General features: G+C 32.8%; 3 protein-coding genes across 3 annotated transcripts; all 3 read left to right on the forward strand.

Annotated features, from left to right (window-relative positions):
- The first annotated feature begins 4,960 nt into the window (after positions 1-4,960).
- On the forward strand, positions 4,961-14,912 carry LOC139523467 (carboxypeptidase B-like). Its single transcript, XM_071317528.1, has 9 exons — positions 4,961-5,117; positions 5,851-6,160; positions 9,305-9,406; positions 9,781-9,885; positions 10,620-10,730; positions 11,180-11,264; positions 11,790-11,992; positions 13,149-13,233; positions 14,624-14,912. The coding sequence occupies exons 1-9, from the start codon at positions 5,047-5,049 to the stop codon at positions 14,806-14,808; spliced, it is 1,257 nt and encodes a 418-aa protein (XP_071173629.1). The 5' UTR covers positions 4,961-5,046; the 3' UTR covers positions 14,809-14,912.
- Positions 14,913-17,005: 2,093 nt separating this feature from the next.
- On the forward strand, positions 17,006-22,068 carry LOC139523468 (uncharacterized). The gene is made up of 3 exons (XM_071317529.1): positions 17,006-17,216; positions 19,153-19,437; positions 21,628-22,068. Exons 1-3 carry the CDS (start codon positions 17,138-17,140, stop codon positions 22,011-22,013), a joined length of 750 nt encoding a protein of 249 aa, XP_071173630.1. The 5' UTR covers positions 17,006-17,137; the 3' UTR covers positions 22,014-22,068.
- A 13,288-nt stretch (positions 22,069-35,356) lies between these two features.
- Positions 35,357-58,545, forward strand: LOC139523469 (low-density lipoprotein receptor-related protein 12-like). Its single transcript, XM_071317530.1, has 13 exons — positions 35,357-35,466; positions 39,690-39,734; positions 43,360-43,501; positions 44,173-44,387; positions 47,632-47,766; positions 48,866-49,027; positions 49,854-50,006; positions 50,962-51,117; positions 52,535-52,888; positions 54,796-54,912; positions 55,459-55,572; positions 56,429-56,554; positions 56,998-58,545. The coding sequence occupies exons 1-13, from the start codon at positions 35,451-35,453 to the stop codon at positions 57,843-57,845; spliced, it is 2,583 nt and encodes an 860-aa protein (XP_071173631.1). The 5' UTR covers positions 35,357-35,450; the 3' UTR covers positions 57,846-58,545.
- Positions 58,546-72,089: the final 13,544 nt, after the last annotated feature.

Raw genomic sequence — 72,089 nt, forward strand, 5'->3', positions numbered from 1 at the left:
AATTGGAATATGGAAACACCGTATGGTACCTGCATTTAAAACAAGTGGCTCTCAAGAGCCCGAATCGCTCACCTGTTATTTTTTTGCCTATTTTTTGCTGCAATCTTTCATCAATGATTATTTCTGCTTTTCTATTATATTGATAAGTGGTTTAAAATGCCATTTTTTTTTGTATCTGTCATATATACTTTAAAAGCAAATAAATGCATTTACCCATATGTTCCATTTTAGCCATAGTGGCTATATGTGTTTCTTGACGTACAAGGAAATAAAATACAAAATGTATACTAGATTCATTTGAGAAGATTTTTTTTAAAGTTAGAAAACATAAAAAAAAAATGTGTAAAATTGTCCTTAAAGGGCAATAACTCCTTAAGGGGTCAATTGGCAATTGTGATCAGGTTGACTAATCTGTAGATCTTACGTTGCTGAACAATTTTGCTGTTTACAGTTTATCGTTATCTATTTTAAAAATATTTAAGATAATAACAAAAAACTGCAGAATTTCCCTTAAATAAAATTACCAATTTTTTATTGGGGTAGAAACCAAACAGCAGGTTGTCTGATGCGTCTGAAAATTTCAAGGCAGATAAATTTTGTCCTGTTGAACTACTGTCAGATTTGCTCTAAATGCTTTAGTTTTTGAGATATAAGCCAAAAACTACATTTGACCCATGTTCTTTTTTTTGTGGCCATGTTTGTTGATGGATAAAAAAAAAATCGGATACAGTTCATAAACTAGATTCCTAAAGGAACATTTTTTTAAAGTTTAGAAGTATTAGGCACAGTAGTTTCAGAGGAGAAGATTTTTAACTGTTATCAAACATGAAGAACAAATTGTGTAACATTGTCTTTAAAGGACAATAACTCCTTAAGATGTACTTAGGTGAGGTTTTAGAATAAGTGTCAAATGTTCGGACTCCTCGGTCTTTTTCCATACCATACCATGTAAAATATGTTGCCAAATAACACATTTTTATCTATTAACATAAGACTTAATAGCTCATAAAAGGTCATATGACAAAATCTAAACAGATTCTTGATTTTTTTTTTTTTATTTAAGACCCAAATAATACCAATGCAAATGTAAGGTAAAAGTCCGAGTCAGCCTTTTCTCGCCCTCTATTCTATAAATCAAATATTTCGAAAAGGAGCTCCATGACCTATCAAATATTTTTTAGTTATTTTGATCCTTAACTGATACTCTTGAAGCATAAAGTATCAATTTTGAATTCTTGCTTTATTTAATTTTACATTAGATCAACTAAGTACATCCATAAGGGGTCGATTGACAATTTTTGTCATATAAACAATTTTGTAGATCTTACACTGCTGAACATTAGGGGACGACCATTTGATATTCTAAGGAAGGTGGGGGGGGGGGGAGGGTAGAAAGATTTTGAAAATAAATAACTCAGCCTTGACAATCACAAAAATAAATGGTTTGTTCTGTGGTAGATTGAATATAAATTACCTGACTTGCAATGTATTGAAAATGAATAACTCAGCAGGTCTAATCGAAAGTATGAGATGGCACCGGATTCTTCATAAATTCATCTTTTCCCAAAAAAAATCGGGAAACATTTCTCAATTTTTTTAATAATAAAAGTATATATTTTATTTAGATATACTTGAAATGTCTGAAAATTGGTTTCATTTAACTTGAGGTATATATTGTCTCAGGAAACCTTACATCTTTTTTTTAACAGGGCCGTAACTTCATTGAGGCAAATGCTTATGTATTAATTTCAAAGCTAAACGCTTGTCTCCATATCAAATTGTGATAACGGCGAGTGCCTTGCAAGAAGCAAGTTCTGTTTTCCCTCAGACGTAGCCCTGATTTTTCGGGATCAATGTTTCTTATTTATTTGTCTTTTGTTCATTGATTGTCCTTCTGTATTCTGTTAGTGTTGCATTCCTTGTGTAATCTAGTAATTTTGTAATGAAATTGATCATGGGTAAAAAAAAAACAGCAGCCACAGACTCAACTATGTGAATTCCAATTTTGCTTTATCATGCACATTGGTCTTTTGATGTGGTTCCTAGAAACTTAAGTTTTACACTTAATTGATACATTTTGCTTTGAGACCAAAATATTGTCAAAAAATTATTAAAACAAAACTTGCATTTTCAGATTAGGAAAGGGTTTCATTTAACTTGAGGTATATATTGTCTCAGGCAACCTTACATCACTTTTATTTTAACAGGGCCGTAACTACATTGAGGCAAATGCCTCATGTAGGAATTTCAAAACCAAACGCTTGTCTCCATATCAAATTGTGAAAAGGTCGAGTGTGTTGCAAGAAGCAAGTTCTGTTTACTCTTAGACGTAGCCCTGATTTTTCGGGATCAATGTTTCTGATCTATTTGTCTTTTGTTCATTGATTGCCCTTCTGTATTTTGTTAGTGTTGCATTCCTTTTGTAATTTAGTAATTCTGTTATGAACTTGATCATGAGTTTAAAAAAAAAACGCAGCCACAGACTTAACTATGTGAATTCCAATTTTGCTTTATCATTGTTCTTTTGGTATTGTCCTTAGAAACTTAAGTCTTACACTTAACTTTTACATTTTGCTTTGAGACCAAAATATTGTCAAAACATTATTAAACCAAAACTTGCATTTTCAGATTATGAAAGGGTCTTCGGAACACCCAGAAAACATGATTTTGTATCATTTCGTCTATAGCTTCTTAGGCCTTCAGTGGCTCCAAAACCCTTGAAAAAATTTTTGCCTCGCTCGCTGGGCGAAATATATGTATGCCAATACTATATAAAAAAAAAGGCTAGTTGCAACCAAACTTTAATATATGTATGTATGCAATACATGTTTATGCAGTTATATAAAATATAAAAGATTCATTTCTGCAGAGGATGAAGATTAATTCTGATTAAATGTAACATTATGACTTGACTATACATGTTTTATTTATAGTAAACAAGTCATTTAAAAATTGTATGTTTTCGAATATCATAAATATAGTTTTGAAAATGAATAATCAGTCCTTGCTTTAATGAAAATGAAAAATCTTGCTTCAATAGTGCAGAAAATTAATAATCTGTCCTCTTAGCTACAAAAATAAATAACCTATCAAAAACAAATCATCCTGCCCACCCCACCCCCAGGATGATCAAATTCAACATTATTACTCCATAGTTGTCAAAGGTACCAGGATTATAATTTATTACGCCAGACGCACGTTTCGTCTACATAAGACTCATCAGTGACACTCAGATGAAAATAGTTGTAAAGCCAAACAAGTACAAAGTTGAAGAGCATCGAGGACTCAAAATTCTAAAAAGTTGGTTTTTCAAAAAATTCAAAGTTTTGTAATCCATGCCAAATTTGCTCTAATCGCTTTAGTTCTTGAGATATATAGACAATAACTGTTTAGTGTCTTTAAATATCAACTGTATTTGTACGAGGCTAGGAAACAAGGTGTATGCGAGCTTTTAGCGAGCTATTACACCTGTTTCGAGCCGAGTACAAATACATCATTCTGATATTTAAAGACGCTAAACAGTTTTTGTCTTTATCCTGCAATTAATTCCGTATATTATTTGTGTTTTGAAAGACACAAAAACACATGTTTCGCATTTATTTTTTATTTAAAATCCCTTGAGGCCCGTGTATTAATACGATGTACAGTAATCACACATTCAGCTGAAGATGGGTTCGCAAAAAAAGAATCTCGAATGGTCAACAATAATACATCGCTCATAACATAATAACTAATTTCAACAATAAAAACAAATAACAAAACATTGTTCAATTTGAAACAGGAGTGTACGAGTTGTCCTACGCTTCAGACTCGACATTCACTAACATTCATGCTGAAATTGACATGGTTGATTTTGTTACACAATCATACACATTCAAGTTTTGATATCAATAGTTGTCATCGTAGAAAAGACTGCTGTTTATTTGTCTATGTTATCAGAAAATTGGTGTGATTCTTATTGCTCCAAAGAAATGTTGGAAAAGAAACAGAACGTATAAAAGAAATTGTTAATTCGCAATTGATACGTCGTTGGAATGCGATTGCAATACACATTTTGAGGTCACGCGGGTTCATACAATACTCAGTCCGATAGTGGGCGGAGCTTTAAAGCGATATCTGTATAGTATACAGATACAGCATAGCGATCAGTGGCGGATCCAGAAAATTTCATAAGTGGGGGCCCACTGACTGACCTAAGAGGGGGCCCACTCCAGTCACGCTTCAGTGATTCCCTATATAAGCAACCACATTTTTTCCCAAAAAGGGGGGGCCCGGGCCCCCCCTAAATCCGCCTATGGCGATATCTGTAGGGCTGTATCTGTATAGTAGAACACCCAATTGCAGGATAAAAACATAAAAATTGCATTTGACCCCTTTGTTCTATTCTTAGCCATGGCGGTCATGTTTGTTGATGGATCAAAACATCAGAGACAATTTATAAATTAGATACCCCAAGGAACATTAAGTTAAAGTTTGAAGATATACATATTTGGTTCAGTGGTTTCAGAGGAGAAGATTTTTTAAATAATTAACGACGACAGACGACGAACGACGACGGACGACAAGTGATGGCATAATCTCAAATTGTGACCTTCGGGTCCCGGTGCGCTAGAAGGATATAATTTCTGCTGCCGTACAATAAAACATAAACTTGTTATATGTTGTATATTTTGGACACGGGACATTTACTATCTGTAACTAGTATCTATATCTTTGTTATCAAATCTAAAACTCATAATTGATGATTTAGTTTTAATCCCGTGACAAATTATATTGAAGAGGCTCTTTAAAGGGGAAATTAAGGATTTTTGGTGTTTTTATACATACATACTCCGTTTCGAGTAGAAAGTTACAATGTAAAAACATGCATTAAGGAAATCACATCATTTATATAGAATACAGTTATGTTTACAATGAGCCATTTTTCCATATCACTATTTCACCCAAATCAGAAAATTTGATACGATATCAATAAATATATTTATCTAACGAAAGTCGGTTTGTTAAGCGAGAGTGTTTCGTTAGGACAGCTCGTTATACAGAAAAATGAAGTTATTGTCGTTTCTTCTTTGTCTGAGTCTGTGTTATATTGCACACGCAAAAGTGTCGTACGATGGGTATGTATGATTTATTTATTTCAGAAATGTTCCAACTTATAGGTTGATTTGCTTATAAAGAATAATCTTATGATAAAAAAAACCTTATATTCAAACGTATTATGTAAAAAAAACAATACCATGCATTATTTGTTTTAAATATTACCGAGTAATTGCCGTCACGATTGAGTAATTCTGGAATTTGGAGAAAATTATTACAATCAAATAAATCAATATCGATATTAAAATTGATGTCTTACAGAAAAGTAACTCTACAAATCATTTTTATTACCAAAATTTCATCTTGCAATTAGTAGAACATAGCAAAAGATAATTACAAAAATGAAAAAAGTATAATAGCTCGTTCCCCTTTTTCTTATTTACTCTGTCACTGGACAAATCTCGTATGTCGCCTTGTTAAAAAGAAGTCTTGGTAAATGATAAAAATAGATCGAAAGCTTGAATTTACATATACGACTGAAACATTTCCTACTAGTTCTGAAAAATAATAATTCTTTTCATTTTGAAATATATTCAAGTTGTAGTTTCATGGAACACATTTTCGTCTGTTCCATATATGCAAAATATTCAAATTCAAATAAAAACTATGATGCTCTTGAAATAACATCTGATTTTGGTAACCCAAAGATCATTCAATGAGTATTTGTGTAATATTGTGATGAAACGAAGAAGCACATTATTGTTTTTGGTGATTATAAAAACACAAAATAACTTCTTCAATGATTTACTCTAGATTCAAAATGTACGAAGTTATTCCACGGACGGGATTACAAGTGAAGATTTTAGAAGGCATGTACACAGAATCTAAGATCGATCGTGTTGATTTTTGGGTGCCACCCAGGGGAATTAACATTCCTGTTCAGATTTCGGTCTCGCCAAAAACTAAAATAATCGCAACTCTTCGACTCATGGGTATGGACACTACACTGGTTATGGACAATGTACAACACTTTATTGACCAACAAAATAAGGTTGACCTAAAGTTCAAACCACGAGGCAAAGCCGCGGAATTCGATTATGGAGTATACCATGATTTAGCAGCTGTAAGTATTAGTCTGAATCTAAATTCATTGATTATAATTTTAACTTATGAACTGGATATTAAGAAGGGTTATGACTTTCTCCCTATGTTTTATACCATCAGAAGGTTCAATTCAATACGGATACCTTCATTCTTGTTCAACAACAGTTTATATATGAATTTTACATATTTTGGGTACTTATAAAAAGGAACGGCATTTTTCATCGAAAAGTTGATTTCAAAAACACCATCTTGGAAAGTCCATTTTATCTGTGAATGAAATCATCACCATTTCTTCATTCACTGTCGGGTGTACCGTTTATTGAAATAACATATCCCCCCCCCCCCCTATTTTTTCAAGTCTTATTTTTTTAGTCTAAATATCTGAGTACATCATGTTTTTGTAAAAGAAAAAAAACCAGCTAGATTTCGATACATTTGTCATTCGAAAAATATACTGACGCATGACACATAATATTCATAATTCCTTTTAAGATAAACAAAATAAAATTAATAATTTAACAATTATCCTTTTATTTCATTTTAATTTTTGAAGACACGTGTTTGAAACTAGATTCTTCATCACCTCATTCCGATATATAAAAAAAACAATTATAGAGATATGTCCAAAATGTACGGCAAACAGATGTTCGGCGACCAAAAGACATATATATGTCGTGTACATGTTGTGATTTTGTACAGGTTATAACATGTACAAAAATAATGTACATGTTATAACTTGTATGATGCAAAAATACAAGTTATAACATGTACAAAAGTACCTCATACATGTTATAACCTGTACAAAATATTGCTTAAAAATGGTTTTAACTTGTACAAATTTGAAAAACAAAGATATGTTTTTATTATTGCAATAGATGTTATTAACTTCAATAATATTTTCCTCATTTTTTTATTATTCATTTATGTTGGTGTGTTTTGTCATTTTTTGATACAGTTAGTGTTTAGTGGTTGGTAGTACGAAGCATTCCTAAATAAAGGCAACAGTAGTATACCGCTGTTCATAAGATATATATTTTAGGAGTAAGGCCTTGTTTTATGATATTCTTATGACTATCTATTGACATATCTCAGACCTCGTCTCAAAGCTGTTTACTAGGATGATCTTTGCAAAGATATACCTCAGGGTATCATTGTATCGGTTATGTATATTAACTCCTCTCCTGTAGTCCTAACTTTTTGGCCAACTGTAATGCCCGCGTCACACTGTCCCGATTTTTATATACGATTGACACCCGAATGCGAAAATTGTAAGTTCGTACGAAGTTGGTCCCGATCTCGTTAAAATACCAAAAAGTGACCGAAGCAAGTACGATGAATAACGAAGTCTATACGATGGTGCCGAAATTATATACGATAGTAAAAGATGGACATACGAAGGTTAACCGAAGACGGGTATTTAAGCTTCATATTGCAGCCGAAGCCTACACGATGGATAACGATGATGGTGCGATGGCCATACAATGTCGAAAAGACGTCGTGTACAGCTTATGATGCATTTAAATTATATGCCGAAGGCATCACGCTTTTTAAATTGTTTAATCAATATTGAATATATATTATATTGTACATTTAATTTCTGGTTTAATCATAAGACGGAAGACCGTGAGCTTGAAGGGTAAAACTTGACTCTGAGTCTGCATATAATGCCACCAAAATCAGGGAGAGGAAGAGGGAGGGGTATGAGTCTGTACACGAGTCTTCACGAAGTCGTGTTGCCATCGTAAGACCTTCGGGTAGCTTCGTGATTCATTCGTGTTGACATCGTAATGTCAAAACTGCCCGATTGAAACGATGGAAACACGAATGCAATACGATGTTCAAAGATGCATTCCCGGTGACATTACGATGGTGAGGATGGTGATACGAACTCAATACGAACCCTCAACATCGGACGCACCTTCGGGGATTTTTTAACATGTTAAAAAATTTAGAACCCTTCCCGAAGTAGTCCCCGAAGGCTAGAAAAGTGGCCGGTGGTTCTACGATGGTTAAAGATGGTACTACGAATAGCCCGATCTGGATACGATTAGTCCCGATTTTGAAAATTTCCATAATCGTGTTGCCATCTGCGTAAAAATCGGGACAGTGTGACGCAGGCATACGAGATGTTCTTATATAGGAATACTGGGTACATAATCAAAAATCTAAAAACGTATTTAGATTCAGCATGTCAAAGAACCCAAATAAATCATTTTTTGTTAAAATCAAACAAAGATAAATTTTGGACCCTTTCGACCTTAATGTAGACCAATTGAAAAGTGGACCAAAGTAATAAATCTACAAAGTTAACAAAGTTAGATTTAGCATATCAAACGAACCCGATATATTAAATTTTTGTTGGAATCATACAAGTTTTATGTTGGACCCCAATTTGGACCAACTTGAAAACTGGGTCCATAATCGAAAATCTAAATACATGTTTAGATTCAGCATATCAAAAAACCCCAAAATGCCTAATAAAAAAATTGAAAATATTATTGAGGTTAATAACATCTGTTGCAATAATAGAAATATATCTTTATTTTCTAAATTTGTACAAGTTAAAACCATTTTTAAGCAATATTTTGTACAGGTTATAACGTGTACGAGGTACTTTTGTACACGTTATAACTTGTATTTTTGCATTATACAAAGTTATAACATGTACAAACATTTTGTACATGTTATAACCTGTACAAAATTGCAACTTGTACACGACATATATATATAAACGCCTAAAAAAGTGTCCAAATACAAAAAAGGTAACTATAAATGTTATTATTTATAAATATTTCGAATAACAGATATCCTTCCTCAGTCAGATTCTGATGTTAATCAACAGGGGCGGATCCAGCCATTTTAAAAAGGGGGGTTTCCAACCCAGAGTAAAGGGGGGGGGGGGTTTCCAGCTATATGCTCCCATTCAAATGCATTGATCGGCCAAAAAAAAGGAGAGTTCCAACCCCTGGACCCCCCCCCCTCTCTGGATCCGCGCCTGATCAATCATAAGAGGTGTGACCACACATGTACTGCTTTTTATTGATATCAATGATAAGGTACATATGTAGCAGTACTTGTAAGTTGACTAAAAAATTGTATTATTCTAATAACAAAAGATATTCCCAAATATTCTGATTTTAAAGACGAGATGACAATTTTACAGATAAACGATTGGATAACAAATATCACAACAGTATATGCAGATAAAGCTAAAGTTATAGAAGTTGGAAAGTCATTTGAAGGACGACCAATCAGACTGATACAGGTATATTTTTATATATTAGTTCTTAACCAAAAAGAGTCGGTCAGACTTTAGTTAGCTTATGAAATACGTTTAGTCACAAAATTTTCCCTCAAAATGACATAAGAAATATCATATTCCGGCGGAGGGCGGCATGATTTATATTAGCAGGAAACTAACTTTAAGCGTTGGTTCTGTATATTATTGCTTTGTTTTACTTCCTTTAAACTAGTTCAAAATAGGATTGTGCGTAGATAAAACTAACTAGAGAAATCTCCTACAATGTTATATTGAAATTTACCCTTATGAATTTTATTGTTTAAAAAAAATACGAACTTTTTTATTTTTACAATTCGAACATACGTGAAAAGTGACACAACTCATATTTAATTTTATAGATTGACACAGGCAAAGTTCAACAGAAAAATGGTTTCTTTATGGAAGGAGGAATTCATGCCCGAGAATGGATTTCGCCTGCTACTGTGATTTATATGACTGGTCAGGTAAAAAAAAGCACTGGTTTTGTCTTCGGGAGAAGAAAATGAACGCTTCGATCTTATGAAACGGTATATCCATGGTGATTGATATCTGTTTAACGTCCAATATTTAAATCACTAGCACGTTCAATAAAAACATACACTGCCAAGAAATTAGATACCTACCAGACAATAAATATTGTCGAAAAAAGTTAAGAACAATACAAAGTGAAAAAACACCTGTCCACAATGTTCGATGTAATTCTTCACGAAAACAATAATCAAGAGGAACCATCTAAAAGACACAGCAGTGCGCGCACTGAGCGTTGAGAGCTGCTAAACGGATCTCATGTACTGTCAATATAAACCAACGACGCTCTCACTACCGTAGTATTGAACCAGTATTGGCACACACAACGTGTTCATGTAGACACAGACTAAACATTAAACATAGTGGATTCTGTTTTAGATATTGAATCCGTATGTCAATATTTTGTAATTTGGGGTATATTTTTAAAGTTGTCTTGTGTGAAAACTAAGTTATCCTTTCACGGATTTGGCTATACTTTTAATTTGGACCTTTTGGATTATAGCTCTTCATCTTTTATATAAGCTTTGGATTTGAAATATTTTGGCCACGAGCATCACTGAAGAGACATGTATTGTCGAAATGCGCATCTGGTGCAAGAAAATTGGTACCGTTAATTTTATTAACCCTAAACCATTTAATTTAAACATTTAAATTGTTATTTTAATTTTAGATGTTAGATCTGTACGGTACAGACGCCAAGATAACAGACATTGTGGATTCCTACACGTGGTACATTTTACCAGTGTTTAATGTCGATGGATATGAGTACACTTGGACAAAGGTATTTCATTTAAGTTAGATCTTCTTAGGCTTAGCAGTATTTTTTCTATAAAATTAATCCTATTCGGACACGTAAACCAGTATGAAAGTGCAAACACATTTCTCACCAATATAACATAGTGACTGTCTAAGTTTGGATCTTAAAACGACAACAAGGATTAACGCTACCTTTTTTCTTTTTCTTTTTCTTTTCTTTTTTGGTGGGGTGTGGGAGGGGTGAATTGATTTTTTCCCCGCTAGATTATTTGATTTACCTGTTTATAGCTAGAAAAAAAAAAGAAAATGTAAAATCTACTTAATATCCCCCTTATAAAATAATATTTCATTCTATTTGTTTCAGAATTATTAAAGAGATCTGACATGTTTTAATTAATTCATAATACAATATTTCTCAATTTTCTTTTAGGTATAAGACCATTATTTAACATATTATTCTATTTCTTGTTGTAGGACAGGAATTGGAGAAAGACAAGATCCAAACATGGACTATGTCATGGCGTTGATCCTAACAGAAACTGGGATTATGAATGGTGTAGTGAGTATTCTATAAACGTTATTTTATTTTCAACGTTGGCAACAATCAAAGAGTTTGAAATAACATTAACGAAATCAATATTAGTTCATCAGATGTGCATTACACAATGAAAACGATATATTACCTTTGGCAACATATTGCGGGTCTGGCTTACCGGTAACTTTTATCGGAGCATGAGTGAAAGTAGCCATGGCAACATATAAAAAATACCGAACTCCCGCGAAAATTCAAAACAGAAAGTCCTTTATCAAAAGGCAAAATCAAAAGTTCAAACACATATATATATAATGAATGGAAAACGACGTTCATGTTCCTTACTCATACACACATTACCTTATGTAGAAATTGTTGTATTAAATCTGGTTTTATAGCTATATAAACATATAACAAACGAGGGTTGCGTTCTAAGAACAAAGTTTCTTTCAGTATTATTGTCATATACATCGGGGTTATTTGGCAGCATATTAGAATTTTAAAAGCTGTAATCTTAAAACATTTCACTTGTATTTTTTTTTCAAATGAAAGAGGGTGGCGCTAGCAAAGAACCATGTTCAGATACATATTGTGGTCCATCTGCGTTCTCAGAAGTGGAGGTAAAAGCTGTATCCGACTTTATCAATTCACACAAAGGCACTATCAAAGCCTTTATAGATTTCCATAGTTTCTCACAGCTTTGGATGACTCCATGGGGTTATACAAAAGATCTACCAACAGATTACACACAACTGGTAAATATAGACGAATCAATCAATCAAATGGTTTGCCTTCGTTTCACTTTCAATGTTGACATTCTTTGGCTTTAAATAACTAGTACACGGACAATGCATGAGTTATCCATCTCTAGCTAAGGGGTTAAATTAAAGTTCACATGAATACGGATTTAATGAGGTCGAAACATTCACTTGCAAGTGAATAATTCATTATGGATGTTTCTCAGCTTAACCCCTAGTTTTTGGTGGGGTTCGTGTTGTTTATTCTTTAGTTTTCTATGTTGTGTCGTGTGTACTATTGTTTTTCTGTTTGTCTTTTTCATTTTTAGCCATGGAGTTGTCAGTTTGTTTTAGATTTATGAGTTTGACTGTCCCTTTGGTATCTTTCGTCCCTCTCTTAATTTAAAAAAAGATAATGAACCTTGGTTGCTAAAAGCGAATTATTGTTTCAATATTTCACTATTTCACTTTCAATAAAGATTGAACAAAAAAATGATACTTTTAGTTTTTTATATATCTCGTAGCTAGTGCCCCTTTAAAATTAATGAAACCTTTACATATATTTCAAAAACAAACAAAAACGAATTCTGAAGTAAATTCAACAATTGGCTGAGGAAGTAAAATCTGACAGAAACTAATGCTCGACTCTATCAAACAACTGTCAAATTAAAGACTTAGTACCTGTATTTTTCGAAGGACATGGTGTGTTCAACCTTATTGTAAAGCTAGCCAAATATGAGTCCTCCCACTTTTATAACGTACAGTTGTTGATATTGAAATAATGTGTGCGCAACCCAAAATATATATTTGGTTTATACTCTGTTATTATATATCTAATGGATTTCTGGACATGCTGGAGGCAAGGCGTTTGAAAGAAAAGAAAAACAATTGATAGGTAGTAAAAAAAGAACAAGAAATTGGAGAGGTCGAAAAACATTCTTAAAGCAAATCATGCAATTTCTATAATACCCAAGTTCTGAGCATTGCAGATGCAGTTCATTACTATTTCATATAGATAAGGTCAACTGGCATTGGTCGGTATTGACACCAGTGATACATGTAAAAAATATGTCGGATTTTGTCCTCATTCAAAATCGGTTAAGCCATACTTTAAATAAGATGATACATTGACTAGTGTTCATCTTTTTATGTGATATATACACATTTGTTTCAGAATGCTGGTGCAAAGGCTGCGTGTGATGCATTAGAGGTAGATTATGGAACCAAATACCAGCATGGCAATATTGCAGATATCATTTGTAAGTTTTATAAACATGGAAACAAATAAACTCCATGATATACTTTATCGCATCGAATAGATCATTATGAAAGTACTCATATAACCACTGGTCAGAAGATAAATTTATTTTTAAAAAGATTTCTGGGACATCATTCATTTGACCAAAACGATATGTTGGTGTCTCAAACAAATTAGCTACAAGTTTTCACGGTTCGTAAATCACTATATACCAGTATAGACTGTTAGTCGTCTAATGATCTGATCTGTAGTTTTATTGATTTTTTCCTATTCCCGCTTGCGACATTTTGACTGAGTGTGAATTCGCATGACGTTAGATGCATGTATATCAAGAGACGAGCGTAAAAGGGGTTGATCTTTCATGAACACACACAGTTCCCTCGGGTTTTATTAGTTACCTCGATTTGTCTCTTCCTACAGTTATGTTCAGTTTCTTGTATATTCCTCCATTAATTGTGGAGCACTACCCAAAGGGTATATGTTTAGCAACTTATGCACCTTAAAACATAAGGAAACATTAAATTATATACAGATGACCGAATTTGGTTATAATAATCACTAAATAATAAATATCATTAATTAATTCATAGGATTGTCATCATAAAGTTTAAAAAAAAAAATTAAAAAAAATAATAATAGTTCATAATGTGCTGAGTTGTAAGAAAACGTTAAATAACAACTGCATATATTTACAAATAAGAGTTAAGTGGTCTCAAATCAATAATGAAAAGGTTATTTATAAAACCTGTTAAAAAAGGGAGTGGGTTTGGAAAATTTTAACCATATCTACATATTTTTTTCTTCACAGTTTATATAAATGTTCTATATGGAGATCATGTCATTATTCTTTTAATTATAGTTGATATGTTAAAACTTTTAAAAAAGAGAATATTTACTTGATTTACGAGATTTTGATTATTGCTAAACATAGTTAACGTGCCATGAATCAGCACTTAAATTCAGTCATGTTCTTTCATACTACTAGTTATTTTGACCTCTGCCTAATCGTATGGCATTTATATATCTCAATTGAAACGTTACACGCGTGCATACACATTATACGCACTCGACTCCTTACTCCGGCATGATTATGTAACTGACTGCAACCGAATTGGTTGACAAATACGATATGTTAAGTGTCAAGTCAGGAATATGACAGTTCTTGTCCATTCGTTTTTGATGCGTTTTGTTATTTGATTTTGCCATGTGATAATGGACTTTCCGAATTGATTTTCCTCTAAGTTCAGTATTTTTGTGATGTTACTTTTGACTCAGAGAAAAATACGATATACGTGCTACACATATGATTAAAATATATTCATGTGTACTAAAAGGCATACAGTAACTAAAATACCGGTCAATTCCATAAACTGACTAAAATATTATTTTAGATGTGGCCAGTGGTAGCAGCGCTGATTGGACATACGGAGCAGAAAAGATCAAATATTCCTACGCAGTTGAGTTAAGAGATACAGGGGAATATGGGTTCTTACTGCCAGCCGACCAGATTCTTCCATCTGGAAAGGAAACACTAGAAGCACTCAAAGCTTTGTGCAGCTATGTGTTCAATAACTAACAACGTTAAACGTGACTTCGTAGCTTGGTGTATTGTTCATTATAAAAATTTGGAAATTATAAACGTATGAGATTTATAAAATGTAATAAATACATTTCAAGTTTTGTTATATGTTTCATTTGAAAGAGAAAGGTGAGCAATGGAGAACCTTCCGGGACACCTTATGTCTTTGGTGTTCTTGTGCATTTCATTCACCTTCATTTTGTGTTTCTATGAATTGCGTGTTGACAGTTGTTTGCTATACGTGTTTTTCTTTTAACGTCGATGTGTAGCTTTCTATGACGCATGTTTCTTTTGCATCATGGTTCTAACTCATAAGAAAGTCGTAATTTAAAGTAATTAAAGGTTGTTGATATTTACATTCGTCAAATTGTTTTATTTGTCGCTAGTCTTAACTCATCATCAACCACTATAATACACAGTTCGTATATTATGAAAGACATTTCGTTTATCGAGGTTTTTTTTATTAGTACGAGTTCCTCAAGTTTAGTTAAGATGAATATTGCTCGAAGCGTCTTCACTCCTTCATTTTCAAAGATTTGTTTTCGTGTAAAAGTTCATAAGGAATGTAGTTATTAACATTAACATAAATGTCTATGAACGTCTGAAAATCAAGGAAATTTTATCTTTCTGGTTCTGGTGGCATTGCCATTTCTGAATTGAGCACATCTTTTACCATTTCCTCTTTAAATGTCCTGTATCAAGTCAGGAATATGGCAACTGTTATCTATGTATGTTGCACTGGCGTATGTTTTTGTTGCACTTCAGTGTTTCTATTCTCCCATTATTATCCTCTTATAGTTGATGTGTTTTAACCCGTTTTAGTTAGTAACCAGGATTTGTTTTCTCTTAATCAATTTGGGTCTTTTGAACAGCGGTATACTACTGTTGCCTTTATTCATACAATATCTAGTCTCTAATATTAAAAAGAAGATCTGATAAGGTCTCAACTCCCTCAGGCAAAGTTGGCAGATGAATTTGTCTTATTTTGGGTCCTTTTTGGTCATACAGATATTCAATTGTTTCGGTTGTTATATATTAATTACTTTATAAAATACATATATTCGAATTTGGTTTTTCCTCATGAAGGTAAATCCAGACAAGGTCTTCGTAAACATAACATCAATTTTTTTTAATAAATTATGAGTTTTAAAGATATCTATCAGAAAATTATCAAATCTTTGTCAGGTGACTTGTGGAGAGAATGAATGTAACTTGAAGAAGATGGACCATAATTGACAAAGTGTCATGTTTATATATAGGAAAACAAGACAGACTGACTGACGGAGTTGGAATGACGACAGCACAAAATCAAAACCCTGAGTCGCTCCATTTGAAATTAAAACCCCATTTAAATGGAATTTTTTTAAATATAAATATCACAGATTCAATTGAAAAAGTTCCCTATAAATGCATAGGACAATTAGATCATTAGAATTGCAAGTAAAAAACAGGTCATATAAAAACAAATTATGTTGCTGATTACAGTAGGAAATCACGGAGCAGATTAAGTCATTAGAATCAAATTTATTTCACATATTTCAAAGTCTAATGCATACAAATCAGTGTTTAACAATATAGTTAGTACGTGACATTGACTGCTATAAGGTAAATCAACCAACTTTAGAGACACATTGAAATTACCAAATAAAAAGCATTTGTAGTAAAAATAGTTGATTTTATATTCGACTTTGATATTTTCTCAGTTTAACTACAAGCATCAAACTTTTAATTCGTTTGTGATAGCGAATAAAGAGAAATTTATGTTAATTGATATAATTCATTTAATCCAGGTTTTCTGTTATTCTGTTTGTATGAAGCATTCAATAATTTGACTGTATTTATTCACAAGGACCGTTAATTATATAAGTGAGTGCCGAGCCCTTTAAATAATAAAATTTAACTGTCGAGAGTGGAGAAATATCGTAATACACGAGTTATAGTGTCGGAATCTGTTTCCCTAATGCTTTTTATCGTTCTTTTTCAAAGATTTTCAGAAAATTGTGCTCTTTATATGCGACGTCATCAGGCAAGGTCGCCTTTTTTCATGACGTCACAATAGGAAAATTGAGAAGAAAACAAAACATTTTGACGTCATAATCAAATTTCGACTAATCATTTGCCGAGAACAGATTTTTCACTAGTGAGGAGAAATATTTTTCTCACACCGGTCAGGAAATGTGAAAATAGCACAAAAATTAGAGAAATCTACTTTCAACATTTATTTTGAATATTCGTAAAGAACATAGTCTTGGATAAACAGACAATTTAGAGTTTTCAAGACAAAACTGTGATTAAATTTTCTTTTTGTACAGAATATGTTGATGTGATGATGAATACTATTGTGTGCTTTAATGTGATATATCAAATAATAGTACAACTTTACTCACACGGAGTAGCGGCCTTTGGTGAGTATGAAGGGTGGGAAACAACACACAAATCATTCTTAGGTAAATGATTGAAGTCAAACTTAAAATTTTAACAAGCTAAGACGTTATATCTTAGTTAATAATGGGAAAAGGTTATTCATATGAAATTATATTTAAAAGTTTGAACAACACACATTGCGAAAGAAGGTTTTGTTCCGGTTACAAGGTGTTTTTGTTCATTTAGGGGGATAGTACTATTCATTATATATCTAAGTATATGCTATAAAATTCAAATTCCTAAAATTGCAAAATGTATGAAAATTAAAATCCCCAAAATACTGAACTCCGAGGAAAAACTCAGAAAGGAAAGTTTCTAATCAAATGGCAAAATCAAAAGCTGAAACACAGCAATCGAATGGATAACAAATGTCATGGTCCTGACTTGGTACAGGCATTTTCTTTTGTAGAAAATGGTGGATTAAAGTTGGTTTTAAAGCTAGAAAACCTCTCGCTTGTATGACAGTCGCATCAGGTCCATTTTTTTTTTATTGATAACGATTCGTGAACAAAACAAACGGGTTTAACTGGTAAAAAATTCAAAAAATAGGGAAACAGCAGTCACTATTATGTCACAATCTCAATCACCATAAAAACAAACAAACATGTAATTAAGAAGCACAAAATGGCAAATGGAACAAGCATAAAGCCATATTAGCAAAAATTGAAGGTAAAAATGACAAATGACGGGATGTAGAAATACAAAGCCACGTCATATATGTATCAAAGAAGCATAAAAAGGCATATATACAAAGCGTATTAGCTAAATTGAAAGACAAGAATACAAAAAAATCAGCCATTGGCGAGATTCTTGACTTGGAACTAGCACAAGAACATTTGGTTGGTTTGAAACAAGTCGAGTGTAGTTTATTGATGTTCGATTCTTGTGAATCTGTCAACAACATTTTGTTCTTGGTAGTTATGCTTAGTTTATTGCTTTCTACTTCTTCGTTTTTGTTTGCGTCTTTGCTACGTTTTCGTCAGTTGTGGTTAATGTCTGTGATGTTTTTTCACACAGTTTTGGCTGCCCGATCACAATTATTGACACATTGAACTACTATATCTGTGTAGGGTGCGTGCACAGTTTTGTCAATATACATCGGAACCATGAACCATGCGATACAAGTGTGTGTGGGGGGAGGGGGGGGGGGGGGGTAAGCTGTCTATAAAACAGGTTTCACCTATCATGAACATGTATGTAACAAGTCTGGAATATGACAGCGTTTGATTTTGTCAAGCGTCATTCGCCTTTAAAATGTACACTCAGTGCAAAGTCATAATGGGAAAGGGCACAATTATAATAGTAACCATAAAATCGGGACAATTTCATTAAAAACAAAACACAAAAAAAACAACAACAAAAAAAACACCCACACCCAAAAAAAAACATCAGTAGGTTGCACAACTGTATTCATCGGAATAAACTAGTGTTGAGAGACATATGCGGAATTACAAAAACTACATATATATGCAAATTATTTTTGGGAATAATAAATAAACTTGTGATATCACTATAATTGAGAACAAAAATCACAATTACAAGTAAAAACGGGATGTCTATCCCTGTCCGAAGTCTACAAAAGGGGCGACAAATTATCAGTGGTTGTCTTATGTTATGTCTTAGTGTAGTTGCTTTTGTTTGTGTCGGTATTGTTGTTGTTGTTGCTGCTGTTTTTGGTATTTTGAAAGTACCATGTGCTTCTATTTCCATTCATTTACAAGTAGAATAAACTCGGTAAAATTTCTGGCATTACATATTGTATGGTCGTCTGTCTATTAATGGTGCAACTTCATGTAGCACTATTGTCGTAATGATATCTTTACGGATTATTGTCTTTGGTTGCCTGTAGTTGTATCTTTGATAACCTGACAGAAAACTGAAGTTCGGGAAATTATTTATTGTTTTTATATTTTACAGGAGATACACAGGCTGTTGTATGTGAGGGTGACAGTTTGCTGTTATCTTGTGATAAACATCAATTTTTATCCATCCTTAGCGCCAACTTTGGGCGGGAAGAAAATGACGTCTGTACAATTGATAGGAAAATTAACGACACGTGTAAATCGCCGTCTGCGTTGAATATTATGCAGAGTTTATGTGAAGACAACAAGGCCTGCACTGTAACGGCATCAGCAAATGTATTTGGAGATGACTGGCCAAACGTGACACGGTATCTATGTGTATTTTACGTGTGCAAAGAAGGCAAGTCCTGTTTATTAGGGAGAGCTTCGGATTTCATATTTTATATTTGTAAAAATGAAAATGTGTTTTGACAAATAAGTCTAATAGCTCTAGAAGCAAAGCAAATATATTCCTCTCGCGACTAACTGATAAAGTACGGTCAACCTCGGGGATGACAACTAAGGGAGCTACCATTTGATTTTTATGGGGGGGGGGGCTAGGATGAAATTTGAAAAAAATAGGCAGGACAGGAGTTTTGAGTAAAAAAAAAGGCAGGATGAGACACTTGCAAAAAAAAAAGTCAGGACGACAATTTAGGTAAAAAAAGTCAGGATAAACTAAAAAAAAAAAAGGCAGGACCGAACAGAGTGAAAAATAAAAAGGCAGGACAGAGATTACAGCTAAAAAAAAAGGCAGGACAAAATTTTTCATCCTAGCCCCCCCCATAAAAATCAAATGGTAGCTCCCTAATGGTGATATTTTTCGGAGATTTTTGTATGCCTTGTTGAATTCTTCAATATATAGTGCCGTTAATTGATAATATGAAATTCTTTGCATAAGTATAAATTATTCTAAATGATAAGGATGTTCTGGTAACTAACAGAAAACCCTGGCCGTTTTTGGCACAACTTTTTTGATCTTTTGGTCCTCGATGCTGTTCGACTTTGTGCTTGTTTCGGCTTTCAAACTTTTGTATCTGGGCATCACTAGTAGATCTTGTGTGGATAAAATGCACTTCTGGCGTATTAAAATTTTCAACTTGTTGCCTTTTATTGGCTGTTGTTCGTGTGTTTCTTTGTCAATTGTATTCTCCAATTTATTTATATTGTAGTCCTGTGGTGTTGAGTTGTCATCTTAATGTTATATTTCACATGGCTATAAAAGGGGAGGTTTGGCATGCCACAAAACCAGGTTCAACCCGCCATTTTTTTCTTTAAAAATGTCCTGTTCCAAGTCAGGAATATGGCCATTGTTATATTATAGTTCGTTTCTGTATGTGTTACATTTTAACGTTGCGTCGTTTGTTTTCTCTTATTTTTTAGTGTAAATTCACATTGCGATAAGACGTGTCACGGTACTTGTCTATCCCAAATTCATGTATTTGGTTTTGATGTTATATTTGTTATTCTCGTGGGGTTTTGTTTGTTGCTTGGTCCGTTTCTGTGTGTGTTACATTGTAGTGTTGTGTCGTTGTTCTCTTATATTTAATGTTTTTCCCTCAGTTTTAGTTTTTTACCCCGATTTTGTTTTTTGTCCATGGATTTATGAGTTTGAACATCGGTATACTACTGTTGCCTTTATTTATCGACGGTGGAACGTTTGAAGTTTGGAATAAAATATTTTTATTACACTGTCGCATACAATAAGGTGAACAACGAGATTACTACAGATAATTGATGTAAACCACGATATATAGACAAATAAACATAATTATTTGTCTATTAAAGTTTATGCGTTACTATTTCATAACCCAGTTCTATACATTTATATACCTACCGATAACTGAAACGTATCTATTTAACTTTGTGTGAGGCACATATTTTCAGGGATAGATAAACTTATCAAGACCCAAATTATCTAGATGCACCAAAGATGGATAAATAACATTTAAATCTGTAACTTCATAAACAAACGTCTAAAAGGAATCCACGAAACTTTCTTATTTCAATTGTTCGCAATGGGTGTAGAGTTTTGTTACGTTACATGACTCCTATATGTCAAAATATTCGTTATAAAGCATGACAATTGGCTCAATTCAATTTCTTTAAAACAAACATAAATAAACTCATCATAGATATTAAAATTTTGTATTTGCGCCAGACGCACGTTTCGACTACAAAAGACTCATCAGTGACGCTCGATTCAAAAAAGTAAAAAGGCCAAATGAAGTACGAAGTTGAAAAGCAGTGAGGACCTTGAGGTAGAAAAGCCTTAGTATTTCAAAACATTTTAAAAAGCTAATTTATGATTATGACCATATCCACGGTGGGTAAGGTTTTCCTGCGAGAAAACGTTCTGTGCAGGTGGTTCTGTCCTGAGTGACTGGTGCTGGTGATCATTGAAAATATAGAAACAAAGACAAAAAAGATGATATCAATGATAAATCGGGCCAACACAATAAAATATTCTGATAAAATGTTGTAGCGTAATTCAGCAACATGGGGATTCCTATGTTATAATCGTTTTTAAATGTTTTTTTTTTACTTTCAGTATTTGAATCCACAATCCAAACCATAGAAACAGCTATGGGAACTTATAACGTTCAACCCAAGCTCTGCACGTGTGATTGTAACATTCGTGATATCATTCATGATATCGACTTAATTCGCCAAGTACCAGTTTTAAACATAACCAAGTCAATAGCAGTGGATAAATCAGCATTGTCGTCCACAAGGAGAAGATTGACATCTGCGGTCGATAGAAGGACTTCAGCATCGATGATTGGTTACGGTGGCGTTATTATTTTGACCCTGATTCTAACAACCATACTTGTGTTTGATATAGTAAACTGCGTAATGTGTTCAGCTCGTATACCAGACACAAAGTACAGAAAACGTAAACCAAAGACAAAATACAAACGACAAAATGTCACTTGATAGATTTTCGTCTGTTTCTTTTAATATATATCTCGTTAAAAAGTTATCAAAGGTACACGGATTATAACTAAATACGCCAGACGCGCGTTTCGTCTACATTATAAGACTCATCAGTGACGCTCAGATCAAAATAGTTATATATCGAGCCAAACAAGTACAAATTTGAAGAGCATTGAGGACCCAAAATTCAAAAAAAAGTTATGCCAAATACTGCTAAGGTAATCTACTCTTGGGGTAAGAAAATCCTTAGTTTTTCGAAAAATTCAAAGTTTTGTAAACAGGAAATTTATTTAAATGATCATAAAATTGATATCCATGTCAATACCGAAGTGCTGACTACTGGGCTGGTGATACCCTCGGGGACGAAACGTCCACCAGCATATCATATTTGTAATAACATACTTTTCATTTGACGATTTCTACCGTTCTTAACAAAAATAAAAGGTTTTAAATTAGTCTCACGTTTCATTTAAGACCATAACTGATTACTATTCTCAAAATACCGGTATGTATCTGCCAATATTACTTAATATACATTTATTTATTATTTTAGATTATCATTCTTTGAAAAAAAATGTGAAGATGCCCATGGGGGACATGGAAATTTTTTTTTGAAGTGGACGAAAACGACATTATCATGGCATTAAATAAGACGAAAAGAATAATACCTCAAGTGTCTAGGAGCATAATTTAGAACGCCAGAAAGGAATTTGGGGTAACACCGCCATTGATGTTCCCCTATTAATCTTTGTTAAATTTACATTTCAAATCATTTTGAAGAATTAGTCATTGTTTCAAATAAGGTAATACATGGCATGAGTAATGTTTTATTCTGTTCAGTACTAGACCAAATTTCACATTACACTTCAATAATTACATTAGATGTATGTTTCATTATAATACGTTATTCTGATTGGCCAACTGCACATCTCGTGCTATTCCTGAAACAATTGTATTAGACAATAACATTTATCATTCATGATGACACGAGGTCCCACAATAAAGTGCACAGGTAAATTAAATGAAAACTTGATAAAAATCGTGTTTTCATGATTCTAGCTAAAAAAAAAATGTAATTATAAGTATTGAATACTTCTTTTTGTAACTTTATAGGGTTGTAAAAGCGTTGACCGTGCGCACATTTTTAGTATGAAGCGCTTCCGCGCTTCATACAAAATGTACTTCGGTCAACGCTTTTACACCCCAATATTTACAAAAAGCAGCATTCAATTCTTAAATTGCATATCGGAAAATAACCATCACTCGAAGTTTATAACCAATCAGATGCGGGCCAGCCTTTTTTCCTGTGTAAACAATTAACATCAAGTTTCCAAAATATTCTATAGGGAAAAAAAATGGTGCTTAGAAACACCAAAGATAAATTTTTATGTTAAATTTTTAACTGAACTGAAATGTAAGATTCATTTCCTACAACTGTCAATTCAAGGGAATATCTTTTTTTTCGATCATTTTTGTATTCAAACCGGATGTGACGTACTATAATTTGATCGATGGTATTTATACACCTTTTGTCTATATAAGACTCACCAGTGGCAGTCAAATCAAAACAGTTGGAGTGCATAACCAGTAACAGAGACGAAGAGCACAAAATACTACACAGCTAATTTAGTTCAGGAATAAGACACCCCCAAAATCCGGAGTCAAACTCTGATGCCGAAAATGTGGAGTAGCTAAAATATTAGGTTAAATTTCAATTCAAGAGGAAACACATATAAAAACGTCCACAATGCAACCAATTGCAGCCTACACTTAAAAATAAAGCTAAATTAAAAAAGTATAGGGAACACGTATTATAAATGTAAGCATCTAGATCAGTTTAAAAAAAAAGCAAACTCAGTGTATGGCAAATTAGAAAGTAACAGTCTAGTTTAAACATATTTTATTTGCAAAAGTAGCAAAAGGGATTGGACACAAGTTATAACAACATTAGAGACGTCCTCTCCCAATATAAATATAAACACAAAGTACATTAGATAATGGCGAAAAAGAAAAAATACAACATAGTAGTAATGCATGTAATACATACTTCAAACAAAAATTAGAAATAAAAAGAAAAAAGAAAAAAAATACAATATAATAAGGAATAATAATGAAACAACTAGACTGGAGTGAAAGGTTGTAAAGTAGAAATTTAGAATGTTAATTGATTGTTTTAAATCTTTGTGTTATTCTGATATAAGATTGTACGGACTCAAAAATGTCTTTGTTTTGCTGAAAAGAAAGGTCACCGTCACCAGCTAATAGAAGCTCAATGGATATAGCATAACTTTCTAATTTTGAAAACAGTATTTCTCTTGCTTCGTTATGAAGAGCGCACTCTAAAAAATAGTGTATACTATCCTCAACAGGGTGGCCACAGCTGCATGCGGGACTTGGTTTAATATTAACACGATGTAAATCTGAATTTAAAGAACTGCACATATTTCTCAAACGTGTATGAATGATATTAAGTTTTCTATCCCCACAACTAAAATAGGAAGGTGGCTGTATCAATTTGGACTTCATCTTTCGTTTAAAAATATTTATGTTTTTGGACGTACGTATGTCGGGGGGAAGGCTATTCCATTCAATAGTAGTGGATGGGAAAAAGGATTTTCTAGTTATGTCTAGTCTATAACCGGGTACTACATAATTATCACTGTTTCGCAAATCGTAGTTAGATACTTGACCAACAAGCGGGGGCATTAAATCACATAGATAATCAGGGGCAGTCCCATTATGTAAAGAATAGAACATATTGAGCTTTCTGGATTTTCTTCTGTCCACAAGCAATTGCCAGCCAGTTTCAAAATACATGTATATAGCTTCCCGACTAGCAAACACGGGCAACCCAGTTACTAACCTCCCTGCTTCTAACTGAACATGTTCTAAATTGTCGGCTTCTTGTTGAGTACAACCATCCCATAACTCACATGCATATTCCATAACGGGTCTTATAAAAGTTAAATATATACGAGCAAGATAATTTCTATTCAATACATATTTCAATTTTTTAAGAACATTTAATCTTGTGCTTGCACACTTTAAAATATTTTCTATATGTGTATGGAATTTACCATTGGAATCAAAAGTAATCCCTAAGTGTTTATGACAGGAGACAAATTCTACTAATTGGTTTTGAAATTCTATTTCAATATCATCTGGGGAAGTATGGCAGGAGAATATCATAGCCTTTGTCTTATTAGGGTTAAAGTTAATAAGCCAATCTTTAGACCATACTGAAATTTGTTCTAAATCGCTGTTTAAGACATCCTCTATAGTGTAAGGATTATTGCTGGAATAAGAAAGAGATGTATCATCAGCAAACAATCGAGTTAGACTTGTCAAATTATCAGCTATGTCATTTACATAAATAAGAAATAGTAGGGGACCTAATACAGAGTAACAGTCGTTTATCGATACTTAAGTTATCGATGTTCAAATAATAAATTCGTTAACAAGAAACAAGTCAAAGTAAAATAAGGCAAACATTTAGGGAATTCAATAAGAGCAAGACATCAGATGGATCTTCGACAGGTCACGTGAATATATTCTCTAAAAAATCATAATCTTGAAAAAAGACACAATCGGTTATTGAATAGATCAGACCACCAGTCAAATCTTACATCATAAGATCTAAAACCGCGAAAATTTGTCGCTAGTGAGTTTAGACATAAACTCGTTAGAGTCAACCAATTTGTAGCCGTAAACTAATGTTGTGTTGGTGTCAATCATTTTAATTATCACTGTTATAGTGTTATGTACCAGTTTATTCTAGTTAGTGAATTCAGTAAAGTGTGAACGTTGAAATCATCCCGTTTGTCAAAGATTGTTGTTGGTCATATCGACTTAACCTTTTGACAAAAGAATTGTCAACCTTGGTGAACCTTTCATTTCTACGGAGCAACTGTCCGGCAGCGCTTGCATACGGTATATATTATAAGACGCCATACTATGACTTGCGTTTTCTATGAAATAATGATTTGCTTGATAGATTTTAGAGCTACTCAACATGCTCAATGAATGGTTCTTTAGCTGTTCATTCTTCTTCGTCATCGCAGAACTTATCTAGAGTCTCAAGGTTGAAGTATTTTTTTCGAAAGTTTTAAGGGCGTCGTTATATTGAATTGACATTTCTTGAAAATCAAAATCATCGCTTGACACGGTTTTATTCAATTTATCGTAAATACTATTTTGTTTGTTATCAATTACCTTTTGATTATAAATTACCTTTTGAAAAAATTCATAATAAATTTTGTAAAAATATTTTAGGAGTTCACAAGAGAAGTTCAAATATGGCAGTAAAGTGTGAATTAGGAAGACAACCTACTTTGAATCATATACTAACCCTAGTCCTTAAATATTATGATCGACTTAAACAGCTTCCATCTGACAGATTGCTTAGTGAAACATATAAATTAGATCATTCATTATATACTGATGGACACAGATCTTGGCACAAATTTATCTCTAACTCTATTGAAAAATATAATTTAACAGACAATAATCTCAATTTAAAGAACTTAAAGGAAAATATTAATAACCAACATTCTAATAACACTTTGCATAATCTAGAAAAATTACGTTCAATTGAACAAGACAATAAATTACATTTCTATGCCAATATTTATTCAGAAGAATTTAAATTGCAAAATTATCTATCTTATAAATGTTCTCCTAATATAACAAGAAATCTTACAAAATTAAGAATTAGTTCCCACCCTCTTTTGATTGAAAAGGGTAGATATTTCAGACCAAAAATTAAGAGAGAAAACAGAATATGCTCTAACTGCAATCAAATAGAAGATGAAAAACATTTCCTTATTCATTGCAAAAAATTTGAAAATTATAGAAAACAACTATTTAATAAACTAAATTTTAATTCACAAGATCTGTGCCCTGAAAAAGTTATGGAAACCATTATTAGTTTACTTAACCCACAAAATATTGATGACACAAAAAATATATGCCATTACATACAATTATGCTTTGAATCTTTGTAATTTTATTCATTTAACCTTGATTTGATATTTTGTCATACATAATATATATTTATTTATGTGATGTAATATCATGTTAATGTGGGGGAAGACATCATTATACTTGTATTGATTTTCCTGATTTAATAAAAACTTGAAAACTTGTTATCGGTCGTCCCACTGTCTATATCACTCTGTTCAGCTCTTAATATTATTCCGTATCATGTCTTTGTGACGTCAAATACGTTGACCCGGCCTTAATAACTTTGACCCGGACATATCAGCGACGTCATAATGTTTGAACCGACGTTAATAACTTTGACCCGAACTTATCAAGTCATCTTTTGTGTGCTGGTGAAACAAAGAAATTACTTCTGAAACACGCAAATATAGCCCGATAAATCGATTATCAGATTATCTGCATATTGATATTGTAAAATATCAGCTGCTTGACATAATATGAAGGCTTTTTGATCTCGTTCGCTACGCTCACTCGACAAAAAGCTTCATATTATGTCTCGCAGCTGATATTTTACGATATCAACATGCAGATAACCTGATAATCGGTACGTATTGGACGGCGGATAAAGGAAAGGGAATTATCTCAGATCATCGATATTTTCCCTGAAAGTTTGCAACACGGCAAGTGCCACAGTTGATGCAGAAACTTCTTATTTTTAGTAAATCTAAAGTTCATTCTTCGTGGGTAATCTTCGGACTAATTGTGCATCCAAATTGAATTTTCAATCTTTAATTTTCTGCTAACTGTTTTCTTACCTTTTGTGTACATGTGTGTTCATCTTCCCGTTTGGTCAATATTTTTTTCTGTTTTCTTTTTCCCACTTATTGTTATGATTGATTCTCATATCTTCACTCTTTCGTATAAAATTTCTTATTGAAGCTTCAATTAGGTCCGTTACGTTTGAACATGTGATTTTTTCATTCGGAATACTAATATATTTTCAGTATTTTTTAAATTCTTTAAATTGATTAAATTTCGCCTTCCACCTAAAGTTTACATATTCTTTTAATATTGTAAAAAAACTTTCAACAATTCCACAATTTAAAAAAAAACAAACACCAAAAAACAGCTGATGATTACGCATAAGATTTGGCTATACTTTTTGGACCTTTTGGATTATAGCTCTTCATCTTTTATATAAGCTTTGGATTTCAAATATTTTGGCCACGAGCATCACTGAAGAGACATGTATTGTCGAAATGCGCATCTGGTGCAAGAAAATTGGTACCGTTAATTTTATTCATCAGTGACGCTCAGATTAGAATAGCTATACAGTCGGAAAGAAAGCCCTTATATATAGAAACGACCGTTGTTGCTACTTTCTTAAGACAACAATGGGACTGATATTAAAACTCGCCATTCTGAAATTGCGTTAATTTGAAATATAACTGATTGAATTCTTACAAAATGGATGAACATTTATATGGAATGTACATAAAAGCGGCGAAAAGTTGAACCCTTCTAAAATCCGTCTTAAAATCATCGAATTTCGGATTTCTACTCCATAGATGTCTCTTAAAAAAACTCTATGTTGTTGATACATAAATTTCCGATATAATGATGAAAAAAAAAGATAAGGTCAAAGACTGCGTTTTTACGGTATATATATACATACATCATTCAAAGTTGTGCTCTTTGTAAAAAAAAAACCGTCGAAATAGTCGTAACTTTATCGCGTTGCAGGCCGTAAACGTTGACTTTTGCTGTTTTCCAATACCAAAAACCGGTATACCAAAATTGATTATAAGACAAAAAACTAAGTCGGTAACAATATGATTATCTTATATTATGAAACAGAAGTTTATGTGTGTATATGGAGTAGAATTAAAGATTTGACGATTTTCAGACAAATTTTAGATATTTTTTTCGCCAATTTTATGTGCTTTCTAAACACATATTAACCCATATTAAAAGAAATCAATCTGCAATATTTCAGAAAATAAAAGAGATAAAAGCAATATTTTTTTTCGATTTTCAGTTGTAGTCAGTCAACGAGACAAGTATGCAAAATTTTACCAATATCTGTGACATAGCGAATTTACCGTTCCTTGACACCAATAGCTTCCTTGTGAGCAGCAACCCTCTTTTGATCTGCCATAAATTATGGAATTCCAACTGTACTATACACAAAAAAAAGACACTTTTAGTATGATATATGTTATGTATGTACAAGTTTTAATTTTATACAAATCATAACTGATTTGTACAAAAAATAAATGTACAAAACTAATTATAAATTTTAAGTGACTGTATACAAATTATATTTTGTCCTAAAATGCATTGTTGTAATCGGGCTGTGATCACTAAAGGAGAGCACAATTTTGTATCTATTAGAAGTTCCTCTATAAGCATAGTAAGCTATAAAACTCATCAAATGGATGTTATTAACCGACCTTGTCTCGCTTTACAGGTAACAGCCTTCGCACGGTCGGAATAAAACTCATCGAAATAGCAAGTGTAAATATATTTATCTTACCTCCTATATATTTATGTGGGTACGATTGGTTAGTGGACTTTACGTGGTGACACTGCAAGTTGCCTGCATGACTCCGCCGCTGCCGACGCCGGAAACAGTATTATGTTCTAAATTCACTGTGTTCAAACGAACATAAAGTATTTATGCTAAATCTCTCTAGAGTTTTGTAAAGCATACATATATCTGAGCACATTCAGATATGTACCTTTATACGATAAAGGCATTATAGAAAACTAAATACATATTTAGGTACTGTGAGGTGCAATGACCATCTCAATTTTAATAACTATAGATCCAGAGATCACAATATTTCTAATATCAAACACCATTAACAGTTCATGTTTTGAAGGAACTCTCAGATTTCTGTACCTTTCGTGCAAGATCATGTGTGGTATCTGCAAAATTTCTCTCGATTCCCGTCAACTTTCTGGTAAAATAAGTTTTCATCAGCGACAACAAATCAGCATTTGTAATTTCATCAGAAGCAACTTAACCCGGCATCTCTACATCTTCCATATCAGGTAGTTTATCAGGCTCGATATCAGACATAACGAAATTAAACTTCAATAGACATGTTACGAAAGGTATATTCACGACGCTGAGGTTGACAAATTACATTTTAAATGTGGGGACTGTATCAAAACCGAAAATATATTACCTGTATACATTGAATATAATTTAAAAACTGCATTAATCCTTTTGGAGGCAATTCGTACGGAACGAATATTCAATGACATTTGTACCATAAGAAATATAGGAGATTAATAAATTCCATAATATTTTTTAAGAAACTATAATGCAAAAAAATGGTGGGGGAGGGGCCTTAGGGAGGGGCACGTTTTTTTATGCAATTTCAACTTGAAACTTGTTGCATAATAGTTTTAGAAAATTTACTCCCTGTCATATAGCGGCAAAAGGCATGTATTTTCTTCCTTTATTTACTTCAAACTTTGTCTTAATTTTAAAGAGTTTCAGCTCAATTTGTATTTTCTTGATAAGGGGTTTGTGATTGATTGATTGTTGGTTGCTTAACGTCCAGTGGCAAATATTTCATGCATGTTTAGAACGATAAGAGGTTTGTGTAAAATATGACTCACTACTCATCGGTTAAACATCCCTGTAGAGTTTCAAAAGCATTGCATAATGACTTTGCATTTACACCTTAACTCCACCTTTTGCGGACATTGCATTCATACATAGGTGATTGTGGACAACAGAAATCATATAAGATTTATTCGAAGTGGTTTCATATATAGGACACCAAAATGATGCCCAACAGTATATTCTATTGTCTTTAAATGGACCAGGTTTGGAGTTCGATTTCCCCCAGAATTTTGTCATCTTAGCGGGAAAAAAATTATCCATGTCGATCGCCCCTCTTTATCCGCTACAGGCGCCATCAACTTAGAGCTAAACCACGAGCAGAAAGAAGAAAATATTTTAAAAAAAATGAGTTTGCGTATCGGGTATACATATGTCGAACACGCTACAAGGCTAACTTTCAGAGTCATTGGAAGCTTATGGAGACACCAGACTGACGAATCAATCAGACTGTAGAGCTTTTTGCGGTATTAGTGGAGCGACAGGTTGAAATTTGTCAGGAACTGTAATACAACAAATAAAACTGACTAGTATCTAACCAGCTTACTATGTTTATGTTATCAATCTGGAATCGAATGAACTTGTTTAACTCTCAGCCCTCCCTTTTCTAGCCCGCCCCATTCCTGCATGCGTACACCTTTCATGTTACGATAGGCTGGACAGTGGCGGATCAAAGGGGAGGGGTCCGGGGGTTGGAACCCCCTTTTTTGGACAATCAATGCATTTGAATGGGGACATATGGTTTGAATCCCCCTTTTTTAAATGGCTGGATCCGCCCCTGCCAGCAATGATAACACGAAAGAAATTGTCATATAGGATGTTACATAATGAGACTCTAGACAAATGTGATTTGAAGTAACCAAGACGTCCAGAATTTAAATTTTATCTGTTTATATCTATAATCAATGTTTTGACACCGTCCCCAAATTTAAAGACTAATTTGTCAACCTCAGCGTCGAGAATATACCTTTTCGTAACATGTCTAATACAAAGGAAACGTACGATAATGGTCACTGCCGAAACCTCGATAGTGAAATCTGGTGCAAACTTTCATTATATACTGACCGCCAAAACCGGTTTACAACTATTGTGAAAACACAATAGAAAAATTACATACTTCAAAAATCATACGCGAACCGCACATAAATATATTTCCCTATGTCTTGCTTTTTGACTCCGTTAAGCGAGACAAAAATAGTTAGTAACGGTCCTTCTTTGATTACTTGTAACAAACCATGCTTATATACATATGGATCTACAATCTGTATATTGGCATTGCACAAGGTCATGTTTTTTCTCTGACTGTTTATGACGTCTTTAAACTAAATCCATTGGATGTTGGATGTGTACAGATTGATAATTTAGTCTTAGATGCATGATTTTTTTTATTAGTTGTTAGTGGCTTTGAACTAGCTGTCAGTTAACTGCGAGTACTCTCAGATATTTTCCTACTTACTTTTTTTTGTTGGGATGTACATGTACCCGGTCACGTCCACTTGCGAGTTTTGCACGCACCCTTGGTCTTCTTCTACCTCTTTATAAACTTGAAATCAGGTTTATATTCAATCTTAATTGGCCACAATGGTGTTTTCATGGGCCTTCAAATATCTTTGAAGTTAAATCTAAAACAAAGTCCATAAAGTATTATTTGTTTATGTCATTCATATCAGTACATAAGCATCACGAATATGTGAACTGAAATACTCTACAACCGGGGGCTTTTGACGCTGGCGGTGTATATCCGAACGCCTTTTCGTTCCTTCCAAAATAACCTCATTGTACTGTTATACCACTATCCCAGGTTAGGATGAGAGTTGGGATCCCGCTAACATATTTAACCCCGCGGCGCCACATTATGTATGTATGTTTCTGTCCCAAGTCAGGAGCCTGTAATTCAGTGGTTGTCGTTTGTTTATGTGTTACATATATTTGTTTTTCGTTTATTCATTTTTTTATGTGAGACCGTTAGTTTCATCGTTAGAATTGTTTTACATTGTCATTTCGGGGCTTTTTATAGCGGACTATGCGGTATAGGCTTTGCTCATTGTTGAAGGCCGTACGGTTACCTATAATTGTTAATTTCTGTGTCTTTTTTGTCTCTTGTGCAGAGTTGTCTCATTGGCAATCATACCACATCTTCTTTTTTATAGTCAACAGTGCAGAAAATAGATAATCTGTCATTTTAGTCCGCAAAGACATATAACCCATCCAAAAGTCCTCCTGTCCCCTCTTTCCCCACAGAATATCGAATGATCGTCCCCTTTCAAGCTTATAGGCACATGCAAAAAGCGAGGCTTTGCCTGTTTAGCTTTTTTTTGTACAAATCAAATTTATACTTCGAGAGTGTGTAGTTATTTTTTTTATACTGCAACTCATAAAACTGTTCCAAAAGAAATACGAAGGTCTTTTAAAAGAACACATCATTTTAGAATTTGGAACGAAACGTCGTAAAAATTCAGCGAAACTGTACTTTTAATAACGTCATAAGTAAAAATCTACGGAAACGCCTTGTCAACGTCATAAACAAGGCGGTATAGTTATCAAAGGTACCAGGATTATAATATTGTTATTTATCGGACCACAGATGAATTATCACGTTGTGATTGGTTAAATGCCGTCACGTGGTGACCCCCTATGAGACCGTATGGGGTTAGTAAGTTTCATATGTGGTTAATGACGCGTTAATGGCGACGTCATCTATTAATGTTGTTGTGTTTCATTGTTTATTTTTCAACAAAACGCCGCAGAAAAAGTCCAGCGTCCGATAAATTCGTTATACGGTTAACTACTGACCCCCTACGGATCCATAGAGGGTGAATAAAATGCATAGGGGACTCGGCCTCCGGCCTCACCCCCTATGGATTTTACTAACCCTCTATGGATCCGTATGGGATCAGTAGTGAACCATATAACTTATAATGGTCAGTGACTGAATATCACAAATGAGCTAGACCATTATGACTTAAGAAGCTGATGACACCTCTATCATTTAGAAAAATGGCATTTTGATATTTTATGAATTAGCCCCTTTTTTAATTGTAGTATTTCATTAAGTTTTCATTGTCTGTGTTATGCATTGATAGTGTATCTTGGTGTTATTTGTCTATGAAATTCTTCCATTTATAGATTAATTAATATAGAATTTAGCCAATTTAGAAAAAAAATCATCTGCTTCGATCTTATTTTGTGTATACTAGTTGATTGTGTAACTAAATTTGTGTAATAGAACAGAAATTGCTGTCTCTAAGGAGCACCCATGTCCATTATCCATCCTCCAAAATTGTTAATATTATTATTTTTTCGCTTGAAAGTCTAAAACCGTTTAAGTGTTGATGTTGAGATCGGAAATTGTAGAGCTTTGAAAATTTTATACTAGGATAAATGTCTTTTGTTGGTAAAAATAATATGTTCGCAAATATAGTTTTATTTAAGAAAGGAACAAATTGTTATATTATTTTATTTTTTAAAAAGAAACAAAGCAACAAAAATTAACCATTAAAAAAACTATGTTTACTAGTTCAAAATATTGAAGGGGATTAAGAAATCTGTCAACGAGAATTTGTTTTTATCAAATGGAAAATTTTATTGATATGAAAAAAGACAAGAAAAGGGACATGGCTATATTTCAAATAAGAAACAAAACACTGATATGTACAACAATTGATAGATTCTTTTTGAATAATTTATTCCCGCTTTCTGGTGCCTTGAACTACTGCTTCCAAATCATTGGCCTGGTGTCACTGGTCTGAATAATAATCACAACAATTCATTGAATAGTATCCATTCTGTAATATGTAACATTGGCCGATTACAATAGAAATTTGGTCAAAATTCTGTTGTTTGTAACTAAGGATGCTCATAGGCGATCTCTAACAAGTAAACAACACGAAAGCGACCGTCATGTTCCAACTGTTACGAACGCGTTCACAGTGAAAACTTGTCGAATTTCACCTGTAAATAACTCTCGCTTATAGCAAAAGCTCTTACATTCCGTGAAATTCCCTTCGAAATGAAGGCATAAAATTTCTATTGTATCAACCAATGCACAACACTATCGCCATCTTTATCATACTCTAGCTGCTCTGCTGGTCATGGTTTCTTCCCCATCAACATCCAAGGTCAACAACCAGAAGGAGCGTGTTGTCCAAAGGCAGCTTACGGCGGGAATGATTGTCAAACGTTAACGTTGAGCTATCTTTATTATTTAAACGCGGACGTGATAGACAGCACCCAATACGGATGTAAACAAAAATGGCTGATAAACTACATTGTGTTTCTATGTAACTTTTAAATGTAAAAATCTAACAAGTTGTATAACACTGAGTCCATCTCGAGAGTAAAAATTGAATAGATGATATAAGGATAAACCTTTTATTTCTACAAACTTTAATACAAATGCTTTATTTTCAGTTTTAGCTCTGAAAATGAGCTATCCAACATTCTCAGCCCGGTGTCAAATATATATTGAATCTGGATAAAGAGTACCGTACCGTTTACAGAATAGAGAATAATGGTAAAACATTAATGATTATCGAAAAATCGGTAAAACAAATAAGTGATAGAAAAAAATGGGGTGTTAATGTATAAAGAATTATAACTGATTTTAATGGCTGTGGAAAATTATTTTTGTGATTTGATTTTTTACTGGAGATCTGAATTTAATTGATTTAGCGTACATGTATGACTATAAAACTAGGGAACAGACTACATATATATAGTTTAAAAAAAAGTTCGGCTGAGGATTGTCTCCCGTTTTCCGAAATATAAACATTACCGTCGGTGCTTCTAATTTTAGTGTGACCATCAGCAGGAAGTTGTTTTATTTATGTTTTCTGACAATATTTCTCTCGAAATTTTAAATGTTACAGATCACAGGTATTATTATATATTATCTATTTGCATAATGTAATAAATATAGTTCTATTCGTAGATTTAAACCTTTAGTTGATTTATAACAATGATACAATCTTTACCAACACAAATTATTGACATCACCTGGATACTGACATAATTTGTGAAATTATATCATAAATTGTCAACACAGTCAAAGTTCAGAGTTGTTTTATGATTTAAAAAATTGCTGAACACAAACAGAGATAGGGATACAGATAAAATACAGGTCACATACATGTATTGGTAACTGTCTTAACCCTCTTGCTGTCAGTTGTTTTTCAAGAATCAACATTGTATTTCGTGTGCCAGAAAATACGACACAATGACATCTGTGACTTGTCACTTCAGATGTCCAACAATAATGTCATTTGATATATAACATCAAAATGACCGTTACATTTAGTACCCATTGCAGAAAAATATAACGCTTTTAAATTTTTGATCTTGATTTGAAAAGTGATACAGCACTAAAGAGAAGTTGGCATAAACTAAAACATGGACATTTGGCACAGTCCGTGTGGACACATGTTCAGGGCTTCCAAAACGGTCATATTTTCAGGTCATTTGTATAATGTCTGGTAAAAGTTCGAATGGGCAAAGCATGAAACAGTCAACTTCTTTTTAGTTTTCAACTGTTCAAGGCTTTTTCGGTCATTTTATATAATTCACGATCTTTTTAACCCAACCTTTTGCCTTTAACATCCACACATTACTGGTCATAAAAGTGACATGATAATTAATTACTATCAAAACAACCCCTACTTCAATACCTTTTAATTTTAATCAAGGCTTAAATCAGTTGTTTGACAGCTGAAATCTACCTGTTCAGGTGACAGGTAAACTATTTTCAGTACCGGAAATCGTATAAATTGATCTGTCTATTCAATTATTTTCTTACATTTCAGCAGTTTTTATCTAATTTATTTAGTCCTAAAGATTAAAATTCTAAGAAATTAGTTTATCAACATGATTTGATGAAAAATTTTAAAAAATTGAAAAATCGTCAGAACTAAGTTGTACATTTTTTGTACATTGTATGAACTAGAAGTTGAACACGTGTGAGCATGTGCATAGGTGGGAAATTTAATTATGCATCCTACATTTCTTAAAAAATGCTAAAATTATCATTATCTAACGTTCAATTTCAAGTATTTTGTTGAAAAAATAACGTGGAAAGAGCTTCTTCATTCAGTCGTGCTTTATAAACGTACACGGAATTTATGTATCCGTTTATGGTCCATGTTTTACCATTGTCAAGTCAACATCTGGTTTTAAGAAAATGTGATTTTAAAAACGAAAGTTTTTGACAATGCCATTTTGCTCAAATAAAGAGTCTAAGGCAGATATGAGCATGCTAATGTGCACACTTTGAATGATGCACTGCCAATTTAACAATTTACATCCGAACATCAAATTCATATCAAAGTAAAGTTTAAAATTGTTTTTTTTTTAATCTAATGTCAATCATTGAAATGGCCATTTGATAACCATAATTGCCTTTTGTGACTAATTCTTAAGGGATTTAAATCGGGATCAGATATAAAATGTCGGGCTGGCTCAAATATTTTTTGGAAGCTCTGCACATGTAGCCCTCCTGCAGCAAGAGGGTTTAACTGTCTATTTTTTTAACATGATCTACAAATTTGAAATTATTGTTCTGTTGTAACAATCCCTTTCGAATCTGAGTCTGTTCAACCCAATTACTCTTGCAACCACACATTCACACCCTTCATGATCACACCTTACATGTTCACACCCTTCATGATCACACCTTACATGTTCACACCCTTCATGATCACACCTTACATGTTCATACCCTTCATGATCACACCTTACATGTTCACACCCTTCATGTTCACACCCTTCATGATCACACCTTTCATGATCACACCTTACATGTTTACACCCTTCATGATCACACCTTACATGTTTACACCCTTCATGATCACACTTTACATGTTCACACCCTTCATGATCACACCTTATATGTTCACACCCTTCATGATCACACCTTACATGTTCACACCCTTCATGATCACACCTTACATGTTCACACCCTTCATGATCACACCTTACATGTACATGTTCACACCCTTCATGATCACACCTTAAGTTACATGTTCACATCCTTTAAAGATATCTAAGAACAACAAGAAGTCAATAAAATACGGCTAGTGAGCATGGTGAGTTGAAACATGAAAATTTTAACATACATTGTATTATTGGCAATTTGTACATTTTCTCTTTGATCTTACTACCTAATATTTTTATACGCCCGTCAAAATTTTGACGGGACGTATTATGGTATACAAATGTCCGGTGTCCGTCTGTCTGTCCAGCGTAAACATGTTGCACCGTAACTTGGGAACGACTTATCCAAATTTCATGAAACTTACAATACTTGTTTCTTATGATGGTCAAATGTTCTGTATACTTTTTAGTGAAAATAAGATTAAAACTTTTTGAGTTACAGCACTTTGTAACTAAAACAGGAGTGTACTTTTTTCACATGTCGCACCATATCTCAAAAACTAATTTTGATTATTGCTTAAAACTTTACACACTTTTTTGTTATATTAATCTTAAGATCTGTATACTTTTTGGTGACGATTCAAAATTTCATTTTTGAGTTTTTGAGTATTTTGTAAAAAAAGGGGAGGGGGTTTTTACATGTCGTGCCGTATCTCAAAAATGATATATAATTATTGCTTAAAACTTTACACACTTCTTTGTTACATTAATTGTAAGATCTGTATACTTTTTGGTGATGATTCAAAATTTTGTTTTTGAGTTGTTAAGTATTTTGTAAAAAAGGGGGAGGTTTTTTTTACATGTTGCGCATTATCTCAAAAACAATTTATGATTATTGCTTAAACTTTACATCCTTCTTTGTTATATTAATCTTAATATCTGTATACTCTTTGGTTTTGATTCAAAATTTTATTTCAGTGATATTTAGTTTTTTGTAAAAAAAAAAAAGAGGGGGGTTTCACATGTCCCGCCGTATCTCAAAAACAATATATGGTTATTGCTTTCAACTGTCTCTAAAACTATTTATGATTATTGCATAAAACTTCCCCACAAGACGACGGGGGTATCATGCACTCATGGCGCAGCTATTTATAATGATCATGGACAAGACTTGATAAATGAAAATATGAGGCAATGAGGTCATCGTGTACATTTATAAGTTCAGCAAGTCTATCCGCCACGATTTATCAATGAAATGCACATGATATACAACCGACCAACTATCCCAATGTTTTGTATGCCTAAAAGTAGTTTAAAGAAATATTTTGTTCTCAACAACAAATAAGCTACAGTTATGACAAATTGCAGATTAAAAGAATAATGGCATTTTAATTTTTTAAACTAATTAACTTTATATTTTAATTATTACCTTGAATATCAGCATTTATGTTTAACATACATGTAAAGAAATTTTAAAGGCATATATACACAGTTTTGACTAAATTGGGAAAAAAAAGAGTATTGTTTCATAATCATGAGTATGAAATTTAAAGAAGAATAAATAAATGTGATTTAACATAAACATGATAAACAAGATTGCACCACTGTCATGACTGTTAAGTTCAGTTTCTTGTTTGTTCATCCAAAATTGCTATTCGAGGCATAAAACATGAAAAAATAAATTTGGAAGGGATATAAAAAAAATTGGCACATTACACACTGTTAACACTAGGGTCTATATTTCAATTTGTGGACAACAAAAATCAAAGGACGATAACTGTGTACTCAGACCATATGGTTCCTAAAAAAAAAATCTGAAACTTTTTATCAAGGTTCATTTGAGCATGGTTAGGTTAACCATGTGATCAACTTCCTATTTACATGTTAACAGAATAATTATTGTGGATTCATTATTATTGGTTGGATACCATTTTTCGTGGGTGCAGATGAACCACAAAATCAAATGTTCAATGAAATACATGTTTGTATACAGACAATGTCAAAACCACTAAATCACATGTTTGTATACAGACAGTGTCAAAACCACTAAATCACATATTCACCAATATTCAAGTTTTTACCAATCCATGAAAAATGATACCCACGAAAATTAAGGAATCCACAGTATTAGGAAGGGGTACCATTACTGATCAATTATTAAGCTCTACAATGTAAAACTCATCTTGTTATTTACATGTACATGAATCTGTCATGTGTGTGATTTCTATTTTCAGCTTTGATTTTCATCTTGATCTTACAATGTTATTTAGTGGCATCATGTAAGTATATTTCTATTGTCTATAAGTTACTGTATTAATGGTGTACAAATGTAGTATATATCTTTTTGGGGACTCTTTTCAATTCCCTAACTTTTCAAAATATCAGTTGTGAAAAAGGAATTAATAAAAATATAGGGATTAAAGATAAACTCAAAGAATCCCTTCTTTGATTTAATCTTTTTGCTTAAAATAATAATAAAAAAAAAAATATTAAGCATATTTGATATGGTTGATGAAATGAGTACTTCAGGTGCCGATTTGACTATACTTGGTGTAGATTGTCAGGGGTTGATTTAACCAGGGGCTGATTTTACTAGAATTTGAGATACCTTCTCTGTAGTCTTATTAATTATACTTTCGTCTAGAAAGGCTGTTTTTGATTTTTCTGCTCTATATACATGTAAAATGTACATGTTATATATCAGTCATGATCAGTGACCGCTGTGGAAATTAAACTTGGAATTGATAGTACAAAAAAAACACATTAGTTACATTGTTCATTAATTTATACTTCATACACTTGTATCAGCACAGAGATTTTTCTCAGATTTCCCCCCCCCCCCCCCTTTTTTTTGGGGAAAGACGGCTTCAAGCCGTCAATTCCCTAATGGGGTTGGCCGAGTATCATTCCCTCACGTCAATCATTTTGTTTTGATAGTTTGGAAACCTCAAAATGTCATACTGAAATTGATGACAAGGAGAACAGATTGACTTTAAATACATTTTTTACACATTTCCCTTCTGTTTCTCGTGAAATTATCGTATATTGAGCTTTCCCTTACACTGTATACGTTTCTTTTACAGTCCGGAAAAATCAGTATTACGAAATATTCTAAATATATCTAACCTAGTGACGTCATTGTTGGAATGCCACACTACACAGGGATATCCTTTATTTATTATAAAAATCATTCACAGTATTTGTATACTAATTTAAAATCCGTATTTGTTAAATGTAAACCTAATGAAGTTTGCTGTAGTGTAGATGATTCACACACCAACATGCAATGCTTTAATCTGAGGCTATAATCAGATACTTTGTAGGTCAACTTTCGCGGTAAACATTGTCAATGGGGATACATGAGATTGGGGAGAGAAACGGCAGTTTTCATTGTTTCTGTAAAGTTCTGTTTTTAGAATCTTCCTCCAATTCAGGAGCACCTCAATTGATGAGTAATTATACACTAAAATCAAAGTAAATGTTTCTGAACACTTAAAATGTGACATTTAGTATATGATAAGTAGTCTTCTATATAAAAAAAAAATTTGTGTTCCAGCATAATTATTGAAATGGTTAAAAAAAAAAATTTAAAATAAAATGTTGCTTTTTGTAGTTTATACCTATTCAGATTGGGGAGAGCAACTGCAGTTTTCATTCTTTCTGTAAAGTTATGTTTTTAGAATCTTTCTCCGATTAAGGAGCACCTCAATTGATGAGTAATTACCCACTAAAATGAAAGTTAATGTATCTGAACCCTTAAAATGTCACATTAAGTATATATATGATTAGTAGTCATCAATTAAAAAATAATTTTGCGTACCAACATAATTATTGTAGTGGTAATTTTTTTTTTCATTTTTTTTTAAATATTGCTTTTGTAGTTTAAAGCTATTTATTCATGAATTTAACAGATATATCTAAATGTGGGATCTGGAAACAAACTTCACACAGCTTATATCAATCATATTTGATTTTATAAGTACATGTATCCCTGTGATGAGAGTTGTAACTGGGAACTTTATCAATGGAAAATTAAAACTGAATAGATTTTTCAGTCCTAATTTCTTGAGAATACTGTCACAAAAAAATGAGAATGGTCTTAGCCTGCCGTTCAGTTGTTCATAATTAAAATTCTAAAATATATTGTAGTACGTAGTTGTTAAATTCAATTAAATTTTAGATAATTAACTCCCAACTTTAATCAAATGTTTTGATTTAGAAGGTGCCGATCTCATTGGTCCAAATTGTCTCTATGATGAATTCTTGACTAAGGAAATGAAATAACAATAAACAACAATTAGTTTCATTATTGTCAGTCTTTCTATATTTTATAGCTGTTCTTTTGCTCATTCTTTGTATGTAGACTATCAAAAGATACCCCCCCCCCCCCCTAAAAATTGAAACAATGGCCGTCTTTTCCCTCAGAGCTCTTCAGCTCTTTGATTATACCTTATAATTAATATAACATAAGGTATATAGGAAAACAAATTCTGAGACAAGTGCCTGTGTGTATCATTCAGGGATTGACTAATTTTTAAAGTTGAAAAACTATTCAGTTTGAATTAAAAAGAGAATACATGTGCATCTTGCTGTTGAATTATTATACGACCGCAAACATTTTTTCGTTCGTATAATGGGATGATGTCGTCTGCATCGTCTTCAAAGACGCATTTAGTGTCCGGACAATAACTTTAGTTTAAGTAAATGGATCTCTATGAAATTTCATAAAAAGGTTCAATACCTCAAAAGAAAGGTTGGGATTGATTTATGGGATGATGGTTCCTACCGTTTTGGAATTATGGACCCAAAAGGGGCCCAAAACAAGCATTTTTCCACTTTCAGGATATCAACTTGTGTATAAGCATTTCAATCGCTCTGAAATTATACCACAATGTTTGATACCACAGGTAGAAGGTTTGAATTAATATGGGGGGTTATGGTCCCAAATGTGTAGGAATTTGGGGCAAAAAAAGGGGCCAAAATAAGCATTTTTTTAGTTTTCAGTCAATAATTTGTGTTTAAGTGTATAAATCTCTCTGAAATTATGCCACAAGTTTCCATACCATACTACAAAGGGATGGTTTAGCGGGGGATGGTTATGGTTCATATTATCAGGCAATTTGGGACAAAAAAAGGGGGAAAACAAGACAATTTAGAAAATTTTAAAGCATTGAAGGGGAGGTAATCCGATTAGAATTAAAAGAACAGTGTTATATATATGTTTGATTACTTGATTACCTCCCTTACACTGCTTGAAAATTATGTATTAAGAAATGATGATTGTCTTGAGATGTGTAGTTTAAATTTATTTTTAGAAGTTACTGTTTATTAATATGAATTTAAACCATGACTGTATGTCATTTTATATTTTAATATTTTATAATGTATTTAAATGAGTAGTTATTGTTGCCAATTCCATTAAAATTTGAATTGAAATTATTTTTGTATAAGGAAACGGGGGAGGTGAAAAAAATGTGGGAAGGGGGTTGGGGGGTAAAATTAATATTCAACAGCATAGAATGTTGCTCAATAGCAAAAAGTTATGACATTAGACCACATTCATTCTGTGTTAGAAACCTATGCTGTGTCAACTACTTAATCACAATCCAAATTCAGAGCTGTATCAAGCTTGAATGTTGTGTCCATACTTGCCCCAACTGTTCAGGGTTCAACCACTGCGGTCGTATAAAGCTTCACCCTGCAGAGCATCTGGTTTTTGAGAATAATACGATATCAATGAAAACAATAACAATGGTATCACTTAGAGCAATCATGCTCTTTGATTATGATAAGGTAACCATTTTGAAGTGAAATTTACTTTTCTTTGGAAACATGTCTTGTAACAAAAGATAAACCTAAATCAATTGGTGAATTAGAATGAATGGTGTTTTATTATCATTTCAGTTTGTAAATATGAGGAGTTAACAGACAGGAAGGGGTCAATAGACATTCCATTCATTCGACCTGCAGTCTATTGTCATCAATGGTCTATACCTATACAACCAACTACATGGGAGTCAACTTCACAGGAGGTGGTAACTGTCAGGTACGTTTTCAAGGGAAGATAATTTTTGACAGGAATTAGATCAGTTAAGGGAGATAATTTGTCAACAGGGATTTTCTTTAGCTTATTGTACTGGTGATTATCTATTATCAGTTAATTTTTTTCTTGAATTTTTTTTACATATATCTCCAAAATTTAGTCTTTATATATTAGTTTTACTTCTGGATACTAATATGACCAGAAACAAGCTTTTTTCCTAATTTGGTAGAAATCCAGGATAGCTTAAGAAAGTTACAAAATATTAAAAAACTTTAACCACAGATCTAGAGTGAATATTTGTGGATGTCACTGACAACACCAATAATGAAGAAGGAATGTAGGGTTGTTATACATGTTATCTTGCTCTTGTGACAAAGTCGCAGTTTTGCTTTAAATCAATAACATCCATACTGCTTTGACTAAATTCCATAACTTCCATTTACATTATTTTATAAATTTTTTAATTTCTAATAATGATGCAGGGAATATTGGAATATGTTTTAGCTAAAGTTTTATTCAATTTTTCCCAATAAATTTCAGTATTTAAAAAATGATCTTTTGGCCATATTTCAATTCTCTTATTTTTCTTTCAAACATAATCTAATACTCAATGATATGATTTTGTATAATTTGAAAATGATTATATAATTAGATTTTCACTTGTTATATTTCAGCTTTAGTCAAATTAATATAGGTCAAAGGTCATCTGATGGAACATGTGGCAGTAACTACTTAACAATTGGGGGACAAGCAATTGGGGGACGACATCTCTGTGGAAGCCAAATTCCTTTTGTATACATATCTGATATGTATGATACCAAAGTATTGATTAAATATTACCAAAATACATCTGTAGCAGATGTAGGATTTACTGCAAAGTATACAAGAGGTATTAGTCTTAAAATGTTTATAAAAGTTGCCCATATGTGATTTTGGATTTGATGATGACAATAGCTGTTTAACAATTACATATTCTATATATCTACGATAACCAAATCATAACATCATAGGGAAGGAATCTAACTTACTATAAAATGGGTCTTTAAATATTTTAATACATAAATTAGAAAGATGCCCACTTAAATACAACACTACATATATTTGTTTGTATGTGTATAAAAATGAATCATTTCCTCCAAAAAGTTGATGTTTTAATACAACTGCAAAAATAAAAAAAAAAAATTGTCGTATATTGTTATCACGTTGGCGTTTTCCGAAGACAGATAGTTTCCAGATAATAACTTTAGTATAAGTAAATAAAATTCAATAAAATTTTAACACAAGGTTCAAGGTTTATAACCACTGAAGGAAGGTTGGGATTGTGTTTGGGGTTTTTGGTCCTAAGGCCAAAAAATGGGCCAAAATAAGCATTTTTGTAGTTTCCAGGCAATAACTTGTGTTAAAGTTAAATTCAATAAAATTTTAACACAAGGTTCAAGGTTTATAACCACTGAAGGCAATAACTTGTGTTAAAGTTAAATTCAATAAAATTTTAACACAAGGTTCAAGGTTTATAACCACTGAAGGAAGGTTGGGATTGTGTTTGAGGTTTTTGGTCCTAAGGCCAAAAAAGGGGCCAAAATAAGCATTTTTGTAGTTTCCAGGCAATAACTTGTGTTAAAGTGTATGAATCTCGCTGAAATTATACCACAAGTTTCCAAATTACAAAGGGATGGTTAGGATTGACTTTAGGGGGAGAGGGTAAGGCTCAAACCATTTAGTAATTTTGGGCAAAAAAGGGGAAAAACAAAGAGTTTTTCTGGTTAAAAAGGGGGGGGGGGGGGGGTAAAATTTGCAACAGCATAGTGTATTGCTCAAAAGCAAATAATTGATTATAAATTCCAATCATATAACCAATTTTTATTTCTTTGACTACAGTTATTCTGTGTCAGAAACCTATAGCTACTAAGTGTAAAAAATTAGTTACAATCCAAATTCAGACCTGTATCAAGCAAGAATATTGTGTCCGTTTTGCCCCCAACTTTTTAGTATTGGACATGTGTGGTCGTATCCAGCTGTGCTCAGCTAAGCAATTTATCTACATTGCATTGGTATCATTATATAAATTGGCCCTATTTTAAAGGATGTCGGGTTGTTGATGCTGTCAAACCGTCCAAAATCCAAAATGCCACTAAACAGATAACTAGGAAAATTGTCTTTTCATAATTAATCTACCAGTAACTTAAATTACACACATTTTACATCTACTGTGATCAACCATGTCAATCATGTTATTTAAAAAATAATTCCTTCATGTCATGCTCTATGCTCATTTTAACATGGGTAGGCATTATATTTGTTGATATTTTACACCTTAGCGAGTTGGAAAATATTGTCAAATATAATGCCTACCCATATTAAAATGAGCAAAAAGCATGAATGAAGAAATTAATTTTATTCTAATAGGACAAATACAGCATTTTTATACATGTTTTAGGTCCAAACGTACAAAAATACCTTAAAACTGTTTGGCTGTTCTCGTTTCCTCCCTGTGAAGTCTGTTCATAACATTTTAATATCAATAAGTTAAAAAACTGAAAGTAGGGTAAAGATATGTTGTTTGATAAACAATTTATAATAAAAGTTTATGTAAGCTGCTAAAATGAAGACATTTTATAGCAAACCCTATGATAGTTTTCCATAGATTCACCTGCAAGTTACCTGTCCATTTAAACTTTTGTAAGTTCTATTGTCCCATCTAACAAATACAACAGGTATTGTTCTCTGTGTAGTTTATTCACTGGGACCTTTAAATTTCTTCTAGGAGAAATATATCACTCATTAATTAATTTACCTGACCAAAAAATTATCTGTTTTTTTTATTGAAATACTTCTATAAACTCACATATACTGTATGCAATTTTGTATTTATTCAATATATCATTAATATATTTTCAATCTGTTCAATATAAAATCTGATTTAATAATAAAAAGTTTATTTTAGACACATTTTTTAGTATTTTCCAATGAATTTGCATGTTTTTGTTGTTGTTAATTTATAGACTATGTTTATGAAGACCTTAATTTAAAAATAATAATATTCAAATTTTTATTTATCAAACACACAAAAATATTTATTGAATATTTGATCAGAAATCAACTTTTAATTTTTAAATCATTATTAATATTGAACACATTAAAAACGAGTTTTTGGTATTGAATTAATACAACACCACATGCAGTTTTGTGAGTCCTTTCTTAGGATTGGTATAAGTATTTTTTCATCATTGACAGTTCAATTTTTTGTTCAGGTATATTAATCAATGAGTGATATATTTCTCCTAGAAGAAATTTAAAGGTCCTGGTGAATAAACTATACAGAGAACAATACCTGTTGTATTTGTTAGATGGGACAATAGAACTGCCAAAAGTTTAAATGGACAGGTAACTTGCAGGTGAATCTATGGAAAACTATTATAGGGTTCACTATAATACACTAACAATGGAAATAATGAGAATATAAACACTAAAATTGTGCGCATGTGTCAAACATATTTTGTGCTAATTAGAACACAGCTTTTTTTACAAAGTGTAATAAGGATGTCATATTAGAAAAATCATTATGAATAAGTCACATATAAGGTGTTTATTACTGTGTAAAGAAAGACACCTAATGTGTTATAAGGCTGAAATCCCTGAATATATATTTCATCTAATAACTGTAACAGAGTGTCAAGCCTTGTTCAATAACAACTTTTCTCATTGAAGTATTTAAGTATGATTGCAATATTTGGGTCAAAAATTTTTGTTTTATTTTATTTTTATTTTTATACAAAATTATTTCTATATTATTTTATTATATTTAATTTTATATTCTTTTATTATTTTTTATTATTTTATTATTTACTTAATCTTAAATATTTTACTTTTTTCATTCATTTATTTATCTAAAATTTTGCTTTTTAAATTTTTTGCTTTTATTAAATTTTCTTATCATTATAAATTATTTAAATTACCACATGGTAAAAATATAAATTATTTAATGCCCAAAAAGGCGCAAGCCAGGGCCGACCGTGCAAGGGCTGTATAGCCAGTCAAGGTCGTTAAAAACTTCCATTTGTTGGGTCAAAAATAGTTCTAATTGTATTATTTACAAACCTACTTTTTTAATGGCTAGACTTTGTTTTTTTAAGGTTTCATGCGTATGTCATCAACATGTTTGAAAGGTGAAAATAAATGTTCTAATGGAAAATGTATCTATGATAGCTGGAGATGTAACAATGCTAATGAATGCGGTGATAACAGTGATGAGATTGGCTGTCCTACAAGTATGTTGGTTTATTACTGTTTCTCTAATTCTATAGCAAATTAACCATTTCCGAACCCATTGTATAAAAAAAAATTAATCAAGGTGTGGTTGCCAGTGATCTCTGAAGATGAATGGATGAGTTTTAGGGTCATAACCTTTATCAGCTCTCAGGAGGAATCAAAAAGTGGTAACAGGTGTTAATGAAATTGACAACTTTGCTGACCTGTTGATTATATTTTATTAAATCAACGTGTTGTTCATTTGATCTCAGTTCTTAATTTATCAAAATTCAATTAAGATGTCTAATTTTCTTTTTTCCCTCTAAATTTCCTATTGTGACATCATGAAAAAAGGCAACCATGCCTGATGACGTCACAAAGGAGAAGCACATCTGTTTGCAGATCATTCGAAAGGAAGGATTGAATATGTCTGCATAATTTTTCAAAAATCATTAGAGAAATACATTTGTAGATTCCTCCACCAAATCTTGTGCAATACAATATGTATCCGGCCACTCTCTGCCGTTAAATTTTGAATATTTTACTGTCATGAGTGGATAAATATCATATTACACTCGATATAGTGGTAGAATCTATATGAATCAACCAATTTTCATCAGCAATATATTTTTGGTAGAAGAAAAATAATCAAATAAAAATTGTAATGAATATGTAGAACTTAGCCCTTCCTGAATATAAAAAGTTTGAAGAAAATTAGATAACTAGAAAATTTTTCAATTTAAGACTCATTCCAAAAATAAAGTAAAAATAATTTGCTTAGAACTTACACAGGATAAGAGAGCCGCAATAATTGTCATTGGTTGTTTCCACCATCCACAGTATGTCTTTTATTGAAGGGGCTGTTTGTTTTAGCAACATAAATGCAAGTGCTCAATTTGATTTGATTATTTGAAAGCATGATTATTGAGACCCACATTTTTCTCTAATTATATCTATGAAATTTTATTTGATTTTGTATATTAACGCCACTTTAAACTCCACTTTTGGGTTATTTGGTGGCGGCCAGTGTTTATTAGTGGAGGAAGCCGTCGTGCCTGAAGAAAACCTGAAATAACATTAAAGCAGGATATAGAATTTAATCTTTTAATTTCTTTATAGAAAAGACAACACAAGCTCCTACAACAACCAAGCCACACCAATGTAAACCTGGTGAGATAAGCTGTAGATCTGTAAATTGGTATAATAATATATGTGTAGAACCAAGATATCAGTGCGATGGACATAACAACTGTATATATGGGGAGGATGAATCTAACTGTGGTAAGTGTTAGTTATACATGTAGTTATTGTTTAACATCAGGTACCAGTCTTAAGTAACAATATCAAGTACCAGTTACAGAAAAAATATCAATTTACTAATAGTTACAGTTGAACATCAGGTACCAGTCTTAAGTAACAATACCAAGTACCAGTTACAGAAAAAATATCAAATTACTACTACATGTAGTTATAGTTTAAAAGCAGGTAACGGTATTAGTAACAATATTAGGTACCAGTTACATAAAAAATATCAATTTACTACTAGTTACAGTTGAACATCAGGTACCAGTCTCAGTAACAATATTAGGTACCAGTTACATAAAAAATATCAATTTACTACTAGTTACAGTTGAACATCAGGTACCAGTCTCAGTAACAATATTAGGTACCAGTTACATCAAAAATATCAATTTACTACTAGTTAAAGTTTAACATCAGGTACCAGTCTCAGTAACAATATCAGGTACCAGTAACAGCAAATATATCAATGTACTACTAGTTACAGTTGAACATCAGGGAACCAGTATTAGTAACAATATCAAGTAGGTACCAGTTGCAGTTGAATATCAGATACAACTTACAATACAGTCATATATCTGTAATCTGTAAAAGTTACTTGTAAAAATGGAACCTGTGGGAAACCTGTAAAAATGTGGATCAATGCAATGAGTTTACTGAGTATCATTAAGTATCTTAAATTTGTATTCTACCTACTAAAGAAAGAATTGATTAGGGTAATAGATATGTATGCTTGCAAGCATTTATTCTTATTTATGATGTCATAGCTGTGACTTCCCTTGTGACTTAATAATTCTCTTTTATGCAGAAATCACAACAAAAAGACCTGTGTGTGACAGATCACAGATTTTATGTCGTCCTATCTATAACCATCAAAGAGAGGAATGTTTAGACAGTCACTACAAATGTGATGGGAAAATCAATTGCTTAGGAGGAGAGGACGAAAACACAAACTTATGTGGTAAATATTTGTGAAAAGTCTATTAATATTGTGGGGAGCAAGTAGTACCGGTGTGTGAAGTGTAGGCTAATGGTTTGGACTACTGGTAACAGTTAAACCTGCATCAAGCAATCATAAAAAGTGTTAAAAGTAATCACTCAAGAGAGGTGACTTTAAAAAAGCGGTTCTAAAAAAATTCTGATTTTGTCATCATTTGAGGCATTTATCACTGCAAATTATTGAAGTGTTATTGTTCTTAAAATAGTAGAATACTTAAATTGCTGATTCTGGCGTTGAAAATTGAAAATAAATCAAATTACTGTGGATTCATTATTATTCATTGATTTTTAGGGTACAGGTAAACCAAGCAATTAATTGTTTAATGAAGACAAATATTCTTAACGCTTGTGTTTAGACTTTGGCAAAACCACAAAATTAAATATCCAGGAACATTCAAGTTTTCTTACATCCAAGAAATTGGTACCCATGAAAATGAATGAAGCCACAGTATTTTAAGTTAGTGATACTGTTATCAATGGAAACTGAAAGCAATTGAATATGAGGAATTTAGGAATTCACCATTTTCCAGATTTAGGTTCTAAATTTTTTTTGGCATGATTATGTTGGTACATGTAGTTAAAAACATTAAGATAAAAGGTCTTTTAAAAGTTGAAATGACAATTTTGTGCTAAAATTTGGTGACTGTGTAAGACAAGTGACCACTAAAATGAGTTGAATTATATAAATAAAACGTTTGAGAGGATATGAAAGTGACCTTTTTAGTTGATCACAAAAACATGGTGACTGTTAAGGCAGATTTGATCCTACGTAAGCTTACGAGAAATATTCTTTTAAAAAGTTACTTTTCACATTTTATATTCATATTATTTTTCTCCTCGTGAAAGTCACAGAATAAATCGTTCTCAACAATTTATTGTTAGTTTACAGCAGTTGTAAACTTTTTACTTTATTTTAGGTTATACTACTGTCCCAGATGGACTTGGCTGTCATGGAAAAGACATTTCATGTAGATCAAGTAGAACATGGCAGGCAGTTTGTTTATCAGAGAAGTATATTTGTGATGGAAATAAAGACTGTTTCTCTGGAGAAGACGAAGATGAGTCTATCTGCAGTAAGTTAACATTGATCTAGTATTTGGAGTTTAATCCAATAAGTCTTATACTGTTGATTCATTTATTTTCTTTGGTACCAATTTTTGTGGATGGAAGAACACTTGTATTTTCATGGTTTTGCCATAGCCTGCATAAATATCGAAAGATAATTTGTAATTCATTGGACAATGGAATTCTTGGTTCCCTGCAGGCAAGCACAAAATCCATAAAAATTGGTATCCAACGAAAAATAAGGAATCCACAGAACCAGGAAAAAACTCGGAGAAAAAAATCAAAACGGAAAGTCACATATCAAAATGATTGAACAGAGAGTCAGAAGGCACTTTGGAAGTTCTTTTATGAAAGGTTGCATATTTTTTAATGAATTAGAATGGACTGTAGAAGGTAATGATTTTGATTAAAAGTGTTTTCACAATTAATGAGGGTATAATGTCTGTAGTATTCAAAGTCCCTTGATTAACAAAAGCAGTGTTCAAGGTGTGTCTTTAAAATGTGTGACGAGTATGGCTAGCCTAAAGGAAAACAATTTTTGGTGTTTGATACCTTTTATAAAATAAGAAACTGACCCCAAGTTTAATTATTTTGGTTGAATCTTAACCACTTTCCACGATTGCATTTTCAATGTTAAAACTAAATTGTTTCTTCTGATAGAGCTGTTTTTGAGGTTGAAATTGCCCTAGACTATTATCATTTATATTAAAAGATCATTTTGAATATAAAATGTACCTAGAAAATGCTGTGAATACATAGAATTTCAGTAATAGTAATATATGACAATTGTAATTGTATTTCACAAAGATGGGAATGTTTTCAGCATGGCTTTTCTCCATGATGGCTAGTAAAACAAAGGACAAGGTTCACTTAAGGTCAAATATTGCCTTGAAATTCAACTTTATCATAAAATATCTAAACGGCCATCATTTGGTTCTTAGATGGGTCTATTTTAAAAGCCTTACTACGAAGTCAAATAAATCATTCTAGTCCTCAAAGTCAGCACAGTTCAATTGTAAAAAAATGATTTTGTGCATTTTTTAACGTAAAAGCTTCAGAAAAACCTTGTTTCAAAATGTTCTTCAGCCAAAAATTGTTAATGTTGACATTGAATCCATAGCCATAAAAACTTAATGAAATAGGGGTAGTGGCCAAGATCAATTATTTTAGAAACTGTTATTGAATTATTGAAAATTTGACTAAAAGTTAACATTACAAATGCAAATAATGCGTACTTGAGGGGTCGTTTCTTCATCATTTTTAAGGCAATGTGCCAAAAAAAAAATGTTTCTGTAGTTTAATATCAACTAATTATATGTGAAACTTGTAAAATTTTGGCCTGATTAATATAAATCAAATTCTTAGGGACAATTTTAACCCTTTGTGGGAATGCTCCTTTCTAAAAAAAATATATTATTTTCACAGGTCAAAAGTATTGTAACAAATATATTGAAGTAGGACATGATGGAGGATTCATCACATCACCTAGATACCCCAACAGTTACCCTGACAGTATGGAATGTGTCTGGAATCTTCACACGCCAAAAACATCAGGAATACAGATTCGCTTTAAAAGCTTTAAGTTACAAGATACAGAAAACACAGACTTTCTGACAGTATACGATGGTCCGGACAGCTCGTCTAGACTTATTAATACTTACTATGGTCTGAATACACCACCATTAGTGATTGAATCAACGTCAAGTGATTTAACTATTGTTTTCTATTCTGATTCATTTGTCAAAGAAAAAGGATTTAATTTTACATATCAAAACAAAGGTACAGTACAATATTTTGGCAGGCAACATCAACAATTTCATATCATACAGATTTATATGATTTACTTCTCTCTGTCTTTATAAAAATGAATGCGTCTATGTTTCCATCAGTCCTTGCAATATGTCACATTAATTTTCGGTCAGAAACTACTAACCACAGCTTTCTAAAATTTTGTATCAAGCTTGTGACAATGGTATACTGAGTAATGCATTCTGTTTCATCCATCGCTCATCCACTTTCTGTTTACTAAATGTTTATAGCAGTGGTATCATTATTTAGAACTAGCTCACAGTCCAACTTTTTGACAAATTACCATTTTTCAAAAGATAAAACACTTAAAATGGCTTTTAATATCAGTAATCTGTCCTGTGAGCATTTGTATTTGCAATGTTAAGAAACCTAAATTGACCTTACAATTTGAACTATCTGTATGTCATATCCTATAAAAAAAAAAACAATAATGACATTCTATGTTCTATGCAAGTTTGACAAATCCAGACATTCTATGTTCTATGCAAGTTTGACAAATCCAGACATTCTATTTATATACAGTCTAATTTAAACCATTAAGTAAACAGTGTCATTGCTTCAGAATCTAATTATGATAATGCTGGAATAATAATTTTGCATTGCAGTGGCCACTGTGTTAACTTAGTTATACTTAATTAGATGGTGGAGGATCTGAATGTGCCTTTATAACTTTATTTGATACACAAGAGGGGTCATCATCTTTGTCTTATGGACACATTCCCCATTTAAATCTTATTATTACACGATTTTCTCACTTATTTTGAGTAATAGAACAACTAATTTTTATATGTAAAATCAATTTCATGGTTCATGTGTTAACTTTAAGTGGCAATGTGCACTACTCTGATAATATTGGTCAACTATATTAAGTTTTTATGGCTAGGTCTCGAATACTACAAGCAAAGGTCAACTTCAATTTGTGAATGAAATAAAATTTGTAAGGTATTATCAATGTCATGGAGGTTTTGTCTGACCTTGACAAAATTTATCATGGATCATTGGTCATGTGGAATGATTCTATTCTACATGTCTGTCTGGCAGGGTTCATATAACTGTGTACATCATTTTTATGAATCATTGGTAATGTCAAAATGTGATACCAGAACATGTTGAAGTAACACCTTATCTTAAGGATGTACTTAGGTGAGGTTAGGTGAAAATCAATAAATCAAGAATTTAACATTAATCTATGAGCTTGTAGGGCATTTTTTGACGGTTAAAATAAGCTAAAAATAAGCTAAAAATATTGATAGGTCATTGACCTCCTTTTCGAGATATTTGAGATTTAAAATATGGTGGGAAAAGGCTGACTCGGACTTTCACCTTATATTTGCATTGGTATATTTGGGTCTCAAAACAAAAGAAAAGAAATCAAGAATTTTCTAAAATTTTGATAAATGATCTTTCATGAGCTATTAAGTCTTATATGAAAAAATAAAATGGGTGTTATGGGGCAAAATATTTTACTTTGTATTGTATGGAAAAACACCAAGGAGGCCGAACATTTGACACAAATTTTATAACCTCACCTAAGTACATCCTTAAAAGCTTTTTAAACAAAATTCAATACTTATTAGTAAACATGGTAAAGCAAGCATAGTCTTACCAAATTATTATTTCAAAGATTTTCCTCTCAAGCCAATGTTAGGGAATGCCTTAAACTTGCAGTCAGGTGAGAGTTTTTTTGTTGTTTTTTGTTTGCTCTGTATTGAAAACCTCACTGTGACTTTGAAATGGAGAACAGCAAAAAAAGAGCTGTGCCTTTGCTTTTTATGTGTTTATTGCTGTGCATGTTTTAATTTTGTGTCATAGATGAATACCCCATATCCTTTGTTTTTCTATGACATTTCATGGTATGCATTCCTGTTTAATTGTAGGAAACTGCCTTGCAGACCAGGTCCTTTGTGGAAGAGAGAGGGATTGTTATGAGACAAACCATAAGTGTAACGGTATTTGGGATTGTCCTTTATCTGGATACGATGAAAAAAATTGTTGTAAGTTGTAGTTTGATATCAGATACGAAGATGTGGTATGATTGCCAATGAAACAACTATCTGCTGTTGTATACGTAGTTAGTTGGTATTTCAGATTTTGATCAAATTCTATAAGCATTAGGAATGTGTTGATCTGCATCTGAATAAGGTGAAAAATATATTTTTGGCATTTATAATTCCATAGTAACAATTACAACTTTCTGAAATATATTTTTTTTAAAAAGAGTAAAGAATAGACATGAAAATCTGCTGGTATAGGTAGTGCACAATGTTATATGTTCAGGCTTGTATGCAGAAATTGACAAAACTATAAAATCAAACATCCACTAAAATACTGTTTTTCATTAATACACAAAAAATTTGGGACCTAAGAAAATAAATTAATTTACGTTCAGCATTTATACAAAACCACGAAATCAAATATCAATCAATTTACAATGTTTCCTCAATCCATAATAATTGGTATCAACAAAAATAATGTAATCCACAGTATTTGTCATTCGACATAAAGCAAGCAATAATATATTAATACATCTATATTAACAGATAAATGTGGTGACCAGTATACATGTGGACCACATATTAATCAGTGTTATGAGGCCAAACAGAGATGTAATGGTGTAGGACATTGTACCAACATGATGGATGAACTTTATTGCTGTAAGTTTGATGCTTGAAATGGGGAAGGGATAACCAGGGGAATCTACTGGTAGTTAAGGGATGTACACAGGTCACTGTATGGCCTTCATCAATCAGTAAATTCCATACTAAATAGTCAGCCTAGGGTAAAAGTATGTGATATCATTTAAAGATAAATGCTACAGGCATGGTTTGTTTGGATTTAAATTGCAGATGATGAATGCAAGCAGGAGAGACTTGCCATGTTACCACAAACAGTTTTGTTTTGTTTAGAGTTTAAGCGATTCAGTCAATTTGTTCTTGTGTTTTGTATATTTCAAATAGATTTACAAATTTGAACATCTATTGACTCCTGGTGACTCTTATTTAAGTAAAGAAAAGACTATCACTGAGTTCTCATCTTCTATAATACATGTCTTGTGTTTGATGGGGTCTCATTGGGGTCTAAGCGTGACGCGGGATTGTCGATTTCTTGTAAGCGTGACACATGAAAGTCAAATTATTGTGCCGTGAAAATGGGAAATGAAGTCTAGCGGGACACGGGAAATCACAAAAAAATGAGAATTGCTTACGTACATAGTGTAAGCGGGATACGGGAATCTGACAAAACAGTAAGCGGGATCCTGGATCAGAACCCCCCAATGAGACCCCCTTTGATGGGATTCCATTATCTTAAATCAGTTATGGATTACAAATAATGCAGGTCGTTAGACAGTGAACTTTAAAGGGGAACACTGTTTTTAAATTATATGTAATAACAAAAGATATTAAATGTTACAGTACAGTCTTAACCTAACATTGATACATTTCCGTGTGATAAAAAAAGTTGTATATCACGTGCATGATATGTGATTAAGATATTGTCTTTACATTTCAGCTTCTACACAATGTGGACCCCACAATGGAACATTTTTGTGTGATAATAGGAGATGTATATATGAGACATGGAAGTGTGATAAAACAAATGATTGTGGTGATAACAGTGATGAATTTGATTGTAGACGTAAGTTTTAGTATATACCTAGCAACAGGAATCACATGACCTATGACAACATCTATAGTTGGAAAGAGCCTTGTCCTTGACCTTTATAAGCCAAAAAAGAAATTAAAGGATTGAAGCTTTTGTCATTGACTTAGAGTAGCTTAGGGCCTTCACTACAACTGACCGCTGTAGTTGCCTTAAAATATTATCTTTTGGTCTGTTACATCAAATATTTGAAAATGTTGAACTAAAACATTTAAGGACAGTGATTTATTTCCTCAAGGTTACCCGAGTACAAATTTTCACCATAAAAAAACAGTTGAATATTTTCTGTGTATTAATCTAAAATACCTTTTCAATGATAGAAAAGGGCCATTGTTTTCCCATTAACTTCCTTATATTTTCAATTCTCAATAATTGAGCTACTTCAACTTTTAATTAAATTTATTAAATTTTATTTACAGATACCAGTAACTTGATAAAGATAGCAGCTGTGTGTGGTGCTTTGATTTGTGGTCTACTTCTTGTCGTAGCTTTAGGGTGTACATGTAAACTCTACAATCTCAGAGTACACGGTCACAGACAAAGACATGAAACTCCTTTGTCAAGATTGTATTCAGAATTCATGAGAAGACGTGCTCCTCCTCCGTATCATGAGGCCATGCTCACATCTAGACCTTATGATGAAGTTAGACGAGATTACCTTGAACATCTACAGCAGACAGGAAACAGACCTCCATCAAGGAGAGGAAGACGTACTCGCAACAGAAATCAGCCACAAACAGGAACAGGAAATGTTGAGGGAGAATCTCAAAATACATCAGATAATGCTGATACCAGGGAACCAGAGGAACAAGACAGTCTTGCAGAGGCACAGAACTCTGTCAATACAGATTTCGAAAGACAAAATTCAAATTCTTTACTTATTCTTCCAGAAAGTAGTTCAGACGAGTCCGAAAGTGACGATAATCAAAATGATTCTGTTCAAGTGAGCATCTCTGAGGAAAATGTTGTTACAGCCTGTTACAGAAGAAGCAGCCAAAATAATAAAACAGAATCCGACAGTGAAGACGTTGACCAATCACATTCTACCCTACCAGATCCTGATTGTCAATCAGCTGATGTCTGTAGTGTAGATGCTACAACCATAGCATCATGTGATAGTATAGACGAAGCTTCTGACAAAACTATTGACATTGTTGTTGAAACTCTTCCACGAAGACGTCATAATTCAGAAGGCTCTCTCAACTCTAACGAATCGGCGGACAATAATAGTTATGGTGAATTTACAATAGCTGAACATGTGATTTGATTAAATGTCAAATTCCATACTGGAAAAGATGTGATAATATTTTTTATAAAAAACTTTTGTGACATATCTTTTAAAGAAAAGTTGTTTATATTTTAAAACTATACTTGTTTTGATTATACTTTATTTGAGTTTTTGAAAATTGCTTTTATCTAGTAGGAAAATTTATTTTAGAGAATTTAATTAGTCTACTTTTGTCAATAGAATTTACTTATGATTTTAGACAAGCTCTTTTTTAATTTTTAAATATCAATGATTTTTAAATTTAAAGTATCAAAACTTTGAAGTAAATGTACTTAAGATTGAGATATAGCTGGAATTTTATGTATGAAAAATGTGATTTGCATTTATATTAATAAGAAATATTAGATATATTAAATATTGTATAGTTAGGAGAAGCGGGGACTATTAAACTGTTTGTCTTATTTATTTTTAAATTGTGCGTCTGATAAAACAAATTTTGATTTCTGCCAAAAAAGAATTGCCTGCTCTCAATGCATGTACCAAGCTTCCACATTAATTTTTTTTAAAAATTGTTTAATAGAGACGATTAGCTTAATCACGTTAAAAATCCTAACTGCATGCATTCCCAACTTTCCTTACAGCTTAATTTTAGTTAATGAATCTTTGTTAACATCAGTTTAAGATATTAAGTCTTTAAGACATACCACATCTTTTTTTTTTATTTATTCTTCAATAAAAATACAATATTATTTGTATATTCATTGTACATGTAGAATTATGTTAAAAAAAATCACATGCATTTATCAGCAAAAGCATAATTAAGTAGATTTAACGTAAGACAATGAAGTGATACTGGTCACATTTCATGTACACTTTGGTATGGGCTTTGCTCATTGTTGAAGGCAGTATGGTGACCTTAAGTTGTTTATTTCTATGTCATTTGATTTTTTGTGTACAGTTGTCTCATTAGCAACCGTATATACTACTTTTTAGCTCACCTGGCCCAAAGGGCCAAGTGAGCTTTTCTCAGCACTTGGCGTCCGGCGTCCGTCGTCCGTCGTCTGTCGTCCGTCGTCTGGCGTCGTTAACTTTTACAAAAATCTTCTCCTCTGAAACTACTGGGCCAAATTTAACCAAACTTGGCTACAATCATCATTGGGGTATCTAGTTTAAAAAATGTGTCTGGTGACCCGGTCAACCAACCAAGATGGCCGCCATGGCTAAAAATAGAACATAGGGGTAAAATGCAGTTTTTGGCTTATAACTCAAAAACCAAAGCATTTAGCGCAAATCTGACATGGGGTTAAATTGTTTATTAAGTCAAGATCTATCTGCCCTGAAATTTTCAGACGAATCGGACAACCCGTTGTTGGGTTGCTGCCCCTGAATTGGCAATTTTAAGGAAATTTTGCCGTTATATGGTTATTATCTTGAATATTATTATAGATAGAGATAAACTGTAAACAGCAATAATGTTCAGCAAAGTAAGATTTACAAATAAGTCAACATGACCGAAATGGTCAGTTGACCCATATAGGAGTTATTGCCCTTTATAGTCAATTTTTAACCATTTTTCGTAAATCTTAGTAATCTTTTACAAAAATCTTCTCCTCTAAAACTACTGGGCCAAATTTATCCAAACTTGGCCACAATTATCTTTGGGGTTTCTAGTTTAAAAAATGTGTCCGGTGACCCGGCCAACCAACCAAGATGGCCACCACGGCTAAAAATAGAACATAGGGGTAAAATGCAGTATTTGCTTATAACTTAAAAACCAAAGCATTTAGAGCAAATCTGACATTTGGTAAAATTGTTTATCAGGTGAAGATCTATCTACCCTGAAATTTTCAGATGAATCTGACAACCTGTTGTTGGGTTGCTGCCCCTGAATTAGTAATTTTGAGGAAATTTTGCTGTTTTTGGTTATTATCTTGTATATTATTATAGATAGAGATAAACTGTAAACAGCCATTATGTTCAGCAAAGTAAGATTTACAAATAAGTCAACATGACCGAAATGGTCAGTTGACCCCTTTAGGAGTTATTGCCATTTATAGTCAATTTTTAACCATTTTTCGTAAATCTTAGTAATCTTTTACAAAAATCTTCTCCTCTGAAACTACTGGGCCAAATTAATCCAAACTTATCTACAATCATCTTTGGGGTATCTAGTTTAAAAAATGTGTTTGATGACCCGGCCATCCAACCAAGATGGCCACCATGGCTAAAAATAGAACATAGGGGTAAAATGCAGTTTTTGGCTTATAATCAAAAACCAAAGCGTTTAGAGCAAATCTGACATGGGGTTAAATTGTTTATCAGGTCAAGATCTATCTGCCCCGAAATTTTCAGATGAATCGGACAACCCGTTGTTGGGTTGCTGCCCCTGAATTGGTAATTTTAAGGAAATTTTGCTGTTTTTGGTTATTGTCTTGAATATTATTATAGATAGAGATAAACTGTAAACAGCAATAATGTTCAGCAAAGTAAGATTTACAAATAAGTCAACATGACCGAAATGGTCAATTGACCCCCTAAGGAGTTATTGTCCTTTATAGTCAATTTTCAACAATTTTTATAAAATTTGTAAATTTTTACTAACATTTTCCACTGAAACTACTGGGCCAAGTTCATTATAGATAGAGATAATTGTAAGCAGCAAGGATGTTCAGTAAAGTAAGATGTACAAACACACCAACATCACCAAAATACAATTTTGTCATGAATCCATCTGCTTCTTTTGTTTAATAGTCACATAGACCAAGGTGAGCGACACAGGCTCTTTAGAGCCTCTAGTTTTAATTTGTACAAGAGATTGACTCATCAGGTCACACATAAAATAGATTTTGATATTTTTTATTGTCAATTATAAGATACAAAAAAAGGTAGAAGTTTCATTTTTCAATAAATATCACAAGTCTGTGGAAGAGAACTATTATATTTTTATTGTGTATGACTGTCTCATTGATATGTTATTCCAGACTGCATATAACCTGTACTTGTCCATTCCATTGTTAAATTCTATTTTTACACTCTTGTATAATTTTATGATATTTTCAAAGATCTCAAAACCTTCCTTTAAATGAGAGACGTTTTTAGAAACATTATCATTTATTGACAATTTAGTTTGTATAGCAAATGCCATAAATTTTCTATTTAAATGTTGGATGAAATGTGTTAGGAAAATTTGTATGATTTTTTTCTTTCATAAACAACAAATTTTAAAAATTAAACCAAAATATGTAAACTTTTCTAGGTGATGAAAATGCAAATAGATAATGTTATACCGGTAATGCTATAAACAAATTACTTTTTATGCGTAATGATAAAAGATATTAAATATCAGTTTCTAAATATTTGCCCTAATGAAACAATCTTCCCATAAGTACTACCATTTATGAAATGTTTCAGTTCTTGTTAGAGGACAGACATAGATATTTCTTCGAATGACAGTGTTAGCTATCACATAAACAATACTATTTATTTATCATAAGACAGACTCTATTTTATTGGAAGATGCCTGTGGCTTTTTAGTTATCAGATATATGCCAGAAACCCTTGACCTTATTTAAATATTACAAATTACTTATTAATTCTATTCCTGACTTATCATACAGTAGACAGTTTTGGTAATTTGTTTTTTATTATCATAAAGCTTAAGCTATCTAGCATCCTGGGATAAAAGTTTTGAGAAGGGTCTATATCACTAATTGTCTCTTGACCAAATAAGGGATGCTCATGTATCCTATTGACAGAAATGAACTGAGCATGTGCTACACACATATATATTATGATGTGTTTTGAATACACAACCATTTAATTTATAAAATTAGTTCCTAGCAGAATTCAACTGCTCTAAATCGTACATGGCTACATGATAAACCTTTCTATATGTCCATTTATAATAAATATATGTACAGTGTACATTTCTCATTATAAAGTTGTTATATCATTATTGAATGAAGTTGTTACCATTACTTTAACTTTCATTGGTTTGTTTAGAACCCAATTAGAATACAGCTGCCAATTTAGAGCCATAATATGAAACAATTGCAGCTTATTATTGCTTTATTACCATTAATATGTAATATTTAATTTTAAACCATGTTGTAAAATTAAAGACAAATTATAATTTTCTTGTGAAGCTGAATTGACATTTGTAAGAATATATACTTCTACAATGTTTTTTTCTTTATTTTTTCTGTCTTTTTAGTTGAATTAATCCTGCTGCCAATTACAACCTCCCATCTCACCATTTTGGAAGACTTATAGATACAAGCATCAACTTACTTTAGGAAAATCAATTTCTCAAATGTTGATTTTCTGTATGTAAAAACAAATAGCTGCAGCAGAAATATGATTGCTCTAGACACTGCCGCAATAATTTCTGTGTCTAGTTTGAGTCTATGTTATACTTCAAACTTGTCAGTTCCTTTCTTTTATGAAGAAAATGTCTATGGTTTTAGAAACACAACCATTTTTAAAAGTGGCCTAAGATTATTTAACCAATTATAGAGACATTTGTATATCTTATTTTTAATTTTGTTTTAGTTGTTATTTGAAGTTGTATATTTTTGTTGTTACTTTTAGATTTTGTTTCTTTTTTTGTTTTTCTCTTTTTAGTTATATTATTAAATGATATAACCAGAATAGTACACATATATATACCAAGTACAAATATGTAAAATCACTTATAATACATCCTGTATTTGATTTTTTGCAGTGAATCCTTTTATCTGATATTCAAATTGTTGATACATGTAAATTAAATAGTGCTGTAGACACTTAAAAAAATAATAATTTGGTAATTTTTTGTTCCTATTGCAGAAATAAGTTGTTTATTGTTTTATGATATAGATGATTCGATTTCATGATGAATTTTTATTTTACTTTTGATAAGAATCACTGTTACTTTTCAACTTGAATCAAGTTGACCGAATTAAATTGAATAAGATATTTAATTGTGAGTGAATCATTCATAGAATTTTATACCAAATCAATTATTGCTGGGTCATATGATTATTGTGTATATGTTCCAGACCATATGAGTATTTGGACCGTACGCGTACGGTCCGGACCGTATACATATACTCGTACGGTCCGACCATACGCGTACGGTCCAGTACGAGCTGACCATACATGTTATTATACCCCCGCTTTAAAAAAGGGGGGGTATACTGTTTTACCTCTGTCTGTCCGTCAGTCCGTCCGTCAGTCCGTCCGTCAGTCCGTCCGTCAGTCAGTCCGTCCCATGAAACTTTCGTCACATTTTTCTCAGGAACTACACATCCACCCTTTCTGTAATTTGGTATCAACATTTATATATGTTAGCCATACCGTGTGATGCGTTTTCAGATTCATCACTTGACAACTTCCTGTTTACCGAACACTTGTATGATTTTACACATAATAGCCAAGTTGAAAATTTTCGTCACATTTTTCTCAGGAACTACACATCCACCCTTTCTGTAATTTGGTATCAACATTTATATATGTTAGCCATACCGTGTGATGCGTTTTCAGATTCATCACTTGACAACTTCCTGTTTACCGAACACTTGTATGATTTTACACATAATAGCCAAGTTGAAAATTTTCGTCACATTTTTCTCAGGAACTACACATCCACCCTTTCTGTAATTTGGTATCAACATTTATATATGTTAGCCATACCGTGTGATGCGTTTTCAGATTCATCACTTGACAACTTCCTGTTTACCGAACACTTGTATGATTTTACACATGATAGCCAAGTTGAAAATTTTCGTCACATTTTTCTCAGCAACTACAATACAAGGATTTCTGAAATTTGGTTTCAGGATTTATATAAGTCAGCTATACCGTGTGATGCGTTTTCAGATTCATCACTCAACAACTTCCTGTTTACCGAACACTTGTATGATTTTACACATGATAGCCAAGTTGAAAATTTTCGTCACATTTTTCTCAGGAACTACAATACAAGGATTTCTGAAATTTGGTTTCAGGATTTATATAAGTCAGCTATACCGTGTGATGCGTTTTCAGATTTATCACTTGACAACTTCCTGTTTACCGAACACTTGCATATTTTTACACTATTAATATTATCCACTTGCGGCGGGGGTATCATCAGTGAGCAGTAGCTCGCAGTTTCACTTGTTTGATCATATGGGTTAAATTGAAACAAGCATTTATCACAATCTTTATTTTTAGTTTTACAAATTGTTATTGATAATTTATTACAATTAGATAGATAAAATGAACAAATGAACAATTGAAATTAGGTATTTGTTTAATTTTATATCTGAATCCCATTTTTGGTACTTTTGCCCAAGGTGACACAATTCAAGTAACGTAATAGTTTTACATTTTCATGTATGCAGTTCATTTGTATTTGCATTTTTTGGTAAAGTTGCTAAATATTCTAAAACAATTGACCTCCAACATTATGTTTACTTCCGATATCTTCAATTTCAGTGATCATAATTCAATTAATGTATTACTGATCGACATGCTTAATACAAGAGACTAAAAGATTTTATTAGCTTGAATTTAAAAAAAGTTAAAATATAAAGTTTTTGTTTCAATTACAATTGAACTTTTTTAGATTAATTTGATAGTTAAGTTATGTTGATCTGCTTTATTCATTTGTAACTAATAAACTTGACCAACTTTTTAATATTAGTCAGACCGTACGCGTACGGTCCGACCGTATGAGTATTTTGAAAAAGTACGCATACGGTCCAGACCGTACGCGTACGGTCCAAATACTCATACGGTCTGGAACATATATAAAGTACTTAATTCAAGTTTTCAGACAACACACTGGAACTTTGCAAACAATTTTAAAGGAAAAAATGAGAATAATTTATCCTTGTGATTTTCCTAAAAAAAAAGAGTTTATTTTGTTTCAAATCATTTATCTATTTACACATCACTCCCCTGTAGCCTATATTCTATAATTTGATTATGAAAGATTAAAATTAAAATTAGAATATACAATCATTGTACAACAATCTCTCATATGATGTTGATTTTATAATAAAGGATGTAGGCTTAATATGGTGTTGTGTATACATTTGCTACCAATGTTCATACTAAGACTGTCTTACTGAGTTGTGTTGTAGTTTAGGGAGCTACCATTTGATTTTTATGGGGGGGCTAGGATGAAAAATTTTGTCCTGCATTTTTTTTAGCTGTAATCTCTGTCCTGCCTTTTTATTTTTCACTCTGTTCGGTCCTGCTTTTTTTTTTTTAGTTTATCCTGACTTTTTTTACCTAAATTGTCGTCCTGACTTTTTTTTTTTTGCAAGTGTCTCATCCTGCCTTTTTTTTTACTCAAAACTCTTGTCCTGCCTATTTTTTTCAAATTTCATCCTAGCCCCTCCCATAAAAATCAAATGGTAGCTCCCTTATGATTAATTAGCAATTGCATGTTCTGCTCTGTGTTTTGCCATCAATAACAAGTCCATACTAGATACATATAAAATTTAAAATGAAAATGGATAATGTGTCAAAGAGACAACAACCCGACCATAGAAAAGACAACAGTTCAGGTTTAGATAAATATTTTTCCTTATTGCAAAATCTTGCTTATGATGTTTGTGTTCAGACGTAAGTCCCCATTACACATTTGTGTTCAGATGTAAGTCCCAATAACACATATGTGTTCAGATGTAAGTCCCCATTACACATTTGTCTTCAGATATAAGTCCCCATTTCACGTTTGTGTTCAGATGTTAGTCCCCATTTCACGTTTGTGTTCAGATGTAAGTCCCCATTACACGTTTGTGTTCAGATGTAAGTCCCCATTACACGTTTGTATTTGGATTTAAGTTTGTTCAGATGTAAGTCCCCATTACACATTTGTGTTCAGATGTAAGTCCCAATTACACATGTGTGTTCAGATGTAAGTTCCAATTACACATTTTTGTTCAGATATCAGGTCCCATTTCACGTTTGTGTTCAGATGTTAGTCTCCATTTCACGTTTGTGTTCAGATGTAAGTCCCCATTACACATTTGTGTTCAGATGTGATCCTCATTACACATTTGGTTCAGATGTAAGTCCCCATTACACGTTTGTGTTCAGATGTAAGTCCCCATTACACCTTTGTATTTGGATTTAAGTTTGTTCAGCAGTAAGACCCCATTACACATTTGTGTTCAGATCTAAGTCCCAATTACACATATGTGTTCAGATGTAAGTCCCAATTACACATTTGTGTTCGGATATAGGTCTCCATTACACGTTTGTATTTGGATTTAAGTTTATTCAGATGTAAGTCCCAATCACAAATGCATATTCAGATGTAAGTCCCCATTACACATTTTTTTCAGATATAAGTCCTAATTACACGTTTGTGTTCAGATGTAAGTCTCCATTACACATGCCTATTCAAATGTAAGTCCCCATTACACGTTTGTGTTCAGATATAAGTCCTCATTACATGTTTGTGTTCAGATGTAAGTCAACATTACATATTTGTGTTAGCTGATAGTCCCTATTACACATTTGTGTTCAAATGTAAGTCCCCATTACACATTTGTGTTCAGATGTAAGTCTCCATTAAAAGTTTGTGTTCAGATGTAAGTCCCCATTACACATTTGTGTTCAGGTGTAAGTCTCCATTACAAGTTTGTGTTCAGATGTAAGTCCCCATTACACGTTTGTGTTCAGATGTAAGTCCCCATTACACGTTTGTGTTCAGATGTTAGTCCCTATTACACGTTTGTGTTCAGATGTAATTCTCCATTACTCGTTTGTATTCAGATGTAAGTCCCAATTACACATTTGTGTTCAGATGTAAGTCCCCATTACATGTTTGTGTTCAGATGTAAGTCTCCATTACACGTTTGTGTTCAGATGTAAGTCCCCATTAAACGTTTGCGTTCAGATGATAGTCCCTATTTAAAATTTGTGTTCAGATGTAAGTCCCCATTACACGTTTGTATTTGGATTTAAGTCCTCATTACACATTTGTGTTCAGATGTTAGTCTCTAATACAAATGTGTGTTCAGATATAAGTCACTATTACAATTTGTTATCAGATGTAAGTCAAGGATCCCCATTACACGTGTATGTTCAGATGTAAGTCCCCATTACACGTTTGTGTTCAGATGTTTGTCCCTATTACACGTTTGTGTTCAGATGTAATTCTCCATTACTCGTTTGTATTCAGATGTAAGTTTCCATTACATGTTTGTGTTCAGATGTAAGTCTCCATTACACGTTTGTATTTAGATGTAAGTCCCCATTACATGTTTGTGTTCAGATGTAAGTCTCCATTACACGTTTGTGTTCAGATGTAAGTCCCCATTAAACGTTTGCGTTCAGATGATAGTCCCTATTACAAATTTGTGTTCAGATGTTAGTCCCTATTACACTTTGTGTTCAGATGTAAGTCCGGGTTCCCTATATCACGTTTGTGTTCAGATGAAAGTAAACATATATATAAGTTCCCATCATACATTTGTGGTCAGATTTTAGTTTGTTCAGATGTAAGTCCCCATTACACTATGTGTTGAATTATTAGTCTCCATTTCACTTTGTATTCAGATGTAAGTCCCCATTACACATTTGTGTTCAGATGTAATTCCCTATAACACATGCATATTCAGATGTAAGTCCCCATTACACATTTGTGTTCAGATGTAAGTCCCCATTACACGTTTGTGTTCAGATGTAAGTCCCCATTACACGTATGTGTTCAGATGTAAGTCCCCATTACACATGTGTGTCCAGATGTAAGTCCCCATTACACGTTTGTGTTCACATGTAAGTCCCCATTACACGTTTGTATTTGGATTTAAGTTTTTTGAGATGTAAGTCCCCATTACACATGAGTATTCAGATGTAAGCTTCCATTACAAGTTTGTATTTAGATTGAAGTTTGTTCAGATTGGGTCCCAATTACACATTTGTGTTCAGATGTAAGTCCCAGTTACACATGCTTATCCAGAGGTAAGTCCCCATTACACGTTTGTGTTTGGATTGCAGTTTGTGTTGATGTAAGTCCCGATTACACATTTGTGTTTAGATGTGAGTCCCTATCGCACTTTGTGTTCAGATGTAAGTCCCCATTACAAATTTGTGTTCATATATAAGTCCCCATTTCACGTTTGTGTTCAGATATAAGTTCCCATTACACATTTGTGTTCAGATGTAAGTCCCTATTACACATTTGTGTTCAGATGTAAGTCTCCATTAAAAGTTTGTGTTCAGATGTAAGTCCCCATTACACATTTGTGTTCAGGTGTAAGTCTCCATTACAAGTTTGTGTTCAGATGTAAGTCCCCATTACACGTTTGTGTTCAGATGTAAGTCCCCATTACACGTTTGTGTTCAGATGTTAGTCCCTATTACACGTTTGTGTTCAGATGTAATTCTCCATTACTCGTTTGTATTCAGATGTAAGTCCCAATTACACATTTGTGTTCAGATGTAAGTCCCCATTACATGTTTGTGTTCAGATGTAAGTCTCCATTACACGTTTGTGTTCAGATGTAAGTCCCCATTAAACGTTTGCGTTCAGATGATAGTCCCTTTTTAAAATTTGTGTTCAGATGTAAGTCCCCATTACACGTTTGTATTTGGATTTAAGTCCTCATTACACATTTGTGTTCAGATGTTAGTCTCTAATACAAATGTGTGTTCAGATATAAGTCACTATTACAATTTGTTATCAGATGTAAGTCAAGGATCCCCATTACACGTGTATGTTCAGATGTAAGTCCCCATTACACGTTTGTGTTCAGATGTTAGTCCCTATTACACGTTTGTGTTCAGATGTAATTCTCCATTACTCGTTTGTATTCAGATGTAAGTCTCCATTACACGTTTGTATTTAGATGTAAGTCCCCATTACATGTTTGTGTTCAGATGTAAGTCTCCATTACACGTTTGTGTTCAGATGTAAGTCCCCATTAAACGTTTGCGTTCAGATGATAGTCCCTATTACAAATTTGTGTTCAGATGTTAGTCCCTATTACACTTTGTGTTCAGATGTAAGTCCGGGTTCCCTATATCACGTTTGTGTTCAGATGAAAGTAAACATATATATAAGTTCCCATCATACATTTGTGGTCAGATTTTAGTTTGTTCAGATGTAAGTCCCCATTACACTATGTGTTGAATTATTAGTCTCCATTTCACTTTGTATTCAGATGTAAGTCCCCATTACACATTTGTGTTCAGATGTTTGTCCCTATAACACATGCATATTCAGATGTAAGTCCCCATTACACATTTGTGTTCAGATGTAAGTCCCCATTACACGTTTGTGTTCAGATGTAAGTCCCCATTACACGTATGTGTTCAGATGTAATTCTCCATTACTCGTTTGTATTCAGATGTAAGTTTCCATTACATGTTTGTGTTCAGATGTAAGTCCCTATTACACATTTGTGTTCAGATGTAAGTCTCCATTAAAAGTTTGTGTTCAGATGTAAGTCCCCATTACACATTTGTGTTCAGGTGTAAGTCTCCATTACAAGTTTGTGTTCAGATGTAAGTCCCCATTACACGTTTGTGTTCAGATGTAAGTCCCCATTACACGTTTGTGTTCAGATGTTAGTCCCTATTACACGTTTGTGTTCAGATGTAATTCTCCATTACTCGTTTGTATTCAGATGTAAGTCCCAATTACACATTTGTGTTCAGATGTAAGTCCCCATTACATGTTTGTGTTCAGATGTAAGTCTCCATTACACGTTTGTGTTCAGATGTAAGTCCCCATTAAACGTTTGCGTTCAGATGATAGTCCCTTTTTAAAATTTGTGTTCAGATGTAAGTCCCCATTACACGTTTGTATTTGGATTTAAGTCCTCATTACACATTTGTGTTCAGATGTTAGTCTCTAATACAAATGTGTGTTCAGATATAAGTCACTATTACAATTTGTTATCAGATGTAAGTCAAGGATCCCCATTACACGTGTATGTTCAGATGTAAGTCCCCATTACACGTTTGTGTTCAGATGTTAGTCCCTATTACACGTTTGTGTTCAGATGTAATTCTCCATTACTCGTTTGTATTCAGATGTAAGTTTCCATTACATGTTTGTGTTCAGATGTAAGTCTCCATTACACGTTTGTATTTAGATGTAAGTCCCCATTACATGTTTGTGTTCAGATGTAAGTCTCCATTACACGTTTGTGTTCAGATGTAAGTCCCCATTAAACGTTTGCGTTCAGATGATAGTCCCTATTACAAATTTGTGTTCAGATGTTAGTCCCTATTACACTTTGTGTTCAGATGTAAGTCCGGGTTCCCTATATCACGTTTGTGTTCAGATGAAAGTAAACATATATATAAGTTCCCATCATACATTTGTGGTCAGATTTTAGTTTGTTCAGATGTAAGTCCCCATTACACTATGTGTTGAATTATTAGTCTCCATTTCACTTTGTATTCAGATGTAAGTCCCCATTACACATTTGTGTTCAGATGTAATTCCCTATAACACATGCATATTCAGATGTAAGTCCCCATTACACATTTGTGTTCAGATGTAAGTCCCCATTACACGTTTGTGTTCAGATGTAAGTCCCCATTACACGTATGTGTTCAGATGTAAGTCCCCATTACACATTTGTGTTCAGATGTAAGTCCCTATTACACATTTGTGTTCAGATGTAAGTCTCCATTAAAAGTTTGTGTTCAGATGTAAGTCCCCATTACACATTTGTGTTCAGGTGTAAGTCTCCATTACAAGTTTGTGTTCAGATGTAAGTCCCCATTACACGTTTGTGTTCAGATGTAAGTCCCCATTACACGTTTGTGTTCAGATGTTAGTCCCTATTACACGTTTGTGTTCAGATGTAATTCTCCATTACTCGTTTGTATTCAGATGTAAGTCCCAATTACACATTTGTGTTCAGATGTAAGTCCCCATTACATGTTTGTGTTCAGATGTAAGTCTCCATTACACGTTTGTGTTCAGATGTAAGTCCCCATTAAACGTTTGCGTTCAGATGATAGTCCCTTTTTAAAATTTGTGTTCAGATGTAAGTCCCCATTACACGTTTGTATTTGGATTTAAGTCCTCATTACACATTTGTGTTCAGATGTTAGTCTCTAATACAAATGTGTGTTCAGATATAAGTCACTATTACAATTTGTTATCAGATGTAAGTCAAGGATCCCCATTACACGTGTATGTTCAGATGTAAGTCCCCATTACACGTTTGTGTTCAGATGTTAGTCCCTATTACACGTTTGTGTTCAGATGTAATTCTCCATTACTTGTTTGTATTCAGATGTAAGTTTCCATTACATGTTTGTGTTCAGATGTAAGTCTCCATTACACGTTTGTATTTAGATGTAAGTCCCCATTACATGTTTGTGTTCAGATGTAAGTCTCCATTACACGTTTGTGTTCAGATGTAAGTCCCCATTAAACGTTTGCGTTCAGATGATAGTCCCTATTACAAATTTGTGTTCAGATGTTAGTCCCTATTACACTTTGTGTTCAGATGTAAGTCCGGGTTCCCTATATCACGTTTGTGTTCAGATGAAAGTAAACATATATATAAGTTCCCATCATACATTTGTGGTCAGATTTTAGTTTGTTCAGATGTAAGTCCCCATTACACTATGTGTTGAATTATTAGTCTCCATTTCACTTTGTATTCAGATGTAAGTCCCCATTACACATTTGTGTTCAGATGTAATTCCCTATAACACATGCATATTCAGATGTAAGTCCCCATTACACATTTGTGTTCAGATGTAAGTCCCCATTACACGTTTGTGTTCAGATGTAAGTCCCCATTACACGTATGTGTTCAGATGTAAGTCCCCATTACACATGTGTGTCCAGATGTAAGTCCCCATTACACGTTTGTGTTCACATGTAAGTCCCCATTACACGTTTGTATTTGGATTTAAGTTTTTTCAGATGTAAGTCCCCATTACACATGAGTATTCAGATGTAAGCTTCCATTACAAGTTTGTATTTAGATTGAAGTTTGTTCAGATTGGGTCCCAATTACACATTTGTGTTCAGATGTAAGTCCCAGTTACACATGCTTATCCAGATGTAAGTCCCCATTACACGTTTGTGTTTGGATTGCAGTTTGTGTTGATGTAAGTCCCGATTACACATTTGTGTTTAGATGTGAGTCCCTATCGCACTTTGTGTTCAGATGTAAGTCCCCATTACAAATTTGTGTTCATATATAAGTCCCCATTTCACGTTTGTGTTCAGATATAAGTCCCCATTACACATTTGTGTTCAGATGTAAGTCCCTATTACACATGTGTGTTCAGATGTAAGTTCCCATTACACATTTGTGTTCA

Source organism: Mytilus edulis, chromosome 5, assembly GCF_963676685.1.
Source record: "Mytilus edulis chromosome 5, xbMytEdul2.2, whole genome shotgun sequence".
Lineage (NCBI taxonomy): Eukaryota > Metazoa > Mollusca > Bivalvia > Mytilida > Mytilidae > Mytilus > Mytilus edulis.

Excerpts from the sequence above, each read along its gene's own strand:
- LOC139523468 (XM_071317529.1), top strand. The coding sequence starts at position 17,138 with ATGATGAATACTATTGTGTGCTTTAATGTGATATATCAAATAATAGTA. Across the intron at positions 17,217-19,152 it reads ACACGGAGTAGCGGCCTTTG|GAGATACACAGGCTGTTGTA; the intron begins GTGAGTATGAAG and ends TATATTTTACAG. Across the intron at positions 19,438-21,627 it reads ATTTTACGTGTGCAAAGAAG|TATTTGAATCCACAATCCAA; the intron begins GCAAGTCCTGTT and ends TTTTACTTTCAG.
- LOC139523467 (XM_071317528.1), top strand. The coding sequence starts at position 5,047 with ATGAAGTTATTGTCGTTTCTTCTTTGTCTGAGTCTGTGTTATATTGCA. Across the intron at positions 9,886-10,619 it reads TGATTTATATGACTGGTCAG|ATGTTAGATCTGTACGGTAC; the intron begins GTAAAAAAAAGC and ends TTTTAATTTTAG. Across the intron at positions 11,265-11,789 it reads CTGGGATTATGAATGGTGTA|AGGGTGGCGCTAGCAAAGAA; the intron begins GTGAGTATTCTA and ends TTCAAATGAAAG.
- LOC139523469 (XM_071317530.1), top strand. Across the intron at positions 39,735-43,359 it reads ATGTTATTTAGTGGCATCAT|TTTGTAAATATGAGGAGTTA; the intron begins GTAAGTATATTT and ends TTATCATTTCAG. Across the intron at positions 55,573-56,428 it reads GATGGATGAACTTTATTGCT|CTTCTACACAATGTGGACCC; the intron begins GTAAGTTTGATG and ends TTTACATTTCAG.